Below are 72,089 nucleotides of genomic sequence, written 5' to 3'. Positions count from 1 at the left end.
CCTCTCATACCCTGAAAAGAATTCTGAAAAACTTGCCCATTTTTAGCTTGGCATTTAAATTTTTTATCATATGTTTAATAATAGCAAAAGATGTAATCTCTGGTGTATTTTATATATATGCTCTAAATTTTTGGTAAAACTTCAGAGCATTAGATTTTGCTCATTCAATATGTAGAAAACATTTACACAGAACCTAACTGGCAAAGTCAGTTTTCATTGTCTAGCCAATCAGCCATACTTTCTGTCAGAACATGTCGTAATTTTATTTCTCAGTTTAAGTCAGTGTTTCCATGTAAGTCCTCATGGCAACCATATCACTTCTGAATTCTAATACATAGAAACAAACAGATGAGGCAATGAGCTGTGCATGACTCTACAGCCTGGATGAAATAAGACTCCGTGACCCTCAGTATTTTCCTGTGAACTCACCTGGTGCTGCTCTCAAAGAACTCTCCCTCGGGGGCATGCGTTCTCCAACTGTCCAGTCATTTGGTGACCCAGAGAGTTTTGCACCCTGGGGCAATGAATTATTTTAGTATTCTAGATGGTGAGAGATATGATTTTCTTTTGTAAAGGAGGAGAACAATTTGAAAAGGCAGGTTAATCTGCCAGTTCTAAAGGCAGGTGCATTTTAGGAAAGAATACACATGGAAGTTGACAGTTTCAAAAACTGTTCCCTTAAAATTCCCAGGGACCAAGCACTGCTTAGAGAGTCTCCATGCTTCCCCCCACCCCACCCTGCTCCTCTCCACCCCAGGGGTGCACGCAGGCCAACGTGAAGACCACAGCTTTCCAGTAAAGCTCTGTGCTCAGACCCCCAGCTTTGCTCTTACAGTGTTGAAAAAAGGAAAGTTTTAGAATTTAGGCAAAATCTTCTTTCCCCTTAACAAAGCCTGGAATTATCTTGCTGTGCACTTAAGAAATTTAGTTTGACACCCTAAGCTGAGTAATGACTTCGTTCTAGTTGGGTATTCAGCCTTCCCCGAAGTAGTCAAGCCCATTGGTTCAATGAGTGAGGGGGCAATAGGACAACATCACTTATGAGGAATGAAAATTATTTTTGGTTTAATATTTCAAGGGTATCATCTTTATCTTTCATTTGGAAGAGGGATCAAACTGACTCTGCGTTGGTACAGAGTAGGACCAAGGAAATGTGACATGCAGGAGCAGATTTTGAGTTGCCATGAGGCAGAAAGAGAGCTGTGAAATCATGCCTCCTGTGACCCAGATGTCACAGGGCCTCTGCCTGTGGAAGTGGAAGTAAGGTTGACTTGCCCTCAATGCTCCGTTTCCATCAGGTGGAAGTCGCAAGCTGGGCCCAAGAGTTTGGTGAATTGTTTTCTCGTGGTTACTGCTGACTCTAGGTGCTTGCTTTCAGTCGTGCTGTATCTGTTTTGCAGCATGTCAATCCAGATATAAAACTCATTGCGACTTTGATTTTCACAAACAAATTAGAGTGAGAGACAGCAAAGCAGAGGAGACAAGGAAGGAGCTGTTAACATCACAGGAAAATAACCCCCAAAATGGTCCCATGGTGCACTAGGTAGAAGGACCTCCCGCCAGTCCCTCTCAGAGATGGCTGCAGTGATCCCAGCCTCTCCATCCTTTCAAGTGCCCTCTCCCCTCACTTTTCTCTGCAAACTTCTCCCCACTCCTTTTAGGAAGAACACATGTTATTCTCCCTGCCTTATACAGAGCACTTTAACACGGGGATAAATCCATGCTCTTGGAGTCTCACCATACCCTAGTGACCCAAAGGGGTCCATCTTTCTCTAAATCCTAGTCACTTCCTAAACAGAGGGAATGGGTGACCAGCTGATAGAAACTTCCAGAAAGGATCCTAGCACTGGTGGTAGGAAGGGGTACTGGGGAAGGCTCTACTGTCCTTTCTGCATCAAAATTGTTTGATTCTGCCCTTCAGAAGTAAAGAGATTTTTCAAAATGAAAATACTACTACTGTTGGTTCTAACTATGAAGGTGACATATGTACATTGTGAAAAACCCAAAATAAAATGACAGTCCCTCCGCGGGGCTCCCTCCGCCAAAGCTCCCGTGTGCAGCAGGGTGGGCCTTGCACGCAGCTGCCGCCCTGAGACACCTAGACATCTCCTGACTCTGGTGGCCAGTGGGGCTTTCGCTCCTGGGTACCACAGAACTATCACCAACAGAAAAACAGTTCTTAAAGGGCTGCCACCTCCAGGGCACAGCCAGAGGGACACAGGCCTAGTGAAAGCAGCCTCTAAGCTAATCATTAGAGCTGCAGCCTGAGGGGCAGGCTTCTAATTAAACACACATCTCAGAGCTGAGTGTCACCGTGTCTGGAGACCTTGGAAGGTGGGGGCTGTCTCCAGAGCACCAGGACCTCCCGGCGGGGAGCTTTTGGAGGCATGTGGTGCTGCCGTCTCTACGGCTGCCGCCCAGGGGACACCCCTTGATGGCCTGGCTCTGATGGCCAGGGGGTGTTGTGCTCCTGGCTCCCACAGACTGTAAAAGTCAGAGATAGCTCCTGGCCGGCTGCCACCCCCAGGGCACTGCATGGACAATGGACCGGATCACACCCCCAGTCTTTCTATAAAGGAGGCCTGATGCTTGTCCTGGAACTTCGGCCTGAGGGGCAGGCTTCACGTTTGGCCACATATCTAGAGGCCACGGAAGTTCTCAACCTCCTAAATGTATCTTGAGGTGGATAGAGAATTAATGCCAATTTACAGAAGAGGAAAAATAAGGACTCAGAATTTTCTTTGACCCTGCTTCGTTCTCACCAGAATGACTTGCTAAAGGCCATACACCTGCCGTGTGGCTGACAGGGTCTTGGTGCTCCGGCCGGGTGTCAGGCCTGTGCCTCTGAGGTGGGAGAGCTGAGTTCAGGATATTGGACCACCAGAGACCTCCAGGCCCCACGTAATATCAATCGGCAAAAGCTCTCCCAGAGATCTCCATCTCAACGCTAAGACCCAGCTCCACTCAACGACCAGGAAGCTCCAGTGCTGGACATCCCATGCCAAACAACTAGCAAGACAGGAACACAACCCCACCCATTAGCAGAGAGGCTGCCTAAAATCAGACTAAGTTCACAGACACCGCAAAACATACCACCGGATACAGTCCTGCCACCAGAAAGACAAGATCCAGCCTCATCCTCCAGAACACAGGCACGAGTTCCCTCCACAAGGAAGCCTACACAACCCACTGAACCAACCTTACCCACTGGGGGCAGACACCAAAAACAACGGGAACTATGAACCTGCAGCCTGAGAAAAGGAGACCCCAAACACAGTAAGTTAAGCAAAATGAAAAGACAGAGAAATACGCAGCAGATGTAGGAGCAAGGTAAAAACCCACCAGACCAAACAAATGAAGATGAAATAGGTAGTCTACCTGAAAAAGAATTCAGAGTAATGATAGCAAAGATGATCCAAAATCTTGGAAATAGAATGGAGAAAATACAAGAAATGTTTAACAAGGACCTAGAAGAACTAAAGAGCCAACAAACAATGATGAACAACACAATAAAAGAAATTAAAAATTCTCTAGAAGGAATCAATAGCAGATTAACTGAGGCAGAAGAACGGATAAGCGACCTGGAAGATAAAATAGTAGAAAAGACTACCACAGAGCAGGATAAAGAAAAAAGAATGAAAAGAATTGAGGACAGTCTCAGAGACCTCTGGGACAGCAATAAATGTACCAACATTCGAATTATAGGGGTCCCAGAAAAGAAGAGAAAAAGAAAGGGACTGAGAAAATATTTGAAGAGATTATAGTTGAAAACTGACCTAATATGGGAAAGGAAATAGTCGTTCAAGTCCAGGAAACGCAGAGAGTCCCACACAGGATAAATCCAAGGAGAAACACAGCAAGACACATATTAATCAAACTACCAAAAATTAAATACAAAGAAAAAATATTAAAAGCAGCAAGGGAAAAGCAACAAATAACATACAAGGGAATCCCCATAAGGTTAACAGCTGATCTTTCAGCAGAAACTCTGCAAGCCAGAAGGGTGTGGCAGGGCACATTTAAAGTGATGAAAGGGAAAAACCTACAACCAGTATTATTCTACCCAGCAAGGATCTCATTCAGATTCAACGGAGAAACTAAAACCTTTACAGATAAACAAAAGCTAAGAGAATCCAGCACCACCAAACCAGCTTTACAACAAATGCTAAAGGAACTTCTCTAGGCAGGAAACACAAGAGAAGGAAAAGACCTACAATAACAAACCCAAAACAATTAAGCAAATGGTAATAGGAACATACATATCAATAATTACCTTAAATGTAAATGGATTAAATGCTCCAACCAAAAGACATAGACTGGCTGAATGGATACAAAAACAATGCCCATATGTATGCTGTCTAAAAGAGACCCACTTCAGACGTAGGGACACATACAGACTGAAAGTGAGGGGATGGAAAAAGATATTCCATGCAAATGGAAATCAAAAGAAAGCTGGAGTAGCAATTCTGTATCAGACAAAATACACTTTAAAATAAAGACTATTACAACAGACAAAGAAGGACACTACATAATGATCAAGGGATCAATCCAAGAGGAAGCTATAACAATTGTAAATATTTATGCACCCAACATAGGATCACCTCAATACATAAGGCACATGCTAACAGCCCTAATGGGGGAAATTGACAGCAACACAATCATAGTAGGGGACTTTAACACCCCACTTTCACCAATGGACAGATCATCCGAAATGAAAATAAATAAGGAAACACAAGCTTTAAGTGACACACTAAACAAGATGGACATAATTGATGTTTATAGGACATTCCATCCAAAAACAACAGAATACACTTTCTTCTCAAGTGCTCATTGAACATTCTCCAGGATAGATCATATCTTCGGTCACAAACCAAGGCTTGGTAAATTTGAGAAAATTGAAATCATATCAAGTATCTTTTCTGACCACAATGCTATGAATCTGGATGTCAATTAAAGGAAAAAAACTGTAAAAAAATACAAATACACGGAGGCTAAACAATACACTACTGAATAACCAAGAAGTCACTGAGGAAATCAAAAAATACCTAGAAACCAATGACAATGAAAACACAATGATCCAAAACCTATGGGATGCAGCAAAAGCAGTTCTAAGAGGGAAGTTTGTAGCAATACAATGCTACCTCAAGGAAAAAGAAACAGCTCAAATAAACAACCTAACCTTACACCTAAAGCAATTAGAGAAAGAAGAACAGAAAAAACCCAGTTAGCAGAAGGAAAGAAATCATAAAGATCAGATCAGAAATAAATGAAAAAGAAATGAAGGAAACGATAGCAAAGTGCAATAAAACTAAAAGTTGGTTCTTTGAGAAGATAAACAAAATTGATAAACCATTAGCCAGACTCATCAAGAAAAAAAGGGAGAAGAGTCAAATCAACAGAATTAGAAATAAAAAAGGAGAAGTAACAACTGACACTGCAGAAATACAAAGGATCATGAGAGTTTACTATGAACAACATTATGCCAATAAAATGAACAACCTGGAAGAATTGGACAAATTCTTAGAAAAGCACAATCTTTCGAGACTGAACCAGGAAGAAATAGAAAATATACACAGACCAATCACAAGCACTGAAATTGAAACTGTGACTAAAAATCTTCCAACAAATAAAAGCCCAGGACCAGATGGCTTCACAGGTGAATTCTATCAAACATTTAGAGAAGAGCTAACACCTATCCTTCCCAAACTCTTCCAAAATATAGCAGAGGGAGGAACACTCCCCAACTCATTCTACGAGGCCACCATCACCCTGATACCAAAACCAGACAAAGATGTCACAAAGAAAGAAAACTACAGGCCAATATCACTGATGAACATAGATGCAAAAATCCTCAACAGAATACTAGCAAACAGAATCCAACAGCACATTAAAAGGATCACACACCATGATCAAGTGGGGTTTATCCCAGGGATGCAAGGATTCTTCAATATATGCAAATCAATCAACGTGATACACCATACTAACAAACTGAAGGATAAAAACTATATGATAATCTCAATAGATGCAGAAAAAGCTTTTGACAAAATTCAACACCCATTTATGATAAAAACCCTCCAGAAAGTAGGCATAGAGGGAACTTATCTCAACATAATAAAAGCCATATATGACAAACCCACAGCTAACGTCGTTCTCAATGGTGAAAAACTGAAACCATTTCCTCTAAGATCAGGAACAAGACAAGGTTGCCCACTCTCACCACTATTATTCAACATAGTTTTAGAAGTTTTAGCCACAGCAATCAGAGAAGAAAAAGAAATAAAAGGAGTCTAAATCGCAAAAAAAGTAAAACTGTCAGCGTTTGCAGATGACATGATACTATGCATAGAGAATCCTTAAGATGCTACCGGAAAACTACTAGAGCTAATCAATGAGTTTGGTAAAGTAGCAGGATACAAAATTAATGCACAGAAATCTCTTGCATTCCTATACACTAATGATGAAAAATCTGAAAGAGAAATTAAGGAAAGACTCCCATTTACCACTGCAACAAAAAGAATAAAATACCTAGGAATTAACCTACCTAAGGAGACAAAAGACCTGTATGCAGAAAATTATAAGACACTGATAAAAGAAATTAAAGATGATACAAACAGATGGAGAGATATACCATGTTCTTGGATTGGAAGAATCAACATTGTGAAAATGACTATACTACCCAAAGCAATCTACAGATTCAGTGCAATCCCTATCAAACTACCAATGGGATTTTTCACAGAACTAGAACAAAAAATTTCACAATTTGTATGGAAACACAAAAGACCCCGAATAGCCAAAGCAATCTTGAGAAAGAAAACGGAGCTGGAGAAATCAGCCTCCCTGCCTTCAGACTATGCTACAAAGCTACAGTAATCAAGGCAGTATGGTACTGGTGCAAAAACAGAAATATAGATCAATGGAACAGGATAGAAAGCCCAGAGATAAACCCATGCACATATGGTCACCCTGTCTTTGTTAAAGGAGGCAAGAATATACAATGGAGAAAAGACAGCCTCTTCAATAAGTGGTGCTGGGAAAACCAGGCAGCTACATGTAAAAGAACGAAATTAGAACACTCCCTAACACCATACACAAAAATAAACTCAAAATGGATTAAAGACCTAAATGTAAGGCCAGACACTATCAAACTCTTAGAGGAAAACATAGGCAGAACACTCTATGACATAAATCACAGCAAGATCCTTTTTGACCCACCTACTAGAGAAATGGAAATATAAACAAAAATAAACAAATGGGACCTAATGAAACTTAAAAGCTTTTGCACAGCAAAGGAAACCATAAATAAGACAAAAAGACAACCCTCAGAATGCAAGAAAATATTTGCAAACTAAGCAACTGACAAAGAATTAATCTCCAAAATATACAAGCAGCTCATGCAGCTGAATATCGAAAAAAAACCAAACAACCCAATCCAAAAATGGACAGAAGACCTAAATAGACATTTCTTCAAAGAAGACATACAGATTGCCAACAAACACATGAAAGGATGCTCAACATCACTAATCATTAGAGAAATGCAAATCAAAACCACAATGAGATATCATGTCACACCAGTCAGAATGGCCATCATCAAAAATCTACAAACAATAAATGCTGGAGAGGGTGTGGAGAGAAGGGAACCTTCTTGCACTGTTGGTGGGAATGTAAATTGATACAGCCACTGTGGAGAACAGTATGGACGTTCCTTAAAAAACTAAAAATAGAACTACCATACAACCCAGCAATCCCGCCCCTGGGCATATACCCTGAGAAAACCGTATTTCAAAAAGAGTCATGTACCGAAATGTTCATTGCAGCTCTATTTACAATAGCCAGGACATGGAAGCAACCTAAGTGTCCATCGACAGATGAAGTTATAAAGAAGATGTGGCACATATATACAATGGAATATTATTACTCAGCCATAAAAAGAAACGAAATTGAGTTATTTGTAGTGAGGTGGATGGGCCTAGAGTGTGTCATACAGAGTGAAGTAAGTCAGAAAGAGAAAAACAAATACCGTATGCTAACACATATATATGGAATCTAAAAAAAAAAAATGGTTTTGAAGAACCTAGGGGAAGGACAGGAATAAAGACAGAGATGTAGAGAATGGACTTGAGGACGTGGGGAGGGGGGGCAGTAAGCTGGGACAAAGTGAGAGAGCAGCATGGACATATATACACCACCAAATGTAAAATAGATAGCTAGTGGGAAGCAGCCGCATAGCACAGGGAGATCAGCTCGGTGCTTTGTGACCACCTAGAGCGGTGGGATAGGGAGGGTGGGAGGGAGACACAAGAGGGAGGAGTACATGTATAGTGGTTCACTTTGTTATACAGCAGAAACTAACACACCATTGTAAAGCAATTATACTCCAATAAAGATGTTAAAAAACAAAAGCAAAAAAACCCCAAAATGACATAATACAAAAATAGAGAAATTAAAATAGTTTACCCATATTTCCATTACCCAAAGAAAAGAACTGCCATTTATATTTTGGCATACATTATTTGAGGTTTCAGATTCACACAGAATTTATTTTCATACTTATGTTACAAAAATGGGATTGACAGTTTGCTTTACACCAGGAACTAACACAACATTGTGAATCAACTCTACTTCAATTAAAAAAAAATGGGATTGGAAAAAAAATCCTCCTTTTCTTTTTCTGTTTCATATATTTACACAAGTTCAAAATGATATTCACAGCATCTTCTAAATTTTGGCCAAGAGTCAGAAAAATGCATTTAAACTTTGGAGCATTCCCACATAGACAGGAAGCTGACAGAACAGTAATTGGGGCAGATGCCCGAGAACCAAAGAGCCAGGAAAATCAGGAACATCTGAAAGGATCTTCAGCCAGTTTATAAACTTGGTACAGTGGGACCTCAAGCCTGAGACATTTACACCAGAGATGTGGTACCATCTAACTGGCATCCTTCCCTTCTATTACAATTGTAAACCTACATCATCATTTTTAATAGCTACACAGAATCATGTAACTTACTTAACCAACATCCTATTGCTGGATATTGAAGTTGTTTCCAATTTTTAGACAATGCTGCAATAAGTATTCTAGCACGGATATCTTGTAACAAAAGTTTTGACTGTTTCTCTTTCCTGAAAATTTTTGAAATTAACCACTTTACCACACGTTTTACACTTAAACGGGAATCTATTTTGCTGCACATTCTTAAGTTCTTTAAGATGCACTTGTGCAGTCATTTTAGAAAATGATGGTTATCAAAACAATAGCATGTTGTTGCATCGTGAGGTAATGGCTTTAAAAATTCAAATAAAGGCTTTTTTGCATATACTCCAATATATTATGCCATGTTAAAAATATTCCCTATAATTATTATTGGTAAGCCTCATAAGGGTAATTTTTATCAGTTTGCAGCTCATTTTGCCACTCTAGGAAAAGTTGGAATAAGCTCAATCTCCTATAGGGAAATCCAATTTACACGAAGTTACGTGTCCATAAAAAAACAGCTGGAGGGGCTTCCCTGGTGGTGCAGTGGTTAAGAATCCGCCTGCCAATGCAGGGGACACGGGTTCGAGCCCTGGTCCAGGAAGAGCCCGCATGCCGCGGAGCAACTAAGCCCGTGCGCCACAACTACTGAGCCTGCACTCTAGAGCCTGCGAGCCACAACTACTGAAGCCCACGTGCCTAGAGCCCATGCTCTGCAGCAAGAGAAGCCCGAGCACCGCAATGAAGAGTAGCCCCTGCTTGCTGCAACTAGAGAAAGCCGTGCGCAGCAACGAAGACCCAACGCAGCCAAAAAAAAAAAAAAAAAACCCAGCTAGACTGTGATCCAAATGACTGTAATGAAGCCAATATGATATTTAACAATAAAGTTTAATCAAATTGAAGTGAGCTCCAAAAATTCTACCTAGAAAAAAATTCTCAAATGAGTTCTAATAGCAGGATTTCCTCTGTTTGGAAAAGAGAATTCTCTTTGTTAATGCATTTGGGTTGATTAATCTGAGTTTGTGGAATGACCCAGAGGCTATATATAACAGAAGTAGCTTTCTGGGGAATTCCCTGGTGGTCCAGTGGTTAGGAGTCGGCGCTTTCACTGCCAAGGGCGCAGGTTCGATCCCTGGTCGGGGAACTAAGGTCCCACAAGCCGTGCAGTGCTGCCAAAAAAAAAAAAAAGCAAAAAAGAAATAGCTTTCTGGTTACAAGTATCAGAAATCAGTTCACACTCTGAAGCTAAAATGAGAAATTTGTTATGGGAGTACCGAGGTGTCTTGTCAATGGGGTCTCGGGGAGGTTCTGACACAAAGACCTGGAAAGCTGGGCGACCATTCGCACGGGGTATGCTCTCTGCTTCTTCTTAAACATCAGCTCATTCTCTCTTTCCCTGCATGCTGGTCTTTCCTGACTCTGCTGTGGGAGAGGATTGCCCCAAAGCTCAACCACGCCCTTTACAATCCAGCTCTCTGAAGAAGGAAAGTCAATGGCTCTTCTGCCATCTCTCCCCCAATTCCAAATTGATAGAAAAGCAGATGCTGACTGGCCCAGGCTGGCTCCAATGACTGCCCTGACCCAGCGGACTGTGGCCGGGAGGCAGGCACACAGGGCACAGAATGGCAGCTCGAGGGGCCACTGTGAGCTGGGAACATTCTCAGAAGAGTTCCCTGTGAGTATGAAGCTTAGGAGAGGAGAGTCCTAGAGAGTTGACAGCCATTAGATTCTAGGTGTTGATTAGAAACACGGGAATAGACGAGACCGGGCAGTGAAGTTTTAGCTGGGTGGCGTAAGGAGGGAAGGAATCCTGAAGAGTATGACATGAGGGCTGAGCCAAGGAAGAGGAGCCATTGCTCCCGAACCGACCCTGACTTGGTAGGGAGGAGAACTCCAGAGATGTGTCAAGAACTGCCAAAGGCACTTTTCTGCTTGCTCTTCCTTTCTGGAATGTATCAGGTTTGATGCTCGTTTCTCTCAGGGGGTTTTCCAGATTCTGTGTCTGCTCCCCTTCCCACCTGTGGGCTCTGTGAATTTTTCACCTTGACTAATGATGGCTCGGTTATCTAGTCCGGGTCTCCTCCACGCAGGGACAGATCCAGGTTTGGATGGGCTCTTGAAGTCCACACGATAGTGGGGAACATTTTTACAAAATTATAAATTTTGTATAACATACGAAATTATAAATACAAAATAAGTCACAAGGTAAATATTTATTTGGAATGAGACAAGAAATGACAGTAATTACAAATTTTTGAAAGTTAAATACCACGAAAATCACAAAATCTAGAAAGTCACATAATTTAAAAAATTAATTCCTTTAAATACGTCTAGAACACTTTCCCCTGATTTTTTGACTTCATAGATTTTAATCACCCCTTCATACGACAATGATTTTGTAATAATCATTTCCCATAGAGTACATAGAAAGGTAATTCAGTCTTTCCTTTAGTATAGTTGTTTAAACTTTCAAAAATTGATAGTTCAGAAAGTTTTTTTTTTCAGCATCACAGAAATTATTGATGATGCCATGTGTTTAAGATTGTTGTCAGATCTAGGAAAACCATCAGGTTTCTTTCCTATATGAGCTGTAAAATTCAGCCAGCCTAGCTTCTGGCTCCAAACATTTCAATCCTGCTTCTCCTCCACTAAACACAGACATCCAGTGCTGGGCTCTGTAGCATGCCTGTATCCTGCAGGACAGCCACTGGCTCAGCTCTTTGGTGTCGGGACCTCTCACACAGGAGATGGCTGGGGAAGGGGGTTGGTCTCGAACAGGCTAGTCACTGGGGTGGGAGAGAGCCAGGTGAGGATGTGTCTTAAGGTAGGTAAATCTGGAGAGGAGATGACAGGCAGCTGAGGGAGTTCCTGCTAATGACTTCAGATTTTACCGTGAGACAAAGTTGGCTATGAGAGAGAGCAAGAGAGGTTAGGGTTAGGGTCGTCAGATTTAGTAAATAAAAATAGAGGACGTGTTAAATATTGCATGGGACATATCCTAAATTTTATTCATTGTTTATCTAAAATTCCAATTTAACTGGGCATTCTGTATTTTGTCTCACAGTCCTAGGTGGGATCTTAAGAGAAAAGTGAAGCTCTGGAATTATCATTGAGAGAATGATCGAGCTGACCAAAGATTAGTACAAGGAGGGCTTAATTGAGATTAGAAATCAGAAACCTCCTGGTGGTGGTTGAGGTGTTTCTCTAACGGAGCTCCGACGCTCAGGTACATTGGTATTCATACAGCCTGTGATTACAAAAGCAAGGTATAAAGTATATGATAAAAGATGGGATTCAGCTAGCTTTCTCTTCTTTTTATGCCCACTATTTGTGCTTTCAGTAAAACCAAGGCAGAAATTTTAAAAAGAAAGATGTGCTGATTATAGATTGGCATCCAAATCAAGAATATATTAACATAAGAATATTTTATTCTATGCTTCCCAAACATGCCATAATATATTCACCCAAAGAAATAAATCCCAGGCTGCACAAGCAAATTATAAACAAATGATACAAGATGAAGCTTCCTCTCAAAAGAGGCTAAAGAACAGATAATTTAGAAAGAACAGATTTTATTGGAACGTCAATAGTTTTCATGACACAGATACTTAAACTACTCGTTTTCAACATACCCATATAAAGAAAATTATAAAAGGATTTTTTTTTTAAAGAAAGGATAATTTGACAGATGGAGTCTTTTTATGGGATCAGTAGAAGTGATAAAATTGAATAAATTACCAAGATTTTATCTCCATTTCTGTAATTCTCCCTAAAGATTTAGAGATGGCAGATTGAATCAACTGGGAAATAAATTTGCATGTTTATAACATGTCTAAAACAGGAATTAAGGACAAGAACTTCTATCTTGTTTTCAAGAGTGGTTTGTCTTGAGGAAACGTGCTTGTATGAGATCACACATTTCCTAACCAAGTATCAAGGCTCATAGAAAGGACCTGCACCACCAAGGTTACACAAACCTGGGTTCAGTGAACAGTTTACCGTCTATTATGATAATCAGTGTCAAAGGACAAATAATAATAATGGAGAACTAAAAAATATTGGGGCAACTCAAAACATGAACTAAATTCTAGGTAATTTTATATGTGAGATGATTGTCTTATGACCAGGCTAGACTAGATTTTATAATGTAAACTGAGCAAATCATTAAAAATTTAGGTTGCTTTATGCTTGTGTATCTAATTGTTCCGCAATGTATTTAAAGCAAGACAACCCCCATCTCCAACTAAATCCATGGTGGGTAAAAAAAAAAAGGATTTTAGGGCTTATTTTCCTATTGGGTGTTTTTCCTCTGTGTAGGATCCCAATTCCAAATTTGCCTGGTTGCTCTGTGTGGATGAGAGACGTGTTGAGAGAATGTGTCCCCAGGGAAATAAGAAATTGGAAAGAAATCGGTGCCTCTAAACTAAGCACATTGATGTCTTCCTTTGAGGAAACACTAAGATGTCATTTGGATAAAACATGGCTCTAGAACAAAAATGTTATTGACCTGGCTATAGAGAGAAGCTGAGAACACGGTAGTAGGTGCGTTTTTCTTTTCCTTCTGCCAAGAGCAGAGCATATCTGCCAGCCCAGTTCACCCGGCTGAGGGCACATCCTACCCTCACCTGGAGACCTCCTGGTCTCTTCTTGGGCTGCCCAGCCAATGTCTTGCAGTAGCAGGGGACACTCACTTCTTTACTGATGGCGTGGAAGGAGTGAGGCCTTGGAATCAGACTGGGTATAAATCCCTACGCCATCACTCACCAACCATGTGACTTTGGGGAAGTCACTTTTCTGAGCCTCAGTTTCCACAGCTGTAAAACAAGGATGATAATTTGTAATTTGCAGAGCTGCCATGAAATTAAATGAAGCAAAATATGTACAGGCCTTAGACGTTTCTGGCCTTCCTAGCGAAGGCACTGGCTCAGTATAAATGCCTCTAACCCCTCTTCCCCTCAAGTCCCCCACTGGGTTGCTTCAGTTCTGGTGCCAGGTTCTGAGAACAGCCTAATTCACCCTCCTTTTCTTTTTTTTCCTTCTCATCTCAGTGTCACCTCCTACCCTGGCCCCTCTCCAAATCCGGTGTCACATGACATTGTCTGCCTCAAGCTTTGGAGATGTTCCTAGGCTAGAAATCTCAGGGGTGTCTTCTCTCTTTCCTTGTCCCTCTACACCTGCTCCCCAACATTCTGACTTAGTGATCCCATCCATAATTGAGGCTTTACCTCATCTATAGGGAAGGCTCTCAAATCCATTTCATGCCCTGACTCCTCAGGCCAGGCTCTGCCCTCCCTGTTCCTAGATCTCAAGCATAGCACAGGGAGATCAGCTCGGTGCTTTGTGACCACCTAGAGGGGTGGGATGGGGAGGGTGGAAGGGAGGGAGACGCAAGAGGGAAGAGATATGGGGATATATGTATATGTATAGCTGATTCACTTTGTTATACAGCAGAAACTAACACACCATTGTAAAGCAATTATACTCCAATAAAGATGTTAAAAAAAAAAAGAGGAAACTCTACCATCTGCACTTAGTCATTTTGCAGACGCAGCCTGTGAAGGCATATTAACATCACCTGTTTATTGAGCACCTAGTGGGTCCATGTCTCTGCACCAGGATACAACACAGGAGGGAAAAGATGTGGTTCTTGTCCTCAGAGACTCCTGGGTCAAAGAGGGTTCCAGTGCCAAGTACGTGCACAGCATAGCTATAAGCAGGTACCACTGGAAATAGAAAGTTATTTCCATGTAGACACTATGTCACTGTGGCCTTTAATGCTATCAGTGGGGCCAAGAATAAACCATTGGCAGTACTATCACATGGGAGAAGATAATGGAAAGAAAGAAAGGAGGAAGGAAGGAAAAGAAGAAAGAGAAAAAAAAAAGGAAGGAAAGAAGGAAAGGAGAAAGAAAGGAAGGAAGAAGGGGAGGGAGGGAGGGAAAGAAAAGGAAAGGAAGGATTTAAGAACAGAAAAGGAGAGAAGCCGTGAGAAAAGTGAAAAGCAGGGGTCTGTACAATGAATGTCTCCTAATCGAACTCCCATATAATGCTGAGTTTCCTCTACAGTGTTTGCACCCAGGTGTGTTACACTTCTGCCTGAAAAATTCCAGGGACAGGAAACTCACCCATAAATACTCTTGGAGCCCATTCCACGGTGGACGGTGATAATTATTAGAATGTTCATCTAATAATGTAGAACCTAAACTTGCCTTCCTATCACTTTTTTCATTGGTTTTCGTTCCCCTCTTGCTCCTAAAGCCAAGCCACACTTCCTCCCCTGGGCTTCACAGCCTTCACCATCTGGGCCCCGTCTAGTTCTCCCAATTTATCGTGTGCCGTTTCCTTCTTCGGCGCTAGGTTTGCTGGGGCTCCTTTCATTTCTAACACACCAAGCACGTTCCTGCCTGAGAGCCTTCTGACCAGAGCTCTGTCTCCTGCTCTCTGCATGAAATTTAGGCTTCAGCTCAAGTGCCATCTCTCTAGAGGAGCCTTCCCTACCAGCATAGCTAAAATAGCCCCCTCTGGGAGGCTAAATTTGATGACATTAAAAAAAAAACCCAAAACCCTGATGACAAAGCACCTATAAGCTAAGTCAAAAGCCAATAAAAAAACCTGGGAAAATATTTGCATGTTAGGTATTACATGGCTAATTTGGTATTACATGGCCTTTAAAATATAAAGGCTTTCTACAGTTCAGTAAGATAAAGACCAATTGGGCTATTGGTCTAATGTGAAAAAAATGGGCAAAGGATAGGAACAGTTCACGAAACAAACAACCCACATATGCTGCTCAAACATGTATAAAAGTACTCAAACTCTCCTATGGTAAAAAAAAGGAAAGAGAGAGAGATACTTTTTTATCTATCAGATTGGCAAAGGTAATAATAATATTGTATCAGCAAGGTTATGGCAACAGTAACCCTCATATCCTGCTGGTAAGAGTGTAAACTGGAACAATTTTTATAGAGGGTGATTTGATAATATTTATCTAAGTTACAAATGCACAAACCCTTTCATCCAGTGATTTTTACTCCTAGAAATTTGCCCTACAGATATGCTCCCGAGTGTGGAAATTGATATGGGTACAAAGGTACTCATGGCAGTGTTGCATGTGATAGCAAGAGGCTGGAAACAACACGTGGATCAATCAACTGGGGAATGGGTAAGTAAATTACAGTGCATTCATACAGTAAAATAGTATGCAGTTATTAACAAGAATAAGGCAGATGGGTGGCACTGGGGTGCATTGAGTGTATTTTGTATTGGCTTGCAGGCATTTTTTATTTGCTATTTTGTTTGTTTTTTTTTAAGAGAGCCCCTAAAATTGTATCAGCTTCAGGCCCAACAAAACCGGGATATACCCCTGCAACACAGTGGGGAGACAGACACATTCCTGTCAATGACAGAGGTTTGCTCCACAGTGATGGGAGGGGGAGGAGGATATGGAGGGATATAGGGGTGGGTGGGGATGGATCAGAGTGTGAAAAAGTTCCACAGGTGTCTACTATATATAAAATAGATAAACAACAAGGGAATAGCACAGGGAACAATATTCAATATCTTATAATAACATATAATGCAAAGAATCTGAAAAAGAATGTATATATATATATATCTGAATCACTTTGCTGTACACCTAAAACTAACACAACGTTGTAAATCAACTATACGTCAGTGAAAAAAAAAGTTCCCCAGGTGATTCTGATATGCTCCACCCCTTTGAGATTCACTACTACTCTGTGTTCAACCGCAAGTCCCCAGTGTTGTACAGCCCTTCCCATGCCCTAACTTCTCCTTTCAATTTTTTAAAATTTAAAAAAAAATTTTTATTGTTTGGCTGAGCCATGCGGCATGCAGGATCTTAGTTCCCTGACCAGGGATCGAACCTGTGCCCCGTGCACTGGAAGCACAGAGTCTTGTTTTTTTTTTTTTTTTAATAAATTTATTTTATTTATTTATTTTTGGCTGCATTGGGTCTTCGTTGCTGCCTGCGGGCTTTCTGTAGTTATGGCGAGCGGGGGCTACTCTTTGTTGCAGTGCGCGGGCTTCTCATTGCAGTGACTTCTCTTGTTGCGGAGCATGGGCTCTAGGCACGTGGGCTTCAGTAGTTGTGGCATGCGGGCTCAGTAGTTGTGGCGCATGGGCTTAGTTGCTCCATGGCATGTGGGATCTTCCCGGACCAGGGCTCGAACCTGTGTCCCCTGCATTGGCAGGCAGATTCTTAACCACTGCACCACCAGGGAAGCCCAGAAGCGTGGAGTCTTAACCACTGGACCGCCAGGGAAGTCCCCCTAACTTCTCCTTAAGGCTTCAGAGCCACTCGCACTGTCAGATGAAGACTGACCTATGCCACTAACGTTCAGGTGGCCTCCATCCATCTCATCGACCTCCCTGCCTTCGTCAGCCTAGTTCCCTCGGCCCTGGAGGTGACCCTAGGATGCTGGGACCAGCCATCCTAACTCCAGAGTGGCTTCCTTTCCTGGGCTCTTCTGACGTCTGATTTGAAACACAGCTACTATTCACCTCGTGTTTAGCGAGAAGATGGCAATATATCACCCGAAATTCCCAGATCATCCTCAAAGTCTGTCAGTTCTAGAGGCAAGACGCCTCTAAACAGTTCTTCTAAAAATCACCTGGCCATCCACTTTCTGTTTGTCTCCTTTTTGCCAGTTGTCAGAGAAACACGTGCTGCTGCTCGGGAAGTTTGGAGAAATTTTGAGGAAGGTAGAGAGTAAACCAGGCTGGCAGGAAAGATTCCAGTTACATAAATCAAGCAGTGAAGTATATACATATATATATATGTAGTTATATATACATATATATGTGTGGTTATATATAGATAACTATAGTTTTTTTAAAGTGAAGGAGGCAGAGAAGTCTGAAAAATAGAGGGCAGACTCAGAAATAGCTCCACTCTGTTTAGTAGGACATGATTCCTTTCCCTTTCCTAAAGGTCCTCCTCCCCTCCCCTCCCCCCCTCCTTCCATCCATCCTTCTAATGACTAAAAACAGCTAAAAACATTCTGTAAAGCTTTTTCATTATTAATATGATTATGAGGTGTATCTCAGCCTCTGTCTTCACCTGACTGGCCTTCAGCCTTATAAAATGAAGGCACTCTGGGCAGTCCCCACACGGAAGATTCTAATTCAAATCTACAATGATTTGAGGAAAGCATATTTTTTAAAAAATTGAATTGAACCTTGAATACAGTTTTATTGAGAGTGAACAAAAGAGATATGGAAGAAGCCATCCACTTTCCATCAATCAAGGAAGTTTTGTCAGAAACTCCACCCTCCGTCACCCTCCATATCCCACTCCACTTCCCTTCCTGGTAGGAGCCAACACCCAGAAGAAAGCAGACGTAGACCTGCGGCTGACTCAGAACTCTCAGGTTAGAGAAGAGAAGAGGGGCCCTGCTGTGTGGATCACACGGGAGAGACACAGGTCTGCTTGGGGAAAAGTCTCAGCTCTTGAGCAAGGAAGCCAGGTAGGTGCATCAGCAAAGCCCCTGAAGATTCTGGGCCTGTGGTGAGGACCACAGAGGGGACCCGGTACCAGAACTCTGCCTTTAGCCTCCTAGGGAGCTCACCAGCTTGTCACCTAGAGAAACTGGCAAAAGACAGCAGCCTCCACAGTGCGTTCCTTATGGCCCGGAGAGCTGGCAGAGGCCCTGGGGCACTTCCCTGATGTCTGGGAACAAAATGGGACGCCAGTGTTCCAGAGGTTCCTGCGAAGACCTGCAAGTGGGCAGAAGTACATCAAAGGCCTCTCAAGATGATCGACTGGGGCTTCCCTGGTGGCACAGTGGTTAAGAATCTGCCTGCCAATGCAGGGGACACGGGTTTGAGCCCTGGTCCGGGAAGATCCCACATGCCACGGAGCAACTAAGCCCGTGCGCCACAACTACTGAGCCTGCGCTCTAGAGCCCGTGAGCCACAACTACTGAAGTCCACGCACCTAGAGCCCATGCTCTGCAATAAGAGAAGCCACGTCAATGAGAAGCCCGCACACCACAAAAAAGAGTAGCCCCCACTCAACGCAACTAGAGAAAGCCCGCGTGCAGCAACGAAGACCCAAGGAAGCCAGAAATAAATAAATAAAATAAATAAATTTATTAAAAAAAAAAAAGATGATCGATTGGACAGGAGGTCTCAAAAGGCATCTTTTTCTACTGAAAAGTGGTGGACACTCTGCAGAAGGATGAGAGTCCTTTCAAGAGAAGAATAGGCTCATGTTGTTGTATTTGCTGAAGGGATGGCCCTTTAGGAGACATGATGCTTACCGCTCCCACTCAGGTCCGAGCCCCAGTGTCTCCCCACAACGATCTCCAAAAAGCCTCTACCTGGTCTCTCCCGTGCCCACCCTCCCCTCACATTCTCCACACAGCTGCCAAAGCCATCTTTTTTTTTTTTTGGCTGTACTGCTAGGCTTGTGGGATCTCAGTTGCCCGACCAGGGATTGAACCCTGGCCACAGCAGTGAAAGCCCAGAATCCTCAAATGAAAAGGAAAATGAAACCATGCTCCCTTCACAGCTGAAAATTCTCTAACAGCACTTGATATCATTTTATGAACATAAATGAATAAACAAAGCCCAGGGATCAGCAAAGATGTTCTGGAATGGACCACATAGTAAATATTTCAGGCTTTGTCCAATATGGTGCCTGCTGTGCTGTTGTCCCCCAAAGATGGGCTGCGCTAGAGTGAAGCAAGCCAGTTATCCAGTGAAACAAAGTCAAAGGAGATGGTCCCTCTCAAGGCCGTGAAAGCAGCCACAGAAACACATAAAGAACAGGCATGGCCATGTTCCATGAAAACCGTATTTGGCCCCCAGGCTGCATGCACCAAGTTCTCAGGTCAGAGTCTGCATTTGCTCATCCTCTTCCTGGAATCCTCTTTCTCAGATTTTTGCATAGATGGCTCCAAGTGCTAGCTGACTCAGTAAACAGATTAAATGTATATTTGGAAAATCAGCGAAGAAAGAGCTCTAAAAATGAGAAAATATTTTGGAATGAATTTGATTTTAGATATTTCCCCCAAAGTATTCAAGTAGTTCTTATAGGGGGGAGGGAAGCAGAACTTCATTGACATTCTTTGCACTTACTTTAAGCCTTGATTGGCTTTTTATATTTTTAGTTGCCTGGGGGGGTGGGGTGGGGGCGGGGGCTGGGAAGGAGGGAGGCCACCCTAATCTTGTCATGTTTAAAGCCTCTAAAGTCTCATTGTGGCCCTGCTGGCTCCTTTTGGTCACTGTGGCCTCAGGTCAAGTGTTCCCTTCTCAGGGAAGGTTTCTCCAACCAGTGACTTGCTGGTGCCCCTTCACCACCTATTACGTTCTGCTGTTGTGTTTTCTCACAGCACGTAATCACTCTCTGCAATTATTGTGCTTTTTTTTCCTTTAATTTATTTATTGTTTTTGCCTGCGTTGGGTCTTTGCTGCTGCGCATGGGCTTTTCTCTGATTGTGGCGAGCGGGGGCCACTCCTTGCTGCGGTGCGCAGGCTTCTCACTGTGGTGGCTTCTCTTCTTGTGGAGCACGGGCTCTAGGAGGACGGGCTCAGTAGTTGTGACTTGTGGGCTCTAGAGCGCAGGCTCAGTAGTTGTGGCACATGGGCTTAGGTGCTCCGCGGCATGTGGGATCTTCCCGGACCAGGGCTTGAACCCGTGTCCCCTGCATTGGCAGGCAGATTACCAACCACTGCGCCACCAGGGAAGCCCCTATTGTGCTTTTTTATGTGCTTCCTTGTTGACTGTCTGTTTCCCTTTTGCATGTGGGCCTCAGAAGCCCAGGAATCCTGTCTGCCTTGTTTACTCTGCATCCTGCACCTAATACAGTGTCTGGCACATGGAAGGCATGCAAGAAAATATTTCTTGACTGACTCAGTGACTGAATGAAAGAGCTCAAAGCGTTTTACGTATGAGGTCTGATCCTAGGTGAAATTCTCTGTTTGTCCATCATAGAACCTTAAAAGTGACTTGGAACCCAGCTTGGATAACCGAATCGGCTTTAGCTAATGGACTTAAATCAATTTAGGCAAAAGCCAATTTGTCAGCTGAAGAATTTGGACCAAATGAGATTTGGTAGAACATTTTGCTACTATATCATGGGAAGATTTTTCAGTTCTTAATCTTTTATCCATTTGGTCTGTTTTTCCAAAATGTTTGCTTTTTACTTTCTACTTCTTAGATTTTAATGAACTTTTGGCTTATTCTCTAGGGAAACATAATTTAAACATCCAACAATAAAAATTTTATTGAGAAAATCAGATTTCCTTGAGTTCTGTGCATGAATATAGAAACAGTTAAATATGCAGTGCATATATAACAGTTAAATATTGAGTGTATGGTGAACATCTGACTTGTGTCAGGCATTGTTTTGGGCACTAGGATTGCTGTGGTGAACCCATTCTGCCTTCAGACTCCTGGGAGGAATAGATGTAAAACAGATTCAAACCAAAAAAAGTCAAGTTTTGATAGGCACTAAAAAGGAAATAAACAGGGAGCTGAGATGGGCGATGCCTCCTCTTGTTCAGGTGATAAGGAAGGCCTTATGGAAGAAGTAACATGGAGGAAATGATGAGAAGCTGCCTTTATGGAGGGTAGGGAAAAGTGTATTGCAAGGTGAAGATACCACATTATGCAGCGTTACTAAGGTAGGAAAGAGAGCTTGGCTTATTTCAAGAACAACAAAAAACAGGGGTGTGACTGGATCACGGTGGGTAAGGAAGATGAGGCACAATGAACTGGTCACTGGGGCTTCCCGGGCCACGGTAATGAGTTTGGATTTTAAGTGCAGAGGTTTCACAAAGCAGAGTGATGCCAGCTTATTTAAGTCTAAGGAAGATTGCTCTGGCTTCCGTGTAGAGAACAGATTGATGTGGGGCAAGTGTAAAAGTGGGGAGCCCCGAGAGAAGGCTGTTGCAGTAATCCACTCGGGAGATGATGGCAGTCTGGAATGGTTGTGGCAGTGAGACTGGGAAGGAGGAGAAGTTGGAGGTACAACTTGGCAGTCGAATTGAGAGGTGTTGTTGGTGAGTCCAACGTAGGAACTGAGAGTAGGCATATCAGTCAGTGTCCAGCTGGGAGAACAGAAATCATTCCGGGTATTTCAAGTGGAGGGAACTTAACCTAAGGAATCAGTTACAAAAGTGTGGGAAAGGTTGGGGGAACCAAAAGAGGAGGATGCAGTGACCTAGAGATAAGTAACTGCAAGAAGTCTGGGACCACTCCTAAGGCTGGAGATAAAATAGAGAAGTGCTGATGTTTTCAGAGCCCAGGAGTGCCTGGCATCTGGCACCGCGGGAAGCTGCCAATGCTGTTGGCACTGGCCACCGCCCCAACCATGGACGCTGTTGCTGGAGCTGCTGAAGGCCACTGCCACAGCCACTGTCAGAAGCTTGTTTTTAAAGGCAGGTGTCTCTCCCTCCCTCATTTTATCCAGTTTCCCACCAGTGCTTCCCACTGGCAGCATTTAACTCGGCCGGCTGGCAAGGGAGTCTGGGAGATGCAGTTCACAGGATCCCAGCCACCTCCAACAGAGCGGCGCACAGAATGGCAGGGCCTGTACTTAGCACCAGCAAGCCAACGGCCAGCACATGGAAGAAATAAAGGTTTGTTTTAAGTAGGAAAAACAATCTATATTTTATAAAATATATATATTATATTTCTTTTTTTTTTAACAAAAGCAATATGTGCCCATTAGAAAATACAGGAGGGACTTCCCTGGTGGCGCAGTGGTTAAGAATCCACCTGCCACTGCAGGAGACATGGGTTCAAGCCCTGGTCCGGGAAGATCCCACATGCCGCGGAGCACCTAAGCCTGTGTGCCGCAACTACTGAGCCTGCACTGTAGAGCCCGTGAGCCACAACTACTGAGCCCACGTGCCACAACTACTGAAGACCGTGCGCCTAGAGCCCGTGCTCCACAACAAGAGAAGCCACTGCAATGAGAAGCCCACACACCGCAATGAAGAGTAACCCCCGCTCTCCACAACTAAAGACCGCACACAGCAACGAAGACCCAGTGCAGCCATTAAATAAATAACTAAATAAGGAAAACAATAGAATGTAAAAAGTTCCATATTCCCACCTACCCAAAAACAATCATTAATAACAGCTTGATCTCAATCTCTCTTAAAAAGGGACTCTAATTCTACATTCAGTTTTGTAACCCACTGCACTAAATTTATGCAATCAAACATTTGCTGGACATTTACTTCATTACAACTAGCTCCCAGGGTTGAATATTTATGTTCTATAAACATTTTCCGATTATAAATGTAAAAAAGGAATTATTGCCTGAAAACAAATTTGCAGTTTAAGAGAACAGTTCATGAAGAATACGGTCGTAAACTCTAATTTGACTATTAGGAGATTATTTGCTTAGGTAGAAAGACAAAACATTCTTTTAAATATAAGGTAGAATGTCAGGTCTTTCTTTATCCTGTTCATTTCCTTTTTTGGGAAGAAGAAAACACCGTAGAATTTCAGAGCTGGAAATGGAGAGGAGCTTTAGCTACAGAGTACACTAGAACTCTCCTGCTGCCCATCTGCCTGGTCTCCATAGAGTCAGACTTCTTGAGGAAGCTGGTCCTCTGAAGTGTGCAGAAGAGGTGACACGGAGACAAGGTGGCTTTAAGAGTGGGTGCTAATTATTATGGCTACAGGGTGACCATTTCTCTGGTGTTACCTGTTAGAATCCTTTTGACAACTAGTAGCAGAAAACCGTGACTTAAATTGGCTTTAAAAATGAGGAAATGCATTATCTCACATAACTGGAAGTCCAGAGGTAGGACAGGCTACCGGAATAGTAAGATGAGCCGCTCAGTGATGTCACCAAGGTCCCAAGTTCTTGCCACACTCTGTTCTGCCTTCCTTCTGAGACTGGCTCCCTTCATGGTGACTAGATGGCTGCCAGAGGCCACAGAGCTCCCTGCCCTCCTCCATGTTCAGCAAGAAAATTAGATCCTTCCCTTCAATACAAATTCTTTTCAAGCAGACCAGTGGTTCCCAGTACTGCTGCATATTAAAATCACCAGGAGTGCTGTATCATTTATTTATTTATTGTGATTATTTCATTTGCACTTTATTATTTCATTTGTACTTTACTATTTATTAATTGATGATGATGATATATTATTTATTTGCTATTTTATTTTTTTAACTGCAATACCTAGGCCTTTTCTCTAGAAGTATTAGTCTGGGGTAGGGCCCAGCTGGAGGTCATTTTTAGAAGCTCCCAGCTGATTCTCATGTACAGCCAGGGCAGAGAACCACTGGTTTAGGGTGGTTTAGATCACCTGCCCACCCCTAGACTAACAGTCACCAGGGTAATGCCATGAACTGATTGGCTTAGGAAAGTGGACCTCCCCCCCGCCGCCCCCCACTCCGGTCTCGACCAGCAGAAACAGCTCCCAGGACCCTGTCAGAGATGCAGATTCTCGGGCGTCACCCAGGACTATGGACTCAGAAACTCCAGGGGTGGGACCCAGAAGTTTGTGTTTTAACAAGCTTGCCACGTGATTCTGATGGATACTAATGTTTGAGACCCACGGCCTGAGATCAATCAGGCTCCTCTCTGGAGCTTGGGAGGAGATAAATACGAGAACAAAATCGAGGTCTGTTAGAACGGTGAACCACAGGACCTCGAGCCTTTTAACGTTCCCTCCTCCCACCGACAGGCCAGAACAGGGCGGGGGAATCTGCCACCTGAACCCCCAGACCCGTAGCTGTACAGAGAGGCCTCCCAACTGTGCCACCAAGCCTCAGCCACAGCAACGGGCTTAGCAGTGGGCCCAGCTAAGATGGGAAGAAAGCACGTGCTGTAGGTATCCATTCCTTCCTACCCTGGGGAACCTGGAAGTTTCTGTAGGTGCTAAAGGGCTGAAAAGACAGGCCTGGTATATACTTTCCTGAAAACCCTTTGAACTAATTTCAACTACTGTACAGTTTCAACAGGATCCTGGGGGGAAAAAGAAGGCCATTCAGTAAAAACAAAAGAAATCTGAACACAGTAAGGACTTTAGTTAACAATAACGTCACAGTATTGGTTCATAAATTGTGACAAATGTAACCATACTAATATCTGATGTCAGTAGGGGAGACTGGGTGTGTGGCATGTGGGGACTATGTATAAATCTTCACAACTTTCCTGTAAATCTAAAACTATTCTAAAATAAGGTTATCTTAAGTACAGCACATTAAGATGTGAAATTCTAATGAATGAAAACACCTTTGGAAAAAGCTTTATAAAATTAAGCAAAAAAAGTTCTTTAAAATATTCCATATTAATAAAAATTTGACACTGCTGTATTTTTATGATCGGTGCCATGTTTTTAGCCAGAGAGAATGCTTTTTAGACGTTTTCAGCTTAAACAAAAGTTGAATTGGAAAACACTAATGAATATTCCTGATATGTCACACTTCCTAGAACCTGCACACAGCAGAATTATCAAAGAGCATTTGAGAGAGGCTTAAACTTGTTCATATGCTTAGAAATAATTAAGAACCAATCAAGTCACATTCTTTGCCATCCCCTTAGACTTGGAAAGGAGTAGGATGGCTGGACTCCACAGGGAATGGGACATAATCCGATGCATCTCGCTCTCAACCCAATTCATAGCGGTGAGCTCAAGCGTAAATTCCCTTCAGGCACTCTTCTCTTGTTTCACCAGCTCCATTTAAATGAAATGGACATCTTGTGTCCTGAGGGGTGAGTCTGGCAATCCGATCAGGTGGACTGAGGTGTGGCTCATTGCTGACGACTACTCTCAACAGACTGTACATCACTGAATTTATGTGGGATTCCTGGAAACACTGGGCCATAACTGGAACGGAGCAAGGAGCAAATCCTAATTTGTAGCTTGGAAGGTTACTCTCAATGTAGTCAACTAAATAATTCGTGGTAAATTTTGCTTATTGTCCTTCTACACTAAGTATCAGTAAGGAAACCAAGAGTTAAAATTGTCATTGCAGGTGAACGTGCTATAATTAAGGGTTATAATAAAAAAGAGTACTTAAGGGCAAAAACGTTGCTATGTCAAGCAAGTGGCTCAGAATGATCCCCACCCCACCCCCAATCTTATCTCATTTGGAATCTCTTAGATTTTGTCCAGCATTGTTCTATTCTCTCACTGTGTGAACTTGGACAAGTTCCTTAGCCTCTCTACTCCTCATTTTTGTCCTCTTCACAATAGTGAAAATAATAATCCCTTGGTGGTGTTAGAAGAATTCATAGAAATAATGTTTGTAATACTTTTAGCACAGTGCCTGGAATATATGGTGTTAAAAAAAGTGTTGGATAAATCAAAAAATAAGATCATCCTTGCCCACATTAAAGCCATTCAATGTAATGATAAACCTCTTGATAATATGGCATGGCAAAAACACAGAAAAGAATATTCAGATGCTAGCTTGGAGGGAGGGAAACTCTGGCACAGAAAGATGTTGAAGGGGTGAAAGAAATGTAGATGGTTTTCATCAGAAATAAAAAAGGATGTGATGGAACTCTCCCAAATTACCAGTAAAAAATGTAAAATGGTGCAGCTGCTGTGTAAAACAGTGTGGCAGTTCCTCAAAAAATTAAATGTAAAATCACTATATGACCCAGCAATTCCACTCCTAGGTATATACCCAAGAGAACTGAAAGCAGGCACTGAGGTACTTACACATACATGCTCATGACAGCATTACTCACAATAACCTAAAGGTGGAAACAACCCAAATGTCCATCGGCTTATGATGGATAGATAAATGTTATATATCCATGCAATGGAATATTAGCCATAAAAAGGAATGATACATGGTACAACATGAATGGACCTGGAAAACATTATACTAAGTGAAATAAGCCAGACATACAAGGTTACATATCCTATGATTCCACTTATAGGGAATATCCAGAAAAGGTGAATCCATAGATACTAAAAGCAGATTGGTGGTTACCAGGGGCTGGGGAAGCGAGGAGTAACTGCTTACTGGATACAGGGTTTTCTTTTGGAATGGTGAAAATGTTTTGGAACTGGAGAGAGGCGGTGGTTGCACAATATTGTGAATGTACTAGATGCCACTGAATTGCACACTGTTTTTGGTGAATTTTACCTCATCCAAAACAAAAACAAAAACAAAAAAAACCCCACATACATACATAAACAGGACAAGAGTTGAGTGCTCTCTTGTTGTGGTTGAGAACACAAAAGCATTCCAGGCTTCCTCTTCCACTGACCAGAGATTCCTTTCTTAGGGAAGTTACCTAATGTCCAGCCCCTCTGGGCCCTGGTTTCCTCATCAGTAGGAAAATGAAGTTGGACCACCAGGATCCCTTCCGATTCAAATTCCAAGGCAAAGAAATTCAGCTTCCTTCTTTTACCCTCTCTCATCCACATGCTTGAAAAATGACTGCGTCTGTACTGCAGATATACACTGGAAGACAATTTATTGAAATTAAATTACAGGGAAATTAATTTTAGTTATTAACAGGAAAAGTATTTTAATATTTATTGTGATAATGATGGAAATTAACAGGCAAATAACTAGAACAAATGCACTTGAACCATTATCTTGGTGTTTGCCACTCTGACGTTCAGACTCCTCTGAGCCCGTGCATGACTCCAGCCTGTCTGCACCCCTCGGTGTAATCACACACTGTGCTTTTTGCCAGTCACTGTATCTCAGGCTGCTCTGCCAAATGCAGTGCTGGCAGCCCCAAGTTGATTAGGAGGCCCTTGATTGATTAATAGGTGCCCTTGTCAAGTAGGCAAGAACCAGTCCCTGGTTCTTCTAAGGAATGGTTCTTACTTAGAATACCTTTCTAAGCTGCCCATGCTTTGCAACCAAAGTAATCTAGAACAATTTAAAGATTACAGTCACTAAAACTTGCTCATAGACTGTTGCTCTGGTTACACCTAAACTAGTTGTAACTTTATTCTAAAATTATGGAAATATTATTTGAATAGTGAGCCAAATTTACCAGTCCCGGGATTTAAAGTCCTGGGTCCACATGTTCATTCTGGGAGGTGGGGATGTAATTTTGTGTATTTTATTGACCACTACCTCCTCCACCTTCTACTGCGGATTTCTGGTCCTCTGTAAATCCCCTAATTATTCCTAGGAGTGTCAGGTGTATTTCCAAAGAACCTTCAGAAAAGTTTCAGCCAACTACCAAGTCTGTCATTTCCCCCCTTTTAAATTCAAGGATATCTACTTCTGAGGTCTACAACAAACCCCGAAGCTGCAAAAAACACAAGCCACTGCCTACCAGGGACCACATTCAGGCGGCCTCAGACGGCTCTTCTCCTGGTTACATGTTATCCACGATGCCCCTGAAGGAGATCACTGGATGGGCCAAGGTATTGTGGCTATGCAGGGCTCCAGCCCAAGTCGGGGAAGGGCCTTCCTCTCTTTTGGTATTGCAGCTCCATCTTACTCCTTGCAGCAAATGAACAGTCCCCAGGTTTCCAACCCAGTCCCCAGTCCCTGAACATCCACCATGGCTGGATAGGGAGGCAAAGCCAGGAGACAAGTATCCTACAGAATGCCTGACTCCCCCCTTCACTGGCCCGTGAGGTTTTGCTCTGAGCCGGGCTGCTCTGCCTGACACTCTCCCAGTGACTTCTCTCTGGGGAGGCTCCCCCCATCCCTTCATGCAAATAGACCCTTGGGCAGGCTTCGTACAAGCCCAGACATGCCCCAATCGCACGTGGAGGTTGCCATGCCTCAGGGTCAGACACCAGGTTCCCGGTACCTATTTATTAGGCACTTACTATGTGCTACGTGCTAGGGGTCCAAGGATGATGGGCTCCTGTCATCCAGGAGCTGCTGTGGGAATTTAGACGGCAGCTCCTCGAGGCTGACCAATCAAGCCGTTACCCCAGTTGGTGCACCTCCTGCCGAAAGGTCATACCAAGGGTGCCCACTATCGCCATCTCGGCAGAGGTCCTCCTCCCTGTATAACTAGGAGTTTCGCCAAGTTTCTCGTGGACCACTTCTTCAGGTTCTTACTTGATGACCATGCGCCTCTGTGTGCTTCCTTCCATCCGTAGCAGCAGCATGCCTTTCCTGTTCTGCTCTTTGTTCTTGGCCCAGACTTCACTCCATTTCTCCTCTCAGATGAAGAAAAGAGAGGGCTACGGGCAGGAGAATAAAAGTGTAAACGCTGTAGGGGATTGTGTACAAAATGATACCTGAAAAACCCGTACATTCTCCTTCTTCTTCTTCTTCACAAATGTTAATTGTACTTTTATCTTTTACTCAGTTTATTTAAACTAAAAAACAGAAACAGGTCACCCATTTTTTTGTTGTTCAACTTTATATAAGACCTAACGCATTGGAACTTACAACTTAATGTGAGAACTGTACATTCTTTTGTTCAACCTACATGAAGAACCCAAGTGCAAACTGATGTAAAATTAAAAATGTAGAAAGGGCTTTGCACGCAATTTCTGAATCTTTTTCTCCAGAGTCTGTTCTCTGGTGTTCGGTAGGAAAGGGAATAAAAAAAAATTCATTAAGCAATCAGCTTACCTTTGGATAACTAAAAAGTCTTGCGGGACATGCCTGTGTTAGCTGTTACATGAGCATGTGGTGAATTCTGAAGGCAGACTTTCAGAACATCATATTTTAGTAACAAGCTTGAAAGATAAGTGGATGAAAACATTCAGCAAAGCAAAATACAGTATTTTTAGGATTCAGTGAGATATGACCCAGTATTTCTTCATTGTTCACACCCCCCTTCATTGAGCTCATGGGACCTTGAACATAGTAGGGGTCAGGGAGATGCTTGTTAATTTTATTTAAAATTGGATTCCTCCCAGTCTCTCAGTGTCTTTGTATCTCCCTACCTGGGTCAAACAGCAGAGGAAAGGGGAATAAGGTACCAGGTAAAGCTAAAACGAGATCATTGCTAAAATATTTGTTTGTTCCTGGGTTTATTATTTTATTCAAAAGCCTGGGAGGTGACCAGCCTAGAATGTGGCAGTAAACTGTGCTGTTAATCCGTTTGCATTTTCAGAGTTGGGATCCAGGTTTTCAAGTTTGTTATGGGATTTTATGCAAAACAATATGCAAATCGATAGCATTCTAAAAATGCCGTCTGTTCTCCGGCCCCTCTCCTGGTCACAAACAAGGGAGGCTGGCGCCGGGCTCGCCGGGCTCCTTGGGCAAGGGGTAAACCCGGCGGGGTGACGGGCCGGGGGGGGGGGGAGGGCTGTCCCGGAGGCGGTCCTGGGGCGGAGCCTGGGCGGGGCCCGTGACGCGCCGAGTCGGCCTGCTCAGGGGCTGGACCTCAGCCTCTCCCCGCCTGGGGCCGCCGCCGCGCCAGTGGTGGCTCCGCGTTTCCAAAAGGGGCCCTCCGACTCCTCGCTGGGCCAGTCCGGCGCTGAGTCGTGGAGCCCCGCACAACTCCCGCTGGTCCCTGAACGGGATCCCTCGTCCCCAGAGTTGCGAGCAACTTTCGGTGGCTCGGGGACCGTGGCCGCCGCAGGTAGCTGAACTCCGGGCCACGCTCCCTGCGCCTCGGCTCAGCGCGCTCGCAGGTCGCTCTCTCTCCGGGTGCACGCTGGGGGTCCCCGAGCTCGGCTCTGCGGGCGAGATGCCCCTAGGACATATCATGAGGCTGGATCTGGAGAAGATCGCCCTGGAGTACATCGTGCCCTGTCTGCACGAGGTCGGCTTCTGCTACCTGGACAACTTCCTGGGCGAGGTCGTGGGCGACTGTGTCCTGGAGCGAGTCAAGCAGCTGCACTGCAACGGGGCCCTGCGGGACGGCCAGCTGGCCGGGCCCCGAGCCGGCGTCTCCAAGCGGCACCTGCGGGGCGACCAGATCACGTGGATCGGGGGCAACGAGGAAGGCTGCGAGGCCATCAGCTTCCTCTTGTCCCTCATCGACAGGCTGGTCCTGTATTGCGGGAGCCGGCTGGGCAAATACTACGTCAAGGAAAGGTCCAAGGTAGGACGCGCGCGGGTGCCCGGCCGCTGCTGCAGCCCGCGGGGACTGGGGACGTTCGGAGTCCGTTGTCTGTCGCCTTCGCAGGGCTGCAAGCGAACTTTAGTTTTTAACCAAGAAGCAAGAAGTCCGCCTGGTTCCCCCCTACACCCCCCACTCCCCCGCCCCACGTTGGGACAGGTTATTAGAAACATTATGTATGGTCCGAGACACGCGAACTCATGATCTTAAATGCCTACTTTCAAGTCGCCTAATATTGCCCGTCAGCCCTTCATTGTGTTCAGAGGGGATTCCAACGAAAGCACTTTTAGAGAATTCTAGAGACAGTGTGACTTCACAGTGTGGCATTTGGTTTGTGGAGTTTGGCAGGTGTGGGAAGAGTTTGACCTGTGAAGGAGTAAGGCTCATCATCGTCACTTTCTAGTGCTGCCCTTGGCTTTCTGCGTCCAGGACATTATTTGATCATCCACTTGAGTTGAAAATTCTCTCCTGGTGCTGAGCCCCAGCCCCCTTTCCTAACTATCAATTGCTGGGGAAATCCACTGAGAACAACCAGTTAAGTGATCAGAAGAGGGTAGTCAAGTACCTCTGGAAAGAAACCATGTTTTTGTTCAAATGGCCAGCAGTCACTCCCTGGGTGGTAATTTTTCTTGGAAACATTTACAGGTAGATTGGCAGAAATATGGGAACGTGGAGTACCATGATGTAGGTGCGTGTACGTTACGTTGGGATAGTCGAGCTACTCAGTCTTTTCTACAAATGATAATCCAGCCAGTTTTCCAGGGCAGTTCTGAGAGTGATTTTGTACCTCTTTTATTGTGGACTGGTCAAGGGGCACTCAGAACTGTAGACAAGTTTTACTTTAACACAGTGAGGCAAAACATACTAGCGTGAGAAGGAAGGTGAACATTCACCTATGTACTACTCTGTCACACTGTATGTTGTATTCCTCAATTTAAGATTGATCCTGTGATAAAACATACCATTGTTGTCTCATTTGTCCCATAAACTAAGAGGAATACTTTTCATAAAGGGCAAGTGGTAAAGACTGGAAGTGTATAGAAATGAAGGGGTTGGATTGGGCGAGTGGAATAGAGAAGAGATTGCTGTATACCTTTCAAGCCAGGAGGACATGGTTAGAATATCCGAAAGCACTGTTTTTAGTAGAATGCAAATAAAGTAAATCTTAGAAGAAAATGCTGCTTCCTAAATTTTACTTTGATTAGGGGAAAATTCAGTTAGCCGGACTCTGTAGAAGATTGATGGTAAAGTGTTTCTTTACTCTTGTTGCATCGTTTTGGTGATGGAGTAGAAAGCCATTTGTCTTGATTAGTTTTGTTTTTGCACTTGTTTTGTAAATGACCGCGCCTTTGGGATGGGGTCAGGAGGGGACCAGCTATCCTCAGTGTTGAAGAGGTGTACATAACTTCAACCTAGAACAGCAGGTGGCTTCTTATCAGTTTTTTAGAGTTTCTTTTAAATTTTGGTGTTAGGAAATTCACCCCTAGCATTCTAGGAACAGAATTTGCTCTGCGGGAGGCAGATCAGAATTCGTTGATGGAAAGAGGTCACTGACATATTTGAAAGTTAAGTTTTTTTGGTTTTTGTTCTTATTTTAGCTTTGACTTAATGGACAATGGTAGGGTTTTAGGCTCGAATTTAACTCCACAAATTGAATGAAAAGCACTGTGTACGTCTGGGTAAGGAAAAATAAAAGCTCTCTAGATATGATTTTTCAATTATGGATTATCATCTGGGTAGAACAAGTAACTTTTCAGTTAACGCTTTCAGAAGGTGACTGTGAATTGAAAAGAGAAAATTCATCTTTTGTCCGCTGAAGAGACACATCTGCCCGTACCTTGATTTCCAGCTTTCCTTTAGCGGTTTGGCACAAAGTTCTTTATTTCTGCCCTTTAGGAAAATCACCTCTAATTGGGATATTCCTTGGCCAGCTAAAACCAAATGTAAACCAGGCTTGAGCAAACAATTATTATAGGTACTCAAAAAAAAAAAAAAAAAAGTTTGGTTTGTTTGTATGAAGAAGTCTCCTTAGTAATGTCTTGTAGCCCTGGGTCTCTTACTTGAAGTTCATTGTTAAAGCATTGTAGAAACACATTCCATTTCTATATGATTTATATTAGTTCCACCTTAATTTAACCTTATTTACTTCTCTTCCCTCAACTGAGTGCCATACTCTGTGCTGTTTCCCAGAGTAGTGATACAGACCCAGTTTCCTGCTCCATCCTCGAAGCAGGTATTCAGTAAAATCTAAATTATTAAAAGGTAGGATTTGTACATTTATTTTAAACATTTATTTGTAACTTTTTATTATGGAAATTTTCAAACATATATAAATGTAGAGAGGCTAGTATAATGAGCTCCTATCACCCATTTTCAACAATTGCCAATATATACGTTTACGTATTTTAGACCAGTTTTTTTTTAGGTACTTTAGATTTCTTGGTGTTATGCTTGTTAATCCTAATGAAATACTTTTTTCCCTGAACTTTTAAAGGTCATTGAAGAAGGTAATAATGCTCTTTATCTCAATGAAACAATGGTAGAGGCACTGGAAATAGAATAGGAATATAGTGGGCCTAAAATTGAAATTGTGGAAGGGTATGGAAAGAAATATTAAAGTGTTCCCCTTCCTGCCACAAAAGGTGTTAACTGATCAGAATTCATCTACCTCCGCTTTGTTGGAGAAAAATCCAAGGGTGCTGAAGACTCTGGGGCAGACGTTTCTATGATATACAGCAGTATGGTGCCCCCTAACTTCAAGCACAATCATTGCTTTCAGGCTATGAAAAGATTTCTTATCTGTTACTCCCTATTGGAGAACTTAGATCATATCCAAGATAAATATTGGTCCTAATTTGCTCCTTTTGCTTTGGCTGCCTAGATCTTGGACATGGCTGTTTTCCAGAGAATGTGTAATTTATAGAACCAAGAGTGCTTCTGCTTGCAGCAGAAGTTAGTAACTCTAATAATAATAACTACCTTTTAATGAGCCGTTGGCTCCGTCTGGTACTGTGCTAAGCACTTTTCAGACACTGTCTGACAGTCTTCAGAACCATAATCTTTGGCAAATTGAGTAATTAAATCATTTGCCCAAGGACACGAAGTCAGCAGTAAATGCAGTTTGTCATAGGGGTTAGGGTCTTGGACTTGGGGTGACTAACCTTGTGGCCACAGGTAAGTTGCACAGTTTTCACCAAGTGTGAAATGAGAGGGAATACCTTAAAGCTTTGGCGGGGGGAAGGAGCATGAAATAAGACAGTGTACGTAAAATTCTTAGCAGAATTCTGAGCCTTCATAAATGTTCTAAGGGGAGATTTGGGAGTCTAACCCAGGTCTGTCTGAGCCCAGAGTTTGTGTTTTTGACTCTTAGGCTCCTACTTACCCTCCTTTCATTCCCTCAGCAAATGTTCACTCAGCGTGGGGTACTGTGCAGGGGTGGGGATACAAAGGTAGACAGGCATCATCGCTGCCCCCTAGAGCTTACATTCACGTGTACTTTTGAAGTGTAGGATCCTCTAGCTCACACTTGATTATTCTCAAGCTTAAAAAAGAAAAAAGACAAAACCCAAACATTGAAGTGGGTCAGTTAAGTACATTTGAAGAAGAGAATGGAATGCTGTGCTAATGTTTTCCTACTGTTATTTGCAGGGAAAGCATTTGTTAACCAGCTTGGTTTTTAGGATCCCCAACTGGAGTAGCTGTGGATGATAGGGTTATGGGGGTTGTATTATGAATCAACAGGTCAGTCCTCCCCTGGAAACTGTACAGAGAAATGATGAAACAGCAGTAAGTTGTAGATAACAAAAAATATGTTACAAATGGTGGATTTGTTCCTTTGCTGCCAGAGCAAGAACAGTTTTGGCCCTTCCTTCTCCTGGGATATCAGGAATATTCATGACTCGGAGCTTAGCATGGTTGTAAACTACTTTAGACAAACCTGGGATAATGAATTTCAAAGATCAGGATCTCTCTCAGGACCCAAGTGCAGGAAATGCAACTGGGGTTCACAGAAGCCTGAAGCCATGAACTAGGAACTAGGAAGTCCTTAACGTCCAGGGGAGCTGGTGTGTTAGTTCTTTCCTCTGGTGCTCTGTGGCCTCCATCTTTGCTTCTCTGCTTGTACTCTTTATTTCTAGCCCTCTCTACCTTCCGTCCAGCTTTTGCTGCTTTTCCATGCGCACGGCTCAAGATGGCTACCCCACAGTGGCCATCTCAGCCTCAGTTTGAGTTCAACAGAGACTTGACTAACATTCTAGAATCCCTGTTTTCATCCCCTGAGAGAGGACCTGTCAACCTTGGGTGGGGATGGTTTGGGAGGGCATGTGGAATCATACATCACAAATACAGTTAGTTGCCAGGGCCCATGGGAGGTGCAGTTCTTACGGCATGAGGTTTGGGGACTAGGCATCATACATGGTGTTTCTGCAATTAAAATCTTAAAAATTTATCTGTGAATAAGGTATTTTAGGGCTTCCCTGGTGGCACAGTGGTTAAGAATCCACCTGCCAATGCAGGCGACACGGGTTCGAGCCCTGGTCCAGGAAGATCCCACATGCCATGTAGCAACTAAGCCCACGCGCCTCATCTACTGAAGCCCACGCGCCACATCTACTGAAGCTCGTGCACTCTAGAGCCCGTGCTCTGCAACAAGAGAAGCCACCGCAATGAGAAGCCTGTGCACCGCAACAAAGAGTAGCCCCCACTCGCTGCAACTAGAGAAAGCCCGCGCACAGCAACGAAGACCCAACGCAGCCAAAAAGAAATTAATTAATTTAAAAAAAAATAAGGTATTTTAGGGGGAGGAGGCACTGAGTTTGAAGCACGGGAACATCTTTCTGTAAGGTGACGATTCTTAATAAAAGGTTTTGTATTTTAGCTCTTGGAGGAAGGAAATAATTTACAGAATACAGCCTCAGTGACAGTGAAGCAAGTTTCTCCATAGTGTGAGTTTTCATAGTGTTCTTTGTCTATTTTGTTGAATGACACTTGGGAACAAAGAAAAGAAGGTGCGTATGTGTGTTTCCTTTATAATTTCTTTTGTTCAATTTTGGGCCACTGGCCACTCCACCACGACCTTGTCTGCTTGCAGTGAAGCGGGAAATCAGGGGGTATCAATTTAATTTATTCATTCACAAATCATTAAATGCCTTGCACTGCGGTAGATCTGTACATGGATGGGAGAAAGGAGGTGGAAAGGAAAGGGATGATAAAAGCACCTAAAGAAGTAAGCTGAAAGTTGAGTGGCGTGAAATGGTTGTCACCAACTTTGTTTTCTCTTTTTCTGGTTAAACAGACCAGTTTTACACTGATTAGTCATTTTTGTTTCTCTTCTTTGGGCTTTGTCCAGTTTCTCTATTTACTTAACATGAAGTGCCTAAAATAAGTGACCAAAACTATTAGGACTTTAATAATAAAGGTTTTTGGAGCTAGGGAGGTAGCAGAAATTACATTTGTCCAATTGCTCAATCATTCAACAATTAGGTGGTTTTTGTGTTTGGAGAAATGAGGTCTTGCATAGGCCCTTGAGAAGAGATTGGCGTAGGTCTTGGGCTTGAGCAAAGTGCTTTAGTGGAGAAGGGGCTACCCTGGTTGGGGTTGCTTCATAAGTCAGGTGGGCTGGGAGACCCGGTCGGTAGGTGAAGTCAGCTGCGTCAGTGTCTTATTTGGGCATTTTTTTTTTTTTTTTTTAAGGAAAAGAAAAAAGTTGCTCTACTTTATTAACTATTTTAAGCTCAAGAAAACTAGGGCTAGGATGTAGCCTCTTAAAATCAATCATGGTCTTTAATTTACCAGGAATATCTTAAAACACTTGCTTATCTCCTTTGTCCTTCTGGCTCTTTTTTTGAAGGAATTAGAATACGTTCACCGTTTTCAGAATTATTTATGTGGAAAATAGGCGTTAAAATTCAGATGGCCAGTGGTTTATAATTTTTAAATATAATTCTGACTTAAAATTGATTAGCACCCATCCTTTGGTGGGGATTAAGTAGCCAGTCTGTGCATTCGACTTGTGGGTGTCATGAATTATTTCCCTTTCTGACCTTACTCAGCTCAAGCAAAATTTGTAAATGCTTCCCTGATTCCCAACTCTGGCTAGAAAAATTTCAGATTTGATAAATAACAAGCAGTCTTGGAGTTGCGTGTTACAACTCTGTCCTGAAAATGCACCGTGTCTGGGAGACTTCTCTGATGAGCTTAAAATTGGGGGTGGAGTTTAACCCATGATAAGCAGAGCGCATCTGAGAAGCATCCTAGCACTTGAAGATAAAGTTCAGAGGGCATCTCGCCTTTGGACCATGTTTGCTCAGTTTGGCAAGACCTCTGATTTTGACTCACCTTTGTGGCCTCCAGTAAATTAAATGACAGTTTGACCCATGTCTACTGAACACCAAGGAGCAGCTTGCAGGTTAGCACTACGGAGAAGGTTATTAACTCTTCGTTAATTATTATAGCTACAGACTTTGATAATTCCTTTGTAGCAGCACTTTGTAGCTGTTAACTAATATTGCTCTAAGAAATGAGTGTCATTTTTCTCCAGTGTTTGTCAAATGCACATGTTCTGACAGTAATGATAGTTCAGATGTATTCTGCTGGGCAACTGCCAGGGGTGCCCAGTGGGTAGCTGAATCCAGAGACACTGGAACTGTAAATTCAACAGACAAATCATTTTATGATGCCAAACCAAGGAATTTGGCCTTGGCTCAGATTCAGAACTATGTGTCTGTTTGCCAAGCAAGATTAGTTAGCTTGGTTCTTTATACATAGAAATTTGTGCCCTGTTTCCCTCGATTATTTCAATCTTAAACCAATATGGCTCTTACCTTAATTTTGTATCTTCTTTTGATATTGATTTGTAGGTAAGTTCCTATTCTTGTTTTTGGTGAGCTGGTAGTGACTGAGTGTCATATTTTTTACCCCCTGCCTCTACCCAGTCCCAGCCTTACAGACCCATGGCTTTGCAGTTGTGTAATGTAGGCTTTCACATCTTGTGTTGGATTCATTTGGTTCCTACTTACTGAGTGTCCTCCATGTTCAGTACAATGTTAATACCTCCTTAAGTCAAACCAATTTTATTTTAATTTTTTATTTTTATACAATTTTTAAAGGTTAGTTTCCATTTACAGTTACTACGAAATATTGGCTATATTCCCCGTGTTGTACAATATGTCCTTGAACCTGTCTTACACCCAATAGTTTGTACCTCCTACTCCCCAACTCCCATTTTGGCCCTGCCCCCCTCCCCACTGGTGACCACTAGTTTGTTCTCTGTATCTGTGAGTCTGCTTCTGTTTTGTTATATTTGTCCATTTGTTGTATTTTTTAGATTTCACATACAAGTGATTCATACAGTATTTGTCTTTTTCCATCTGACTTATCTCACTTAGCATAATCCCCTCCAAGTCCATCCATGTTGCTGCAAATGGCAAAATTTCGTTCATTGTTATGGCTGAGTAGTATTCCGTTGTATATATACCACATCATCTTTATCCATTCATCTGTGGATGGACAGTTGGGTTGCTTCCATATATTGGCTGTTGTAAAGAATGCTGCTATGAACATTGAGGTTCATGTATCTTTTCAAAGTAGTGTTTTCATTTTCTTTGGGCATACACCCAGGAGTGGAATTGCTGGGTCATATGGTAGTTCTATTTTTAGTCAAACCAATTTTTCATGCTTTAGGAGATGCAATGATCACTGTTTCTCAAGTTCTGGAGTAAATGTACCTATCTCATATTAACTCTTATTTTTGTTTCCAAAATGAAGCCAAAATAATAACACCATATAAAAATAATTCCAAAATACAGAGATTCAAAGAATATGATAGTAGTCTTGATAGTAGTGGGAAGAAGACAAATGGAAAAACACAATTCCAGGTGTCAGTGACATCTACTTTTGGTTCTCTTAGGGCAACTTGAAGTTGTTTTGAAGTATTCAGGATAATACTCTTCTTTCTGAGCATTGCTTGGAAGTAAAGATACACTGTTTTAAACAGTCTGAACATTTTGGGGGAGCTTGCTCTGTGTTCTCCAGACAAATAGATCACAGATTCTGCCTGTGCCCCTCCCTCCACGTCCCCTCCCAGTTCTACTTACTGTCTAGTCAAACCTGAGGGACTATTACTTAGAAATCTCAATACCCCACACAGAGTTGGCAGTGAGTCTTTTTTTTTTTTTTTTTTGGATGGCTTCTTTCCTATTTATATTGTTTTGCAGTTTAATTTGATTGTTTGGAATAGGTAAACAAAACTGTTTTAAACGTTGAAGGTTCATTCAGGAAGGTGCAATATTATTGGTCAAAATTTGGCTATTTTGTGCTGTTTTGGCTTTTTGAGGGTTTTTTTTTTGGCTCCCTGTGGAACCTTAAGTTTTGTCTTTTTTTAAAAAACTAAATGTTGTTTCTTTCACAGTAGAAATCTTTGAGGAGGGAAGTATTTTAAAGATACCTACTTTAATCAGAAATCACCTGCCTTTGGTTCTTGTTCTCCTTGTGATCCATTTTAATGAGCTTTGCCAGTGTTATGCAGTGTAAAACCCAACGCTAATCATGCCGTCTCCATGCTTACAAAAAAAAAAAACAAACAAAAACACACCCAACCCGAGCTCTCTCCCCATTGTCCACCGTATATGCTGTGAATTTAGCGTGCCATTTAAGGCCCTCCACGTCTGACCCCATCTGACCTTTCTACATTTAATCTCCCACTGACAGCCTTCCTGCCCTCCGGATCCCTGAAGTGCTAGAAACGGATTTGCCAGGCAAACCAAGCTTCCCCATTGTCTTCTCCTCAAAAATCCATCCTCCTGCCTTCTCCGTGAAGTTCCCTTCTGCTTCCTAGAACTCTGTGGGTGGCTCAACCCGGGCCACCCCAGTACATTTATTTCTTTGCTGCTTACCCTGCCTGCCTCATTTACCTATAAATTCTTTGAAGGCAGAGACTATTAAGCTTGATATATATTTTTAGTGCCTCCAATAGTCCTTTATTGTTGACTTAATTTCACCTTTAAAAGGAACTTCGATTTTAAGGATGTCAGGGTGTCAAAAAAAAAAAAGCTATAAATATATATATGTTTTTTTAGAAATTTCATGTAATGTCTGAAACATTTATATTAACATATTTCCATACAAATAACCCAAAGAAAGTTTAGTATTGTTTTGTTTTTTGTTTGTTTGTTTATACTGCAGGTTCTTATTAGTCATCAATTTTATACACATCAGTATACACATGTCAATCCCAATCGCCCAATTCATCACCCCACCATCCCCACCCCACCGCGGTTTTCCCCCCTTGGTATCCATACGTTTGTTCTCTACATCTGTGTCTCAACTTCTGCCCTGCAAACCGGTTCATCTGTACCATTTTTCTAGGTTCCACATACACGCGTTAATATACAATATTTGTTTTTCTCTTTCTGACTTACTTCACTGTGTATGACAGTCTCTAGATCCATCCCCGTCTCAACAAATGACTCAATTTCGTTCCTTTTTATGGCTGAGTATATATGTACCACATTCCATTGTATATATGTACCACAACTTCTTTATCCATTCGTGCTATAAATATTTTGTTAGGCCAAAAAGAAAAAGAAAAAAGAAAGGTTTTGCAGCCTGGTCCCTAATTTGATGCTAAAGGGTTTAACTATTTTATTACATTAATAGGCTGTGAGGGACCATCTCAAAGGAGGGACTTTGGCTTTGTAAGGTTTTTTTTTTTTCTTAGTTCTGATACTCTATGCTTGGCCCTAGAAAGTACCAAGTCACATCAGATCCTGGCAGCTCATACTTAGAGGTCTGCCTCAGAGAAGCCTGGGACCACGAGGCTAGGACCCTGGCTTCTGGTCCTCGCTCAGACCCTGGCAGGCAGCATCTCAGGACCTTAATCTCCACTTCTTTAGGAACAAGGTCGATTTTTATTTTTATATTTGAACTTAATTTGGTCAGTACCTTACTAGGCACTGGGATGGACATTTAACGTTTTATTTTGTCTCACTGTGATCTTTGGCAAGTCAGTTCTCGGAGCCTCACTCTCCTCATCTGTAACATGGGTACAATAATATAAATCTACCTCCAGATGACAAGGAATTCAATGAAAATTGAGACTAAAATTTTATTTGAGAGGGCAAATAGGTGCTTTCAGTGCCTCTGATTGGATTCCTGAAGAAGAGATCTGACTCTATCCACAGTCACACCCCAGCGCTGACAGGACAGTAATCCTCAGCAATGCTACAGAGTTGCAATTGGAATGTTTCCTGCCAGCTTCAGGAATCGTGATGCCAGGGCTGTGCCAGAAACTGCCCTATAGGAATTCCTCTCACTTCCTGCTTTACCCACCATCTCCTGTTCTCCAAGTTAACTAGTGCAGGTGACTAATTCTAATTCCCCTTGACTTTTTATTATTTAGGGTGAGGCATTGCACAGAAACTCGTGCTTTGCCACAAAATAGCCACGGATTCTCCGCGTGGTCGTGGGACCAGCAGCATGAGCATCACCTGGGAACGTGCTGCAAATGCATGTTCTTGAGCTTCTCCCCAAACCTAGTGAATCAGAAGCTCACAAGTCCTCCAGGCAATTCTCATACAGGCTGAAGTTTGAGAACCACTGAATAAAATGAATATGAGGAGGCTAAATGGGGATGGTGCTCTGTCTTCCTGGAGTTTCTCTATCAGTGAGAAAATCGGCATTCAATCAGTTGATCAGATCTGAGCTAATTCATTGCTAAAACTAAAAAATGCAAGTGTTCTTGTTTCATTTGGGAAATTTTTGAGAAAAACACATTAACGTGTTAAGTACACACACACACACAACGCACACAATTTTTCTATTATTTTTTCCAATAAAAGTTAATTTTCCAGAATCAGATTTGGAGTATAATTTGGAACTGATTCTCTCCTGTTGCGTTGAATGGAGGGGAGCACTCTTTGTTAATATCTGCACAGTATTGCTCCCCTGTATCCTACAGCCTGGCAAAGAGTGCAAGCTCAAGGCACCAGGGAGAACAAGAAAGCATCGTAGTGATTTGGGGTGAGAACAAACTGGAAAAGAGCAGATGATTCTGTCAGTATTGAGTATCGATTATGCGCTAACTGAACACCACACAGAAGCCTAGGGTTGTTTCTGACCCTCTAGGGTAAGATGGCTGAGGTGTGGGACTCTTTGGGGAAGCAAAGCCGAAAAACGAATCCAGCTTGACTGTAATCAAAGGTTTTACTAGGTAGAGATTGGAGAGTAGCTGGCACTTGCCTTTTCCTACTTCCGCATGGAGGGCTTTGATTTCCCAGTTCATATAGTTTGAGCCTCTATTTGATAAGCCATGATAATCATCTGAGAATCCTTTGTTGTGCTGTCTTGAAGGAAGACAATTTCATTCATGGTCACTCTGGAAATAATTGCACCTGTTTTCAGTGAACAACTTTTTCCTGATATTTTAGAAGCAGTGTTTAGCAGTGGGAAGACCATGCTTAGTTCTATAATGTCCCGTAAGTCACTTTTTGTCTCTCTCAGTTTCCACGTTTGTAAAATGGGGCTTCTCTTGGAGCCCCATCTTGAAGGGACATAGGTACAATTATGTTCACCATCGCTGCCCCCTAGACTCAGGGCCAGGCACCTCCTTTATTTCTAGTCCCCTGCTGCTCCCCAAAGTAGTTTATACATTTCTCTCAGAAGAGCCTTTTACTTTTCACGTGTCTGAGTGGTCCTCTAGATCTCACCCCTCCTGTAAGCCATAGTGGGTCTGTATCCAGCATATTCTAATTCACTTGATATTAGAAAGTTCTGTACTCAGTGAATTCTAATTAATGTGGTAGTAGTGGAGTTAAGAGTCTCCTGAATAAGCTTTGCACCTGAGTAAGGAAAATTTGTCTCATCCCTGGGATTCCTTGGAGTTTACCAGGTGCCTTCCCAAGGGAAATACACTTCTGTATGTCCTTTAAAGTTTTTTCTTAATTGTTCATTTGCTTTCTGACTTTGAAAAAGTCTGAAAACCTTGGCTGGTGTTCACCTGAGCTAAAAGGAAAGGTCCTGGAGAGGCTGACTTCCTTCCACAGACCCCGAGGTAAGGGGAAGAGCAGCCTGGGGAGAAGACTGATTGCTGACCAACTGCATCCCAGTCAGATATGGGGCTACAGAGTTTAGAGTGGGATTGAGTTTGTCCTGCAGTGGGAATAACCAATCAAAGGCAACTCGGACAACTAGTGTTTTGCTGCGGGACTGAGTCAGTTTCCTTTGCTCTCGGCTTTTGTGGAAATACAACCCTACCTGCACCCTACCCCCTACCCCCTTCACTGCCCTGGAGCTTTTAGTTCACAGACTCAATACCAAGGATACTCTTTTTTTTTTTCTTTCTTTTTGCATTTTGTGATTTTTCTATCATTATGGCAAGGGTGATAGGCGAGGGTGAGAAGAAGTCAAATACTTCAAGAAGAACCGAAGATCTTAGTTCTCTCAAAAAAGAGGTGAACCGATTAATGTTAGACAAAGGATAAGCTGCGCCCGTAAAGCGTGCGCTCACTCTCTGAGGCCAGACTAACTGGGTTCGAAAAGGCCGGTTACCTAAACTCCTCGTGCCTCGGTTTCCTCATTTGTAAAATGGAGATAATAATGGTTCCTGCCTCATGGAGCTGTTACGAATATTGGAATGAGGTAATATTTGGGAGGCACATAGAACAGTGTCAGGCACGTACACATGTTTGTTCAGTAAATAAATGGGCCTCCCGAGTTTCATGAGTTCTAGTTCTGACTTGCTGTGTGTCATTCCTTTCATTCAGCAGATGTATTTTTCCAAGTGCTGAAATCCGAATGTGAATGTAAGATCTGGTTTCCTAGAAAGTTCTTTAACTTTTTCTTTTTCCAACATAGTTACATTGTCCCACATTAAGTCTCCTCAGAGTCACTGGGAATTGCAAGTAAAGTGCTTCCTGGTTTCTCTGAAGAACATTGCTTCAAGGCATTTTTCTTGACATGTTTTGATTGGTAACTATATATTTTTGTATATTACTCAATAAAATCTTGTCTTACCAACTGTATTTAAGTTATCATGGCTTCCCTCAAGTATTTTAGGATTCATTCCAGATGAGAATTTAAAGCCAACCATATTTAATTCTCTGACAATCCTGCAGTCACAGACATTCTTTTTTTTTTTTCTATTCGGCTCAAAGCCTTTAGAGAGCTACATGTAAAGTTTTATTTACTGATAAGTCTGTTTCTCACATCAAAGGAAGTTAAACGTCCCTACCCCCATATTGCCTTAAGGATTACTCATGAATTTGTTTTTCTATAGGAATAAGATAACTTCTAGGTCAATATGATAGCTCCCAGGGTTAATGACTTCTACCGAAAACTTGTGGGCAGGGTGACTCAGGGCAGGTGACCGCTGCCCACCTTCCCCTTAACCTGGAAATTAAATGAGAGAATACGTGTAAATTGCCGCCCTAAAGTGCTCCCTGGCTTCATGGGTCTTCAGGAAATGGCAGTTGTTAACGATTTGAGGAGGGGTAGCGGAATGGATACGGTTAAATGCCTGTGTTAATGTCCTTAACCCGGGGCCTGGCTGACTTGTGCAGATTTCATAATTGCACGGAAGCCCTTACTGAGTACATTTCTCTGGTGACTGGGGTAGTGATGGGGGAGGGCTTTCCCGTGCCGGTTCCCTCCGCGGGCTGCCGGGCTGTGTGCTCGGGTGTGGGCTCGCTGCCACCCTCACGCAGCGCACGTAGCCCTGTCACTCAGCCGTCACCCCGCTGGCCGGGAGCCAGGCCTCTGCGGGAAGGGCCGCCTTCCCAAACCCAAACAGCCTGTATTGCTGTGTCGATGTTCCGGGGCCTGTTTACTGTGCTTAATTGCAGGGCTCTGCTTGAATCCCCTCCAAGGAGAGGAATTAAGCAGAATTCGAAAAGGAGTGACGATAGTCTCTTAAATTCCTGGCCTCGGGAGAGTTTCAGTGGCTTCTGGGGAAGGGTGATTCACTCAAGTTCAGGGTGATTTACTCAGGTTCATGCACGAAGTACAGGATCCCCTGAAATAGAATCTTGATCTAGTTCAGTTAGAACTTACAAGCCCGTGAACCCTTTGTGATCTTATGCGTGCTTCTGTGTGTGTGTGTGTGTGTGTGTGTGTGCGTGCGCGCATCTATGCATATTTCTGAGGGTGGGTGTGGGAGCCCAGCTCTTTACTGTAAGAATCTCAAGGAGCGAAGAGAACTGAGTAGAAGATTTCAGAGTCCTGATAGTTGTTGATAGTTGGTTGAATGATCCCAAAGTTAGGACCAAGTTCATAGTAAAGAGGGGCATTGATGAAAAAGGTCTCCCTGAGGACAGGTTTTCAAGTGAATATGGTAAATTCCCTGCCCTACTAGGCAGGATGCTCTTGCCTGATCAGGAGGAACCAGCAGGCCTACTTCACCAGAGCAACTGAGAGTTGCTTATATCAATAACTTCTGATTTTTCATTTTCAGAATTACTGAAGCTCCTGCATTTCAACAAAGTTCAGGTATGGGGGCATAATGATTATTGTTCTAAATTGGAGGTGAGGTTATATGTAGCAGAGTTCTGGGTATGTGGGTTCAGGGAGGGGAATTTTTAGTGTGGATTTAGGACACATGAGGAAGGCAGAAGTTCCCAGGATAGAAATAGAATAATAGAAGACATTTTAGTGAATAACTTGGGGTTCGTTTTCAAGATTACTTACCTGATGGACATTGACTGTCTGATGTTCTGAATCTTCTGAATTGTATGGTCAGATGCTGAAACTTTGGGAAGGGGAACGTGGTAGCTGGACACAGCTCTTGCTATTGCCCACCAAAAGCATATTTCCCATTTCTCTCTCATTTCGTTACATCAGTCTTTAACTAGGGCACTAGGAGGAAGGAACTAGCTAGGCTTGCTCTTAACTAACAAGACAGATAACAAGCAAGATGCCAAGATAACTAGTGACAGTTTGCACACTTGTTTCCTTAAAGTGCCTACATTATCTCCAACTAATTTCTTTATGCCAATCTAGATGACATGAGAATAAATATAAAGACTCTAAAGCACTTTTTCTGCTTATGAGCTGTTCATCATCACACTGAGAGCTTGCTTTTTTGTAAGAGACTGGCCACAATGTGAACTCTTGTTTAGTGACATTTTCTTGAAACTGTTGGAGAAAGCTTTGCATAGTTGCAACTATGTTGTAAAGATGCGTTGTAAATATTGTATTGTAGGAATTTAAGTGGTTTAGGTAATATATATATTTTTTAAATTTTTATTGAAGTGTAGTTGATTTACAATATTATGTTAGTTTCAGGTGTACAGCAAAGTGATTCAGTTATACACACACACACACACACACACACACACACGTATTCTTTTTTAGATTCTTTTCCATTATAGGTTCTTACAAGATATTGAGTATAGTTCCCTGTGCTATGCAGTACGTCCTTGATGGTTATCTATTTTATATATAGTCATGTGTATATTTTAATCCTGAAGTCCTAATTTATCCCCTACCCCTTCCCCTTTGGTAACCATAAGTTTGTTTTCTATGTCTATGAGTCTATCTCTGTTTGGTAAATAAGTTCATTTGTATCATTTTTTAAGATTCCACATGTAAGTGATATCATATGATTTTTGTCCGATTTAGGTAGTATAAATTGGACCCATTTCTGGCCAGAAAACTTCAGCTATTACATTTGCTTAGCTGTTTTTCCAAGCTAACCAAGGTGCATGGTCTTGTGTATTTCTTCTCAAGTCTTTACACGTCTAATACTCTATGTGGTTAGTGTCTTATGGTAAAGAGAGGAGGGATCCTGGGCCCCCATTGCTATATCCAGAGCGGACACGGGGGAAGGACTTGAGGGGAGAGAGGTTTGGCGGAGGCCTGTGCAACGTGGATGGCACTGAAGGATGAAGGATACAGCTGAGCCTGGTAAAGAGAAATGGGGAAGGTGCCTCCTTGTAGCTCAGGAAGTAACAGAGAGTAGCTTGATCTCTTAGGAGAGCCTCAGACAGTGATCTCAAAATCCAGCCTGATATGTTTTTTTGTGGCCCAGATTTAACAATCGGGATAAAAAATATACAGGAGAGTTTACATCCAAATCCGGTTCAGTTCCCTGCTACTGTCCTAAAATCTGAAGATTTTGGAGCACCGGCCCCTCATTGCCAAGGTTAGAAAATTCCCTAGTTGTAGGTAGCATAGTACAGACTCTAGAGTTTTGACACATATATACCTGGTTAGCTTCAATTTTTTATGTTACTTGCAAGTGCCACAGGCTATATGAGTTTGCCAGCCCTGGGTTCGAAGCTACAAAGCACTTAGGTAGGATCGGATCCCTGAAGGGGAGACATTCTGAAGCCCCAGTGGAGGGGAACACAAAAACATGCACATCATCAGTTTTAAAAATAGCTGACACTAAGCAGCATTTAGTGTGTGCCAGGCCTTGCGCTGTTTTACATGGATTATCACCTTCAATCCTCATAAACCCATTTTTCAGATGAGAAAACTGAGGTGTGAAGAGGTTAAGTACAGGTTATTCTGTGTTTAGGCGGCATTTTATTAAAATATGCTCTGCTAGGGACCGTTCGTAATTCAAAACAAATCCTTACCAAGATTGGCGGGTATTTCTGCTTCACAGTTAGAGGGACCTAGCATTTGGCCGTGGACCAAAATACCAGTTTAAAGGTCACTCAACCTGGCAGCTTTGAAGTTATGCTATTCTTGATAAATTTTTAAAAATGGATTCATATTTATTGCAAATTTGGTAAATAAAATAAGACTTGATTACTATTTTAATTTGCTGAGTTCAACTTTATGTAAAACGTCACTCTCTTTTTTAAGACCAAGTCATACTAGTGACTGACGCTGAAGTCATGAGTGATGTAAAATACGTTTCTGTAAAACATCTATGTTGTTGATTGTTTTTAGAGAAGTGGTGAATCTGAGTGGAGGCTGGGATGGGACAGATGTATATCCCCTTCCCACCCATGAATGGACAGTGGAGGTCAATGATGCCAGTTTTTTGAAATGGTGTATATATGCGATCAAACTGGTTTCAATTAAGAACATTCTGTTTAGGCATTGGGATGGAAATCCTGGACTTTCCTTTTTCAACTTTACCTTTGGGATTGGTGAGATATGGCTTTTTATGAAGCCAACTCAGTAATACCCCTTAACAGAAACTGTTTTCTTTTCCACCTGTGGCATTTGGGGAGCAGATTTTGTTACTTGGGTTTGGCTGTCGAAGTTCTATATGTCTGTGTACATTTTCAAAGAATCCTTACACATTTACTTACTGAACGTGGCCGCGTAGGTATCCAGAGCACATGTCTCTGGTCTAGAGCCAGTTTGGGAGCCTGGGAGGGGTTCACCCCTCTCCACTCATTTCCTTTTGCTACAGAGCTATGGAGAAGCCTCTGGGGATGGTGCAGGGGGTGGGGGGTGTCCACGATGGGGCCATAGGAAAGGATGGTGAACACATAAGGGGACATGTGGATTTGTCTGCCCATCCAAGCATAGAAGTATAGGACTAAATTGTATGTGCTATTGCAGGTCACACTAACACGTTATTAAACTTGTATAAATTTCAAATATTAATCTAGTCCGCAAGTTCTGGCAAATAAAAAGTCGGCGATAAGTGAGACTTCCTCCTGATGGGTGTCAGTGCTATTGCGCAGCGTGTTTGTCATGTGATCATTGAAGTACTCTGGTGATGTTCTTATTGTCCTGGAGCGTTCTCCTCCTCTGTACACTCTAAATCCCTTCCTGGCTTGATGAGGTTTGGATAGCAGCTCTGTTGAACTAACTGATCAGCTTCCGGGGTTTGTTTCTGCCCCGTGCACAGTTTGGCACAGAAACGCGTGATGTCGTTGAAGTGAGCCTTGCTTCTCAGCGCATCCTTAGCCTCCTGGTTTTAGACTGTGTCAAAACCCAACAGATACTGGGAATGTGCCCAAGCCAAGACCCATCTCCTGTGGCTCTTGTCCAGAAAACACTGATAAAATTGGCCTGTGTAGTTTCAGCAGGCCCACTGAGGCTCACAATGATTTGCTTGCATTGTTTTGAACTTGATGCTATGGTTTCAGGAACCAGGAGAGAAGGTGAAGATTCACTCTGGCCAGAAAAATTCTCTATATTTCTCTCCCTTAAGCAATCAGATACTTTGCTGACACTTAGGAGTCTTGTCCTAATGATAAGTCCCCTGGAATGTGCTAGTTCCTTCTCTATGTGTGCGTTTTATAGATGCAGCAGTACATACAAAAGGATGTACTTTTGTGAGTTTGTATCTCTTTCTATCAGTATTTAATCTAAGCTGAGTCCTGAGGCAGTTAAGCACTTCCTAATGCCCTGAAGAACTCTGTTGCTGCTTCTGGGGTTGACGCTTAGGTAGACTCTGAGATCTTCTTGAACCATCAGAGGCTGGGTAACCCAAGCCATTTTTTACAGGAAAGAAACCAAGCCTGGGATCACATGATTAGTTGCAGAGTAAATTAGATGGCGGACATCCAGACCACTGATCTTTTCCTTAGAGTAGAGCTGTTTAAGGATATAAGATTATGTAGCGTTTTTTTTTTTTTGAATTTTATTTTATTTATTTTTTATACAGCAGGTTCTTATTAGTTATCTATTTTATGCATTTTAGTGTATATATGTCAATCCCAATCTCCCAATTCATCCCACCACCACCACCTCCCCCCGCCACTTTCCCCCCTTGGTGCCCATACGTTTGTTCTCTACATCTGTGTCTCTGTTTCTGCCCGATTATGTAGCATTGATGGAGTACTTTTTCTTCTTTTCAGAGCTTCACAGTGGGGAGAAGCTGAGTTGGTAGGGAATTCAGCCTATAATTGTTTGTGGCTTAAGTGACTTTCATTATTGGCTCAGTGGTGGCTCTTATAATCCTAATAGCTGCTTCAAGGGATGGGTAATTCCCTAGTCATTATAGGCGACTTCATTTATCTCTTCTTCCCCAGCTAGACCCATCATTTCTGTCTGCTACCAATCACCTTTCCCCAAGCCATCCTTTGCTTGGTGGTACCATCATTTGTTAAATCTCGATTGCAGTAGCCTCAGAATTCCACCTCTGAAAGATGTTCAAGCTAACAGCCTAACTTCAGCTCTAAGATGACATTGCACTGACATTTTAGACATTCAAAGGCAGGATATGGGGATTGCTAGCCTCCTAGGGATATAACGTTTGAGAGATATGGTGATTTAAGCCTTAAGATCAGTGTAAAGCCAAGTTACTATTCAACCTTATTTTTGTTCTAGTATGCAAGAAGCCTTTCAAGTACATGCCTAGTTCATGTCTTCCTGTTACCACTGGGAGTGACTTGGCACCCATGGTTTTGAAGCTGATTCATTGAGCCACTAGTGTTATTAGTTTGGGCTCTACCTGACTGGTTATTTTACCAATGAAACAGTCTTGCCATTTATGAAGGAAAATGTGAACTGGATCGCTACATGTATGTTTGAAGGTATGCTTTAAAATGACAAAAGTCTCTATTGATCTAGGTAGAAAGTAAACTTACTGTTTAGAGGAAAGAGCTGTTTGCTATTCATTCATTTATTTATCAAATTTTAAAACAAAACAAAACAAAAAAGAGAATTCCCTGGCGGTCCAGTGGTTAGGACTCTGTGCTGTCGCTGCTGAGGGCCTGGGTTCAATCCCTGGTTGGGGAATTAAGATCCCACAAGCCCCGCGGTGCCCCCCTCCCCCCCCAAGAAAAAAATCAAATTTAAACAGATACCTTCTGTGCGTCAGGAACTGTTCTAGACACTAAGAATACATCAGCAAACAAAACAGAAAAAATATCCCTTTTCTCATCTTTTGTTGCCGAGATCGTCCCTGCATGTATCTCATCCCTACAAAGATATTTTAGAAATAAGGCAGTGTCCTGTGAAAAGAACTGGCTTTTTACACTTTGTCTATTTTTTTCTACTCTTTGCTATAAATTTTCCAGGGAACAAGTAGAGATTTGTTACCCTCTTCATAGTAATTCCCTAATAGTAATTTTTAGTAGGATTTTTAGTTTGGCTTCCTGCTTTATTTCTCCACCTGACTGATACAGGTAGCGCTTGGGCAAAAGGAAGAGAATTTCAGGTTATCATTTAATTTGATAATTGTCAGTAGGAAGAAGACAAGCATTGAAAAATGCATTAAGATGTGTCTGTGGCTTTTTCTATGAATTGGATCTGACTGTCATCTATGCTGACAAGTTGGGGCACAGCTTCCATTGACCCTCCCCTCTTCTTTCTGTCCTAAGCATTTTATTGAGCAAGCCTAACCTTTTTCTCCTTCGTCATTGGTTCCTGTCTCTTTGTAAATGCAAGTATCTTTAGCCATTGATTGAGACAGTGGGTGATTCGGTGATTCAGGGGCACTTGTCAATAATGCATAATCCCTAAACTCCAAACCTAGTGATTATGATTTTGTGGCTCTAGGGTGGGAACCCAGAACCTGCTTTTTCAAAAAGAAAAATTGAAGAAAGGCGGGGCATCCTAATGACAACCATAGATACTGTCCAAACTGTTCTAGAATTGTGGGAATATTGTTGAACTACTTTCCACTGGGCTGAGCCATAAGGTATAACTTGGCCGTTAATCATATATGCTGAAGAGTCCAAATTCATGTACTGTACGTGAAGTTAAGAAGCCAACAGTCACCTATGTCACGTGGCACCCAAGGAGACTGTGTTACTCAGCTGTTCACTGGTGGGAGAAGATTGGTTCAGCTTTGTTAACCAGCTTCCTTGGGATTTCTCCATAGGCGATGGTGGCTTGCTACCCAGGAAATGGAACAGGTTATGTTCGACATGTGGACAACCCCAGCGGTGACGGCCGCTGCATCACCTGCATCTACTATCTGAACAAGAACTGGGATGCCAAGGTACTTGGAATAATGGGAGTAGAGTGAGGGGTTAGGAACTATAGGAAAAGAATTAAGATGACTTAGAGGAAAGTTTGCAGTTCATAATCCCCACTGATGAATCCTTTCTATTTCATATTTTTTCTTTTTTCCTCTTACGGTGTTAGTACTAAAGTTGATGAGATGAAAATAATAGATACGAAGTTAATTTGATGGGGATGGGTGGGTAGGGCCATTATTAGGTTATAGGTTATAATTTGATGGTTGATGAAGAGAAAATAATTTATAATTTTAGGAATGGGGATCAATTTCTTTAGTCTAATCCAGAGCTGATAGGATTCTCGATTCTCAATGTGGAATAAGATATATACTTTTCCCTGCCAGGACCAACACTGAGAGAATTTCACAAAAATAGAACTGTAGGATATTAAACTATCCCCAAGTGAGGTTTCCCACACAGTCCTCCCTCTTGGGGTAAAATGTGTCCCTGGTGGCCTCTTGCCATGGTTTACTATGGTTTGTGAATGCCAAAGGTTTTATGGCTTATTTTTATATTTTTGAACATATATATAGATAGAGATATGAAGTCTGGTTCCACACTGACAAACATTTGTCTGGAATTTGTATGCTTTCTGAAAGTTAGGGATGATTTAGGAGTCTGAGACGTTGGAGAACTTTTCAGGCTTATTTGGCTTTTGAACCTTCTGCATCTCCTTTCGCTATTCATTAGGCCAGATACTTGCTGTCATAAAGCAAGGATATTTTATCTGGGGTCAGAAAAACTAAACCTGGGAAACCAGTGAATTAGTGACAAGGTTTGTGTCAGCTCCCTATTGGTAACGTGACTGAAGTATATCCCTTAGTTGTCCTTTAAAATCTTGAAAGGTAGTGTTATAGGCGAGAGGGTAAAGTTGCCAGATCAGTGATGATAAATTGCAAAGTATGAAATCATTCAAAAAATATTTGAGTGCCTGCTAGTGCCGGGCATTGTGCTGTGAGGAAACATCGACGTATGAGGTCTGAATTCTACCTTGACATGGTTATTCTAGTAGGACAGCTTGGGTGTACATGTAAAAAAAAGTAATTCAAGGAAGAGAGTGATATATGTCATGAAAGATAAGGTGGTCTGAGAGTTCAGAAAAAAGAGCATGTAACTTCCAACTGATGAAATCGGATAGGAGATAGGGGAGCTCAAAAGAAAGCTGTAAATTCTAATTGAAGGGGAGGTTATGTGTGGTCACTATCCTAGGGAGCTGTTAGTATTAGACTGAACTATATGAAATTGCCAGGGGGAGGGGCGGGAGGGGGTTATAGGTCAGAAACAATCGAATATTGGCAATTCTGTATGATCTGACCTAGTAGTACTCCATGTTGTATCCATGGACTCCGTGATTGTGAGGGTGGGAAGGCTTCATTTGGTGGGAGGTGAATAAGGAGATATGTCTAGCCAAATTTGAAATAACATTTAATACAAAGGATGAGGCTGAAGTAAAAATTTGGGAGTAATATACGCTTGGAGTGGTGGTTGGAAGATGGCTTTGTTTCTAGATGAGGCTGAAATATCGTTGATAATGAACTATGTGTGAGGAAATAATCTACCTTCTTTGTGGCCCTCAGCTACATGGTGGGGTCCTGCGGATATTTCCAGAAGGGAAATCGTTCATAGCGGATGTGGAGCCCATTTTTGACAGACTCTTGTTCTTCTGGTCAGACCGCAGGAACCCACATGAAGTCCAGCCTTCCTATGCAACCAGGTAACAGCCAGAGCCACGATTCCTCTTGAGAAGCTTCGTGTACAAACCCCAGTTCCCAGAGAATTCTCTAAACTTGTGTTCTCTGCAGATGAGGGACCAACCACCCCCCAAAACTGATAGCAAACCTGTATGAAGTCAATAAAAATTAAAGGAGAAATTTTGGGTTCTTTAGTACACAAACCTAACATCAGTTTGAACTATTAACAAATTGTTTTCCATTAGGTGAGCATCTTGGATTCCAAATTTCCCAGAGCATTTTTCTCTTCTCTCCTTTCTTCCCCCTACCCCCCTTTAAAAAAAAACCTAATGTTGAACCACCCCTAGAGAATGTTGGCTGCCACATAACAGGAATTCTGTCTGGTTAGCTCTGGATGAGTTTACAAGTTGCCAGTTGCAAGCAGAGAAAGAACCTCCAGAAAAGAAAGAGGAATTTGTAATACAACATTGTAAATCAACTATACTCCAATAAAAACTTAAAAGAAAAAAAAAAAAAGAAAGAGGAATTTGTTCTGATTTCTTTTCCTTTTTACCCTTTCCTGAGCTTAAAATTGGATTGGGCTTACTGTACCCATCGTGTCCCAACAATTGGATTTTTCAGACTTCTTTTTTTAGATCATGCATGGGGAGATTTTCAGAGTAACTGAACAATTTAGTATTGTTTAGTATTAATCTGGAAACTCTTGATATAATCTTAATTTCAGATTCTGCCTCTCATTTGCCTTTGTTTTATGGCCAAAGCTGTAAACCAGGTGGTATTGGAGCTCTGTGGGGTGTAGCCTGAATTGGGAATAGCAGTTGGGGGCAGGGAGGAGAGAGGTTGGGTGGAAAGATAATGACTAAACCTTAACAAGACTGATTAAATTAAAATCACAGGTGTTAAGAGCTTAAGGTTTATGTGGCCCCCTCCAGAAATCACAGATCTGAGCCCCGCATAGAGTTGCATATGAAATATCAAATTGGGATGTGCCCTAGGTGAACAGGTAACTGATTCTACCACCAAAGCCTGCTTGTGGCTTGTTTAATGTTGTACAATAATTGGACCCTGTCATTTGTGCAGAATTCCCTCGTTCTTCCCCAGTTCCTCTATGACCAGGGTCACAGGGGAAACATTGGCACATGTTGATGGGAAGCCTTTGGAAAAAATCAAGTGCTATAGAAATTCCATTAACTAATAATAATAATAAAATGAAACTTTTTGAAAACTCATGCATGAAATTACTCCTATTATATAGTCTGTCCCATAGATGGGACGCAGTAGAAAGCTTGAGGGCATTAGTATTCCATTGCATCTTTGCCTCAATGTCCAAAACTAAAGAAAAAAGCCAGGAGTTTTAAGTGTCCTGTCATTTGGTAAGTTATTCTTCAAAGCTTCACTCCTTTGTGCTCTCCCCATCAACTTAGGGTCTCTCAGTCTTTAGCAGAATGACTCCCTTCTAGCCCTTTCTGTGTAGATCATCTTGACCTGTTACATTATTTGTTAAATTGCCTTTCCTGCCTGCTAGAGCCTGAGCTCCTTGAGAAAGAGGCTGATGTATTCACATGACCATTTGAATTCCCATCGCCCAGGATAATGCCTGGAGCATACTTGGAATTCCTTAAATGTTTTATTACATTTAAATAGACTTGAAACCAGAGAAGTTTATTTTAAATTAAAATTGGGATGGACCTCTGATAATAGGAAAAATTTTAAATGTTGGCTTTACAAATGACTGTTATGTGAAATTTACAGTATTTTTTTTTTGGTAGTATTTTTAAACCACTTTTCTAATATCTACTTATCTTTCACAGATATGCCATGACTGTTTGGTACTTTGATGCTGAAGAAAGGGCAGAAGCCAAAAAGAAATTCAGGAATTTAACTAGTATGTGTTTGATAATTTTCTGTGACTTTTGATCAAGTCAATCCTTGACTTTTATTCCAGATTTTTATGTATATTCTAATATACTCTGTTCAGTCTCAGCCGTATATCTATGCAAGACTGCATATATATATGATGACAGCCTTGTGGTCTTAACTCTGAAACCTTGGCCTTAGCTGTGCTGGAAAAATCAGAAAAAATGCAAAGGACATCCCCTGTGACTGTCCACTGATTGTGTGACAGTTTATAATAGATAGCAAATAGTTAACTTTTGATCATTAATGTTTGTCCGTCAAACATAACGTTAAATTTTGCCCATGATTTTGGCACATGGCAAAGGAAATACAGTGGATCCCAACAACAATGGTTAATTTATTATATTGGTACGGGAATGTGACTCATTAAAAAAACTGGGCTCATGTAATATATACTGAATATGACGTAAGGTCATTCCTGTCCCCTCCAACCAGTATTGTAAGGCAGCGTTTCCCAAAATACATTGTATTGAAAGCCGAGTTAGTTTGAGGGAAGGTAAAATTCCTGGTCCCCAAATGTGGGAAATGTTACATACTGTATCTCTTTCTTGAAGAGTCACAGTGCTTATGGGCATATTAATCAAGAAAAATTAATCTAAGAAATCTTAAGTATGTATGTAACATTGCCTAACCCATGATCCATTTGGACTGTCTACCTGGCAAATCCCAAAGAAAACACATTTTGCTAAGCCCTGTCAGGAGGCACTCCGCTCAACTTTGTTCTGTAAGATGGGAAGCATTTGCTGGAGGCTTTTGGGGTGACGTTTGTGACATGAAAGTCATCAGATCTGGTTCCTTACCCTCTTCATTTTCTTTTCTCTCTTCCCAACCCAGGGAAAACTGAACCTGCCCTCACTGAGGACTGACCCTGATCTGAAATCCGCTGGCCTCATTCATTTTAGTAACAGTTCCTGAATTCACTTTTAAGAGTGGCGATCCAAAGAAGGCCACTTCTTTAGTGACTCGGTGATGAGAACCCCCCTACTGCTTGCATCATTCACATCCCTGTCTTGCGTATGGTACTTTGTGTTTTCTTGCCAAGACTGCATCTACCTTCAGACACTCTCTTTGCCAGATGAACTCATTTGCTAACTCCAGAAATACCTGCAGACGACCTAGCTGGCCAGCGGTTTAATTGTCAGATTTGGTAATCCTGGGTGTCAAAGCAAGAACCTGGAAGCACAGGCGAGGGACTGAATCTTACTTGCACTTTATGTACACTTCCTGATTTGAAAGGAGGAGGTTTGCAAAGAAGTTAGATGGCGACAGATGCCACAGAGAGGCATCACTGAAGCCTTAACAGCAGGAAACAGAAATCTGTGTCATCTGAACAATTTCCAGATGTTCTTAATCCAGGGCTGTTGGGGTTTCTGGAGGATTATCACAACCTAATGACGTTATTACCTCTAGAAAGGGCTGCTGTCATAGTCATCAATTTCTGAGTATCCTGTGGGTGGACACTCCTTTTTCCTGGTCCTGCAAACTGGACTTGCCGCCTCTGCCCCATTTTGCTGAAAATATGACTTTCTGATCAAAGATGACAACACCATTTATTTTCTATTTTCACTTCTGACTCAGAGAACCTAATTCATTAATTGTTCTGGTTGCTTTGTTGAAATGAAATTTGAATTTAAATCAAAGGGGAAAAAATCTTCCTGGTAGTTTAGAGCCGACAACCTCTGACAATGGTGTCAAAAGACCTGGGTCTACTGATATACAATAAACGTGTGCATCTTGAACGATTTGAGATTGGAAATGGAGTTGGAAATGTGGGCATTCCTGTTTTTCAGTTTTCCTTTCTAATGAGCTCACCCTTCTTCTTTAACAAAATAAGAAAATCACAAAAACTAGGGCACTGTATTTTAAAAAGGAAATGGAAATAAACCAAAAAATCCTGAAAAGCTGCTTGAGTTCTTCCACATTTTCTGACCCTAGTAGCCTCTTTTCAACAGATTTGACTCTTCAGATCCACTGTGGTTGGCAGTGTGGCCAGAATCATGGAATTTGCTAGAACTGTGGGAAGCTCTGCTCCTACAGTAAGCACAGATTCCGCTGCCTCAAGAACTCTGTATTGAGCTCCTGTTTTATGAAAGTTACTTTTCTTAGTTTTCAACTCCATTTTCATATTTTTAAAATCCCTGTAATTTCTTGCTTGAAAATCCCATGAACATTAAGGGGCCAGAAATATTTTCTTTGGTCACTGACAGATACATAGACTTTCCAAGAAAGAAGCATATTTTTGTGTGAGTGTGTCTGATTTTGGAAAATTTCCAGATAAGACTTGTCTTCATTCTCACGACTGCTCTGTTTTTTTTTTCTGTAGTACTCATCACCTCCTAACTTACTATGTAATTTACTTATTTATTATGTTCATTGTCTGGTATCCTTCCTCTAGAGTGTAAGCACAATGAAGACAGGGATTTTTGTACGTTTTTAATCAAGGGAATGTATTCCCAGCACCTAAAATAGTGCCTGGCACATAGTAAGGGCTCAGTAAATACTTGTTGAATAAACTCACTCTCCTGCTGTAGCATTTTTTTGTTTTTTAATTTATTTATTTTATTTTATTTTATTTTTGGCTGAGTTAGGTCTCTGTTGCTGCACGCGGGCTTTTCTGTAGTGGCGGCGAGCGGGGGCTGCTCTTCGTTGCAGTGCGAGGGCTTCTCATTGCGGCGGCTTCTCTTGTTGCGGAGCACGGGCACTGGGCGCCTGGGCTTCAGTAGTTGTGGCTCACGGGCTCTAGAGCGCAGGTTCAGTAGTTGTGGCGCACAGGCTTAGTTGCTTTGTGGCATATGGGATCCTCCCGGACCAGAGCTCGAACCCGTGTCCCCTGCATTGGCAGGCGGACTCCCAACCACTGCGCCACCAGGGAAGCCCCTGTCATCGCATTTTAATGGTTTGATTCATTTCCTCCATCTTGGGCAGGAAGGGCTCGCTAGAATTTTTGCACATACGTCTTTCTCTTGTTGTTGACTTGTAAATTTAGGCTAAGAGTTTTAGAAAGCTTTGGTCACAGTGTCCTCTCCTATCTGTTTGCCTGTTTGAAGAGGTCATTGACCGCAATGAATCTGAAGATTGAACCAAGGGGATTCTGCCCTCTGTGTCCAGGGACCGTGAGAGTAACATAAGAGTAGCTTCAGATAGGACAGACTACATTCCTCCTTCAGAACAATTTCAAAAAACTTCAGCAAGAGAGAATGAAAGAAGGTTATTTATTAGGGATTTTATATTCCCTAAAATGGTAGCTAAGTTTTTTTCATGATTACTAATGTCATGAGAATGATAATGATGATATTCTGAAGGAATATCATGTCGTTCCAATAGTAGGTCTTGTATCTTTCATTTTAGTCAATATTTTGACTTGCCAGAAGATCAGACCTCGTAGGCCTTGCTTATTCCTTCCAGACAAAGGTCCTATAACCTAATAAACTTTATATCAAATCAGTTTTTAATGCACTGATTTTTTTCATGGCTGAATTTGAGTCCTGGAAAATACAACTAATAGTGACTGCTTTTTGCTCCTCTCTGTGACAGCACACTTAGGGGAGGACTTAGCCCTGATGAAGAAACATTATTTAGCAAATAATCGGATCAATTTCTTTTATATTCCTGGCAATGACATGTTAAGAGCCTACCTCAGTGTTACGTCACCTACATAGTGCAGAGTCCTTGGCAGGAGATTAAATTTTGAACCAAAGATCCAATTTCATGGAAATAAAAAGTGTTACCTAAGTGCATTAAATAGGTCTTTAGTAGAGTAGTTAATACCAATTAAATGCTGGGCTGTCTGGATCATGAATTATCCATTCAGATATGATTTTGTTTTTCTTCTTTAAATCAGGTTTTTTAGAGGCTGGGTCATCCTAATTTCTTTTGGCCCTACGGTCTTGAAATTTCCTGTGATTTAGGAAGCAGTGATGGGAAATGCCATGCTGGGTCAGCAGTTTATATAAAATAGGGGTTTGGACACGTCAGGTACTTTTATATTTGATCAACTATGAGGACAAGCCCAAGGAATGTACTTGGTAAAGTTATTTTAAATAAAAGTAATACAAAATTGACTTAGCTTCAGTCTTGACTCTTCTGAATGGCATGAAAAGAATACTGGTTAGCCAGGTGGTTAGAGACTATTGTCAAAACAGAATGGGACTAAATAGTTCTTTTCAAGATGAAGCTGGTTATAGTTGAACTCTTGGCTAATATATGCTGGTTTATGTTTAAGACCCAGTCTGGCTTCAGATCGAATCTACTCCCATCCAAAAGTGATTTTTTAATATGTTGCTGTCTTTCCTTGTTGATAGGTTAGATCCTTTGAGATCCTGGACTTACTGTGGCTTATCTTCTTTACATTTGCAAGGCCAAGGTCAGAGGTTCGAGTCCTGATGTAGTGCCGTCGGTAAGATGACTGCATACTCTCTCTGCATACTCAGAGAATAGCTCTATGCCAGGCCTGTGCTACGTGCCCTCACATGTTTATTCTTTGCAGCTTTGAGACCGCTCTTCCTCTTTTCAGGTGAGGAAACGGACTCAGAGCAATTAGATGGCCTGTCAGAGGTTACATGGTGAAGGAGTAGCACACTCAGGACTTCCAGCTCCTCAGTATTTGCTGCCTTTGGTGTCTCCTTCCTGCAGAGGAGATGCCAGACAAAAGCAGGAATGAGTCGAGTTGGAAGAGGGGAATCTTTAGGTGCTTGCCGCCTGGTATCTTTACATGAGGTTTGGGTTATCAACAAGGGTCTCATGCCCAGCATCCTAAAGGAATGTCAGTTATTCAGTAGAAACCACATGAGCAGAAAACATCAATGTCATAGTTGAATTCTCCCTTGTCTTTGCAATGGGATCTTTGCTGCATGCCTCCCAGGATCGTGGAGGAAGTATGGGCAACATTGGCCTCCCGGCTAACCCTGGGCATGAGCTGGATGGAGCGTGCCATTCCCCATAGAGCAGAGTTAAGCATTGTGGACCATCTGGAAGAAAAACAGATTGGGACTTCCTGGGTGCGGTTTGGAGGCCTCCCAGCAGGCCACAGTGCATGGGGACATTTGGACAGCGTCCAAGCTGCTGCCCTCATGTCCCTACGTTGATGCCCTCTGAGGGGAGGAAAGGAAACTTTTTTTTTTTTTTAATACACCTAACATTCCAGTTTGGGCTTAAGGCTGAGATGTCGGTGTGGTTCTATTACTGACAATTCTCCATCTGATACATGGAAACCAAGAGAGGAGGCAAGGCTCTGTCATCTTAGGGAATTCTTGTCATCACCTCTAAGTGACATTGAGTGGAGATTTAGAAACATTTTTAATTCTCCAAAGCACTTGGACAGTCTCTTATCTAATCTTTTTAAGGTGGCTTGTAGAAGGATGCCATTTTAATTTCTTTAAACACACAGCTCTTTCGCTTATTTAAATACCTTGAAAGACTATGAGCGTTGAAAAAGCACCAGATTTCTTTCTTGAATTCTGTTGTTTGACCTTTGATAAACTTAGTACTTAGAAAAGTCAGCTTTTTTGGAAGTAGTTGCTGCTCGTGCTCCTAAGTGCTGAGATTTTTCAGAAATTTCATAAGACCGTCCTGCAATTCTTTTTTTAAGGTTAGAGAAACATCTCAGATAGGGAATGGCAGTTGTGTTTTATTGTCACAATTTTGCATGCAGATTTAAGATCAGTTGTGGAACAAAATTCATTATTTACATTGGGTTATTAAAAATTAATTCAACAGGTAGTCTTTGTTTTGTGCCTGTTTCTTGAAGGAAAAATGGCGTATCCCTTATGACGGATGCTGGGATACCGGCGGATGTAGAGGTAGAAGATTTGGGACTTCGTTTATCATTTGTGATGGGAGTTAAATGGGAATGGGGTCTGGGTGTTGTAGACCTGTTTGGAAGAGAGCTTTGGGAGCAACCCAAATTCATGGCAGATCTCAAGATAAGCTGTTGAGGGTGGGACAGGGTGAGGGGGTTTGGATGGGGGTGGGTTCCTAGCGGCCAAGGGCTGGCTGCTTGCTGCCAGCTTCCTTCATCCTCAACCCAGTTTAAGCATTTGCTAACTCTCTGGATTTTGAAAAATTCACTGGGACAAGGTTACCTGCCATAAAAACGCTGAGAAGTAGGAATTCCCCTAGAGTGTTTTCCAAAGACCTATTATTTTTCTGAAAAGGTAACAAATGCACATGGGGGTGGGGACGGAAAGCAAACAGTTTGAAAAGGGTATAGAGGGAAAAAAAATGTCTCTCTCCACCAGAATCAGCCCCTCGGCCAGTTTCTTCTGTATCCCTGGAGGGTGACGCCTGTCCTGGAAGGTCAGCACCTCCTGAAAAGCCCTCCTCCCGCAGGATTGGCACGTCTGCTTGGTCATTTCCTCCTATTTTTGTGCTTATTCATCCTGTGGCCTATGTTCTCCTTGACATGCAGATTTTTTTTTCCATCCTCCTGTGGGAAGAGATAACATTCTCAGGACTTAATTCTCATCTGATAAATTTTATTTTTAACCAACCTCTACATCCTTTCTTCTTTGCTTCTTATTTTCATGGGCCCCCTGCACTTCTTGGCCTTTTCTGGCTTTCTCAGAAGGTGGGAGCAAAATGTCTGGGTACAATGTATTGCATCAAAGTCTTTTGGCTTAGCTACCAACGTCAGGGAAACTTTTCCTCTGCACAGGGTCCTGTTTTCAACTGGACAATCCACTTTTACCTCCTGCTTCCTCTCTGGGCTGTCTGTCTGTAGATTTCCTTTTGTCAGTAAATTAATATGATCTTGACGAAGGAAACACGCTTTAAAAAACAAGACAGGGCTTCCCTGGCGTCGCAGTGGTTAAGAACCTGCCTGCCAATGCAAGGGACACGGGTTCGAGCTCTGGTCTGGGAGGATCCCACATGCCGTGGAGCAACTAAGCCCATGCGCCACAACTACTGAGCCTGTGCTCTAGAGCCCGCGAGCGACAACTACTGAGCTCGCGTGCCACAACTACTGGAGCTCGCGTGCCACAACTTCTGAAGCCCGCATGCCACAACTACTGAAGCCCGCGTGCCACAACTACTGAAGCCCGGGCGCCTAGAGCCCGTGTACCACAACTGCTGGGGCCTGTGAGCCTAGAGCCCATCATGCTCCACAACAGGAGAGGCCACCGCAATGAGAAGCCTGCGCACCACAACGAAGAGTAGCCCCCGCTCACCACAACTAGAGAAAGCCCGCGCGCAGCAGCGAAGACCCAACGCAGCCAAAAATAAATAATAAAATAAATAAATTTATAAAAAAGAAAAAAAAAAACAAGACAGCTGTGACTTGCAGTGATTAGCGTGGAGTCTCCCATCAGCAGTGGCCTTGCAGCCACCTAAGGCTTCCACAGTGTGATAAAGCCATGACTTGACAGGGTGATTCTTGGATTGAGATGAATGAAAGCAGCTAGTGTCCACCCACTTGAAGGGAAAGGTTTTATTTGGCTTGGTTTGTTTTTTTGTCCTGAGCCCTCTGACTGAGGCTTTCCCAGACAAGTGTGTTAGCAGTGACTGTGACCTTAGCTACGTAAGCATATATACATTCTTTTTCTTCTTTTTGACTTTTGACCCCCCTCCCCAGATATGACTAAATATGGTTATGGCTAAAAGTTTTCCAACTAACACTAGGGGGAAGTGGAAGTTTTGAACCTGGGGAGGGCAGTGGAGTTTGCGTTCCCCAGAGAGGGTTGTGCATGGGAATGCTGTTCCAGACTTGAACTTCATGGCCTCCAACTGCATTTTGTTCTCCATGGACCAGTTGTCTCTCAAGTATCTCTTGGCTCTGTTGTGCATTATGTATACGGTCACTATGCTTTTCCTATAACACTGTAATAGGCGCTTGGAAACAAAAGCTAAAAAAAAAAAAAAAAAAACCAAAAGGTCTGTGATGTAGCTTCACAGGATGGAAGACAATTATCAAAGGACTTAAGAATACTACTAATAAAATGTGACCACGTAATCATGGAATACCAACCAGGGTCCCAGGAAGATATGGATGACACCTACAAATTAGGATAATTGGAGGAGAGTTAAATAAAAGGACTTTTCACCAAGGTGGGGAGCAGTTAGGGAAACCATAAGAGACAACGCAGTACCCAACGTTCCAAAGCAGGTGGTACCACCCCAGGCACCAAGGCTTGCAGGAAGGAAAGGGAAGGAAACAGTAACCAGAAACAGAGAGGCTCCCTGACAGGAGTTGGGACCTTTGCTGAAGGAACCCAGCCGGCCCATGGGACCCTGCCAGAAGGGAGCCGGGGTAGTAAACATCCCACCCTCTTGCTTTTCCCTCGTCAGAACTGCTGGAGGGCACTCTTGGCTAAGCACATCTAGAAGTCACCAGTCAACTGCCCACTGACAGAGACACAGGTCAGGTCAGGCTTCTATGGCTCAGAACAGGGCCATAACAGTAGAGAGTGTGGAGGGGCAAAACGAAGAGATCAACACAATAGTATCTGGAGTTCTACAGGATCCAGCCCCACCTCCCCCTCACAGCCTATCTCTCACTACACTAGCATTTTTCTGTTTGTCAAACAAATCAAGTTTGTCTCTGCCTCAGGGCCTTTGCACTTGTTCCTTCTGTCTGCTCCCACCGTTTTGTGTGGATGATGATGGGTCATTTAGATCCCGGTTCCCTAAAGAGGATCTCCACTCTTAGTGTTCCTCCGCCTCACCGTCCAGTCATTCCATCTCATGGTCTAGTTTTATTTTTACACTTAAGAGAGTAACGGAACAGTTTTATGTTAAAACGTCAATCTTTACTGGAAGTTGTATTCTTTGCAACTGTTTAAGCTTAAGATGAAAACCGGATATCAGCTTTCAAATATGCAGGGGGTACTTATTTTTATGAATTTCACTGTGGGGGGGGGTGTGTAAAAATGTTTGGACATCACTGAGAAAGCCTGAGTGCTCCCCAAGGGCAGTTTGAAGGAGTGAGTGGTCCTCCTCCTCTACTGGAAGGCTGTGTGCTTGTGCTTTTTACCATGGCCACCAGCACTATATTTCTTTATTTACAGGGACCTAACAAAATCTCCCCCAAGAGCTTCAGAGAGAGATTCTCTCCCTTCTCTGATGGCCACATCCTTACTCATGCTAACTCATGTGCATGCAGAGCAACCAAAATTTGAAGTGACTTTTTTAGCTCCGCCTGCGGATTTGGTTTGCATGCCAGACCAGGGGCGATTCCCTTGTCTTTCCTAAGGGCCCCAGTCCACTCCTTTCTGGCCCCATCGAATAGGGAGTGAGGCTTGCAGAGCCAAGCCTGGATGGGAGCAATTGGAAGACTGTGCTACCCTGATAATTTACAGTGAGCTTTTAAGACATTATTTCATTTAGGGAAGGGCGTGAAGCCATTCTCGATGACCTCCCTCCAACTCCCATGACTCGCCCGACTTCGGCTGGCAACCGGCACACACCTGCTGGCGTCTGAAGGGGCAGACCTCCCTTCTGACGAGTGGGACCTCGGCCACACAACTGTCAAGCATTTTCAGGGCCACCCCTGCTTTTGAGGTCAGACTCATCAGTTTGGTCTGGAGGCCGGGATTTTGCTCCAAGGTCTGCTGCTAATTGAGGGCCCCCATGCTCATCCTCCAGGAAGTGCTCTGGCGGGGTCTAGATTCCAGAGGAAATGTCGTGGGCGTCCAAGAACAGCCCACAAACATGGCAAGGCTCACTGGACTAGCGCAGGAGCCATGAGAGCAGTCAGGAGTGAGGAAACCCTCTCTCTCTCTCTTTGTTTCCCTCTTCCACTCTCTCTCAGCTGAAGAGTTTCCTGACACCCTAGCTATACAACTTTCCTGCTCTGTGACCTTCCACTTACGGAACATTCCAGCTGCTTTCAGTTTTCCAATTCCCAAGGAAAGAATATGATTTGCAAAGCTCATCTTTTGGGGCCAGACCAGAAATCTGGACTGACTGCCCTGGGGGCAGGTGTTCACTAGGGTTACGGATGGAGGGGATGGGGTAGAATTCCTATAGGGCTGCTTAGGGCTGTCTCTCTCAGAGGGGCACTGGGCAGGGCAGGCCCCTCCAGATCACACAGAGCCTTGTGGGCTCTTTCGGGTTTTGTGAAAAACAAGTGAAGTAATTCCAGCTGACACTTAAACAAAAGGTGAAAGCTATGTTTTACTAAAAATATACCAAAATGGTGGAAGGCTGTTGATTGGCCTCTTCACATGTGCACTGACTTGTGAAGCAGATTTGCCGTTTGCCATCCAGGCTCTGAGAGCCAGGGCTGCAGGAACTAGGGTTCAGTCAGGCGAAAGCACAGGCCAAGGAGGAGAGGCTGGGCTCGGGGAGCGTGGAAGAGGGGTGCAGGTGTGGCGTCTGCTGGGTGGCAGCAACTGGTGGCGCTTCTCCTTCCCCCAAGGGGGGCTCTGCCTCCTGCTTCACTTGACTCATTGGTAAGAGGGAAGCGGTGGGTGAGTAACAGCTGACCCTGCCTGAGCACTTAGAGCTGGACAAGTTAGATCACATCTCTAAACCCACAAAGGAGCCTGGTCTTGGTGGGGGGGTGACCTAGACAAATGAAAGTCACAATATTCTGAAGTTTCATCCTCACGGAGAACAACCACAGCGCGGTCATTTCTTTCCCTATTAGATTACGTCTAGCTGCTTCTTAAAAAAAAAAGACTCTGCGTTTACTGTGGGTCCCAGGACTATTTGCCCTGGACCTCAGCCACGTGTTTCTCCTGCTCTCATTAGTGTCCGTGCAGGTGAGGGAGCCATAAACAGGTATTTGGAGGCTGCGTTAGCCACGCCCCGCCATCTCTTGAAGGAGCAGCGTTCCTGACCTTTAACCACCCGTAAGGGCTGAGTTCCTTCACAGGTGCTGTTCCTTTTCTAAACAAACAGCCAAGCTAGGGGTTGGAGGCATCCTTAAAGATCAGCTGATCCTCCCTCAGAAGCTTGGATTTCTCCCCGCTCATCACCAGCTCTGCCTTTTTTTTCCTGCAAAACCACTGTCACCACGCTTGAGCCAGACTCAGTGTCAACTGCCCACAGGGTAGGAAGTGTGGTTATACACTCGCCCAAGGTCTGGACCCACGACTACTTCTTGCTGTAGTGTTTCCAAGCTCGAAAAATGTACCGCTCTGAGACCAGGGAAGGAGACTCTAGCTACAAAGGTGAGCCACTCGGGTTTGACATTCTTGGGTCAATGGTGTTGCATTTGGGGTGAAAAAACCAGCACAAATGGGCAGGGAATGCTGTCAGCCCCCTTGGGAATGAAGGTTCAGGGCGCTGTGCCAGGTAAAGAGCCCCCGCAGCTGTGGGACTGGTTGAAGGAAAAGGAGGTGCAACGGACAGCAAGTAAGTTAGATGGTTACCAATTTCCTGCCTCTCGGCTCCATCCCGCCCTTCATTGCCTTGATAATGGAGCCAGACTCTGCCATCCAGGACAATGCTAAATTTGTCAGTAGAGGGTGCTGGAGGGACACTGTAGGAGGAAAGGAGTGCCTTCCAGTTTTCAGTGTGCCCCATGGTTGCCAGAGTTAAGTGTAGGACACCGAGTGGTGCTCGCCCTCTAGCAAGTTGTAATGCTGGTCCCCAGCCCGTGTGCTCTGCCTGCGACACCTGACCGCCAGCCTCAGCTCACTCATTTTGGACCAGCTTTGGCCCCGGGCATCTAGACCTTCTCCACCATGCAGTTGGGCTGCAGCCTTGTCTCTGGAAGGAGATCTGAATCTCAGCCTAGGAAAGTTTGTTCTTTCCTTGGCTATTCTTCCTCAGTCCTAGGGCATTCTTTCTTTATTAGTGTGTACTCCCTGTAAATAGTTCTTTATATTAACCGTCCCCATATGGTTGCAAATGTTCAAATTCCTATGTAGTTTCTATCTCTGTCTGGACCCTGACTATCAAGGAATTGATAGCGGAAGTGGTCCCAGTAGATAGATGTCCCCCTCCCCCCTCCAACCACACACACAAATAGTATTTGGGGATTTGTCTGGGCTTAAGTGCAGTGCTCAGCTCCTTGCCAGTGGGAAATGGGATGCCGGTAATGTAGCGGCCCCACAGTTAATCAAACTATCACCTGTGGTTCGTTATGATGCAATATCATTGGAAGCAAATGCCTCGGAATCCCAAGCAGCTGCTGGACTGACTGTTAATGGCAGTCATGAAAACAACGAGGACTGCGATGTGCGCTGGCTTGTCCTGAGGGTACTAGAGTATTTACGGAGAGAAAACGACAAGGTCAGGTCCTTTAACTCTCAGCTCAAGTCATGGTCTGACTACAGAGCTTCTCTTAAGCCCTTACAAGGACTCTTTCTTATAGCCACAGGGCTGATAATTGCTGAAATGTTATACAAAATTTAATTGTGTGGGTTGTTGAATTATGATTACTAAATTCACAGTGATGCCAAGTTTCTTATGTTAAAGTTTAGGGCATTGACTGGGAAAGAATGGGATTCTGAAACTTGGAAGAGAAACATCTTGTTAGATTATGATAAAACTAGCAATCTTGAAACCCCAAGTCACCCCAGGATTCCCTTGCCAGTGGCACTATCTTGCCTTCTGGTATCTGAAGAGACTAGCCTTCCTTTGCTTGAAAACCCCATGCTAACCTCATCTGGGGCAGATGCTTTGAAAGGGGATGCTTGTTCTCCTCAAGACCCACCAAAACCAGCCCTTGTTACCATTAGCCCTGTAACTAGGGTCAATTCTCTTCATGCTCCAGGGATAGGGATATACTAACATCTGGGAAGAAACAACTTACACACTACACACACTGTAAGACTTCGCTAATCTATCAGGAGAAACCTGCAGAATATATAGGAGTGGATTTTAAGGGTGTTAGACCTACTGTGGTTATGGATTTTCCTCTTCTTATATTTTTACAAGGCGTTTTGCTTTATGTACTTTGAAATTCTGGGGATAATGGACAACTGTTTGTCACTCTTAGGATTTCTGTGGATTGTAATTTTTTAAAAATAAAAACATCCCTCATTGTTGTCTCTTAGCAATTGTTTCCTTGTATGCTATTTTGTCAGATTAATACTATGCTACACATTTTCTTTTAGTTAGCATTTTCTGATATGTTTTTTTTCATCCCTTTATGTTCAACTTTTTGCTGTCATTTTATTTTAGGAGTATCTCTTGTAAAGAGCTCATAGCCATAGCTTTGCTTCCCCTCACGCAAGGCATCTGTTACTGTCACGTGTTGGATTGACTCTTTGTTTTACCATGCTTCTTGTTTTTTGTTTGTTTTGTTCCTTTCCTGTTTTTGATCAATTTCTTGTTTGCTTTTGTTCTTGTTTTTTACTCTGGTGGTTTAGAAACAATAAACTGTTTCTCTACTAGCTAACCTTAAATTTCGGATGTGTATATAAATATTTTTCTATGTTCTAGAGTTAACCAGAATCTATACCTTCCTCTTGCACAAAATAATGTTTGCATTCTTTCACTTCCTCCTTCCTCTATTCCATCTATCTCTCATATTAAGATAATCTCATAATATTTCTAGGGTTATTATTTTTCCCTGTAATAAAGAGTTTCTGGAGAATTTCTTTTTCATTTTTGTTTTATTGATTTTTTTTTGAATTTTATTTTATTTTTTTATACAGCAGTTTCTTATTAGTTATCCATTTTATACATATTAGTGTATACATGTCAATCCCAATCTCTCAATTCATCCCATGACCACCAACCCACCCCGCGCTTTCCCCCCTTGGTGTCCGTATGTTTGTTCTCTACATCTGTGTCTCAACTTCTGCCCTGCAAACTGGTTCACCTGTACCATTTTTCTAGGTTCCACATATATGCGATAATATGCGATATTTGTTTTTCTCTTTCTGACTTACTTCAGTCTGTATGACAGTCTTTAGATCCATCCATGTCTCTACAAATAACCCAATTTCATTCCTTTTTATGGCTGAGTAATATTCCATTGTATATATATACCACTTCTTCTTTATCCATTCGTCTGTCGATGGGCATTTAGGTTGCTTCCATGACCTGGCTACTGTAAATAGTGCTGCAATGAACATTGGGGTGCATGTGTCCTTTTGAATTACGGTTTTCTCTGGGTATATGCCCAGTAGTGGGATTGCTGGGTCATATGGTAATTCTACTTTTAGTTTTTTAAGGAACCTCCATACTGTTCTCCATAGTGGCTCTATCAATTTACCTTCCCACCAACAGTGCAAGAGGGTTCCCTTTTCTCCACACCCTCTCCAGCATTTGTTGTTTGTAGATTTTCTGATGATGCCCATTCTAACTGGTGTGAGGTGATACCTCATTGTAGTTTTGATTTGCATTTCTCTAATAATTAGTGATGTTGAGCAGCTTTTCATGTGCTTCTTGGCCATCTGTATGTCTTCTTTGGAGAAATGTCTAAGGTCTTCTGCCCATTTTTGGATTGGGTTGTTTGTTTTTTTGATATTGAGCTGCATGAGCTGTTTATATATTTTGGAGATTAATCCTTTGTCCATTGATTCACTTGCAAATATTTTATCCCATTCTGAGGGTTGTCTTTTCATCTTGTTTGCAGTTTCCTTTGCTTTGCAAAAGCTTTGAAGTTTCATTAGGTCCCATTTGTTTATTTTTGTTTTTATTTCCATTACTCTAGGAGGTGGATCAAAAAAGATCTTGCTGTGATTTATGTCAAAGAGTGTTCTTCCTATGTTTTCCTCTAAGAGTTTTATAGTGTCCAGTCTTACATTTAGGTCTCTAATCCATTTTGAGTTTATTTTTGTGTATGGTGTTAGGGAGTGTTCTAATTTCATTCTTTTACATGTAGCTGTCCAGTTTTCCCAGCACCACTTATTGAAGAGACTGTCTTTTTTCCATCGTATATCCTTGCCTGCTTTGTCATAGATTAGTTGACCATATGTGCATGGGTTTATCTCTGGGCTTTCTGTCCTGTTCCATTGATCTATATTTCTGTTTTTGTGCCAGTACCATATTGTCTTGATTACTGTAGCTTTGTAGTATCGTCTGAAGTCAGGGAGTCTGATTCCTCCAGCTCCTTTTTTTTTCCCTCAAGACTGCTTTGGCTATTCAGGGTCTTTTGTGTCTCCATACAAATTTTAAGTTTTTTTGTTCTAGTTCTGTAAAACATGCCATTGGTAATTTGATAGGGATCGCATTGAATCTGTAGACTGCTTTGGGTAGTATAGTCATTTTCACAATATTGATTCTTCCAATCCAAGAACATGGTATATCTCTCCATCTGTTTGTATCATCTTTAATTTCTTTCATCAGTGTCTTATAGTTTTCTGCATACAGGTCTTTTGTCTCCCTAGGTAGGTTAATTCTTAGGTATTTTATTTTTTTTATTGCAGTGGTAAATGGGAGTGTTTCCTTAATTTCTCTTTCAGATTTTTCATCATTAGTGTATAGGAATGCAAGAGATTTCTGTGCATTAATTTTGTATCCTGCAACTTTACCAAATTCATTGATTAGCTCTAGTAGTTTTCTGGTGGCATCTTTAGGATTCTCTATGTATAGTATCATGTGTCTGCAAACAGTGACAGTTTTACTTCTTCTTTTCCAATTAGGTTTCCTTTTATTTCTTTTTCTTCTCTGATTGCCAGGGCTAGGACTTCCAAAACTATGTTGAATAATCGTGATGAGAGTGGACATCCTTGTCTTGCTCCTGATCTTAGAGGAAATGCTTTCAGTTTTTCACAGTTGAGAATGATATTTGCTATGGGTTTGTCGTATATGACCTTTATTATGTTGAGGTAGGTTCCCTCTTTGCCCACTTTCTGGAGAGTTTTTATCATAAATGGGTGTTGAATTTTGTCAAAAGCTTTTTCTGCATCTATTGAGATGATCATATTGTTTTTCTTCTTCAGTTTGTTAATATGGTGTATCACATTGATTGATTTGCATATATTGAAGAATCCTTGCATCCCTGGGATAAATCCCACTTGATCATGGTGTATGATCCTTTTAATGTGTTATTGGATTACTGTTTGCTAGTATTTTGTTGAGGATTTTTGCATCTATATTCTTCAGTGATATTGGTCTGTAATTTTCTTTTTTTGTAGTATCTTTGTCTGGTTTTGGTATCAGGGTGATGGTGGCCTCATAGAATGAGTTTGGGGGTGTTCCTTCCTCTGCAGTTTTTGGAAGTGTTTGAGAAGGATGGGTGTTAGCGCTTCTCTACATGTTTGATAGAATTCACCCATGAAGCCATCTGGTCCTGGACTTTTATTTGTTGGAAGATTTTTAATCACAGTTTCAATTTCATTACTTGTGATTAGTCTGTTCATATTTTCTATTTCTTCCTGGTTCAGTCTTGGAAGGTTATACCTTTCTAAGAATTTGTCCATTTCTTCCAGGTTGTCCATTTTATTGGTATAGAGTTGCTTGTAGTAGTCTCTTAGGATGCTTTGTATTTCTGTGGTGTCAGTTGTTACTTCTCCTTTTTCATTTCTAATTTTATTGATTTGAGTCCTCTCCCTCTTTTTCTTGATGAGTCTGGCTAATGGTTTATCAATTTTGTTTATCTTCTCAAAGAACCAGCTTTTAGTTTTATTGATCTTTGCTGTTGTTTTCTTTGTTTCTATTTCATTTATTTCTGCTCTGATCTTTATGATTTCTTTCCTTCTACTAACTTTGGGTTTTGCTTGTTCTTCTTTCTCTAGTTCCTTTAGGTATAAGGTTAGATTGTTTTTTTGAGATTTTTCTTGTTTCTTGAGGTAGGCTTGTATTGTTATAAACTTCCCTCTTAGAACTGCTTTTGCTGCAT

General features: G+C 42.4%; 1 protein-coding gene across 1 annotated transcript; it reads left to right on the top strand.

The window, feature by feature from the left end:
- Positions 1–30,254: 30,254 nt before the first annotated feature.
- EGLN3 (egl-9 family hypoxia inducible factor 3) lies at positions 30,255–57,925 on the top strand. The gene is made up of 5 exons (XM_036843718.1): positions 30,255–30,912; positions 51,662–51,781; positions 53,378–53,514; positions 55,303–55,376; positions 56,243–57,925. Exons 1-5 carry the CDS (start codon positions 30,556–30,558, stop codon positions 56,272–56,274), a joined length of 720 nt encoding a protein of 239 aa, XP_036699613.1. The 5' UTR covers positions 30,255–30,555; the 3' UTR covers positions 56,275–57,925.
- Positions 57,926–72,089: the final 14,164 nt, after the last annotated feature.

This window comes from Balaenoptera musculus, chromosome 2 (genome assembly GCF_009873245.2).
Source record: "Balaenoptera musculus isolate JJ_BM4_2016_0621 chromosome 2, mBalMus1.pri.v3, whole genome shotgun sequence".
In the NCBI taxonomy this organism is placed as follows: domain Eukaryota; kingdom Metazoa; phylum Chordata; class Mammalia; order Artiodactyla; family Balaenopteridae; genus Balaenoptera; species Balaenoptera musculus.
Note: the sequence above shows the minus strand (reverse complement) of the source record. Positions and strands in the feature narration are given on the sequence as shown.

Bases quoted from the DNA above. Each gene is read 5' to 3' on its own strand.
- EGLN3 (XM_036843718.1), top strand. From the start codon at position 30,556: ATGCCCCTAGGACATATCATGAGGCTGGATCTGGAGAAGATCGCCCTG. The intron at 51,782-53,377 runs GTACTTGGAATA...TGTGGCCCTCAG, and splicing joins ACAAGAACTGGGATGCCAAG to CTACATGGTGGGGTCCTGCG. The intron at 53,515-55,302 runs GTAACAGCCAGA...TATCTTTCACAG, and splicing joins CAGCCTTCCTATGCAACCAG to ATATGCCATGACTGTTTGGT.